The 72,089-nt window shown below is 46.3% G+C and overlaps 1 protein-coding gene and 1 long non-coding RNA gene across 2 annotated transcripts; one reads left to right on the top strand and one right to left on the bottom strand.

The window, feature by feature from the left end:
- The first annotated feature begins 26,687 nt into the window (after positions 1-26,687).
- LOC140206835 (uncharacterized) lies at positions 26,688-53,069 on the top strand. Its single transcript, XM_072275076.1, is given in 5 exon segments — positions 26,688-26,759; positions 30,655-32,181; positions 42,425-42,946; positions 52,418-52,891; positions 52,974-53,069. Coding segments are annotated over 4 exon segments (2,214 nt in total). The 5' UTR covers positions 26,688-26,759; positions 30,655-31,059.
- On the bottom strand, positions 45,659-47,422 carry LOC140207606 (uncharacterized). The gene is made up of 2 exons (XR_011888598.1): positions 47,365-47,422; positions 45,659-45,993 (listed from the first exon to the last, which is right to left on the bottom strand). It is a non-coding gene; the product is annotated as an uncharacterized lncRNA (long non-coding RNA).
- Positions 53,070-72,089: the final 19,020 nt, after the last annotated feature.

Here is a 72,089-nt window from a genome sequence, read left to right as displayed (position 1 = left end):
AATATGAGGAGCATTTGCCAGCCTTGGGCCTGTACTCCTTCACTGACACATGTTTAATAAGTGCAGATGATGGGGGGTAAATCTCACTGAAACCCACCGAATGTGGAAAGGTCTGGATAGGGTGGATGAGGAAAGGACTTTTTGTATGGTGGGGGTAGCCATAACAGAGGGCACAGCCTCAAAACTGAGGAGTGACCTATTAGAGTAGTTAAGGAGGATTTTATTTAGTCAGAGAGCAGTGAATCTGTGGAATTCTCTGACACAGGTGGCAGTGGGGGCCAAGTCTGTGGCTACATTTAAGGCAGAAGCTAATAGTTTGCTGATCAGTCAGGGCATTACAGGATATGCCGAGGAGGCAGGTGCATGGGGCTGAGTGAGAACCAGGATCAGCCGTGATAGAACAGCGGAGCAGACTCGGTGGGGCTGAATGGCCTAATTCTGCTCCTATGTCTTATTGTCTTATACTGCTCGTGTTTTACACAGTGAATACTGACACAAAATACTCATTACGCTCGGCCGCTATTTCTTTGCTCTATTACTGACTCTCCAGCATCATCTTCCAGTGGTACAATATCAACTCTCCCCTCTCTTTTACTCTTTATAGACCTGAACAAAAACCTGCCAAACAGAGCTCAGGAGTTAACAAATACAACAAAGGCAATAAACACTTTCATCAATATCGACATTGACTTTTTTAATGAAAATATCTTGGTCCCATTTCAATCATTAAAATTTACAAAGATAAATAAGAACTTTAGAAAAGACTATTTATATTCAAACCCACTTAGATTAACACTACCTTGGACAGAAGGGAGAAGAGAAATAACACACATGAAAAAAAAAATCACACAACAGTCAGATAAAACTTGTAAGTATATATTTTCATCAAAAATGAACAGGATTCAGCACTCCAGGTGTGTGTATGCAATCGTGATAAGAAATACAGACCAGAAAACTTCAATGAGAGGACAACTCAGAAAAATGAATCATCACTATGGAAGAAAACATTAACCAGTGGAACGAGTATGACCCTCCATGGGAGACATCCCAACGATCTGAGCAGATGAGATGGTGACAAGGAAGCATCGAGCACCTGACTGAGAGTTGGAGAACTCTTCCCAGAAACAGAGGGAGTCCTTGCAGAAATACAGGACAAGGTGGTTAACAAAAAGAAAGAAAAAAAATCGAAAATACATGAAATACAAACAAACAAGGCAATAAGTGCAGAAAATGCCAAGAGAAAGCAGACACAATCCAACACATGCCAGGATCCTGCAGAAGTTCAACTCAATCTGATTACTTACAGAGGTACAATAAAGTGGCAAATATCATTCACTAAAATTTTGCTTTAAAATACAAACTCATGAATGTCCTCCATCACTTCATAAAGGTACCATAAATTCAAGCCTGATCCAGTTTTAGAGTCAAAATCTTACAAATCATATGATAATAAATACATTATTTCAGATAGGACCATCCATAAAATCATCCGGATATAATATTATAGGATAAGCAAGCAGGAACAATTCACTCAATAGATATAACCATTCCCAACACACATATGTCCCTCGACCAGAGGAGCACCTCACCACAGATATTGTTTGTGTCATCAGTCAGACAACCGAAAGATTTTCTCTGTCAATCAGCTTCCAAATGTTGTTACTCTGTCATTCGTTGCTACGCCCCGTTGCTGATTCCCTTCTCCTCATTATAGGTTCTTACCCCAACCATCGTCCAGAGCCCCAAACTCTGCCCTGTGCAGACCTGCCTCTGGCTTCTGACGCTGCTTCATTGAAAATCCAACTAATAGTTTCCCATTCTGCTTTCAGTCTTTAGAGGACAGTGGTGTTTTCTAACAATCCTTCTGAAGCAGAGAAAATGACCCATAATGTGGAAATGAGTCATGATTAAGGAGGTTAATAACCAATGTCATTCTTCCTCAGCCCAGAGATTAGAGGGACGAAGAACATCTCAGACAGAACTGCAGTCAGCTCAACTTCTTCAGACTGCAGAGAATGCAAGAAAACCTCTTCATCCACAGAGTGGTGACTGTTTGGAACCAATCACCAGTGGGAGAGCGAGAGATGAACAACAGGGCAGGATTTAAAAGGACTGCCGTGGAACTGAATCACTGGCAGGGTCCAGCCAGCCTCAGCTGATTCTCTGCTGTAAACTAGGTGTGTTATAAATTCACTAAGTACCAGAGACAGAGTTTAAAATAGAAATGACTTATTTGTCTCAGATCCAGAATTTTAAACTCCAGTCCCATTAAAGGTGAATATGCAGCAGAAGAAACTCTTCCCATGCCCAGTGACCAGAGTGCAGAACTGGGTGTGGTGACCAGCAGCAATAATTGCAGAGTTCAGCACCGATAGTCATTCTCGAAATTGTATTCAGCAATGGTGATGGACAAATATCCAGCAAGCAGCTTATTGAAACTTTCTCCCCAGTGTGAACCCGGTAGTGTGTCACAAGTGTAATATGCTGAATACGCTGTAAGTTTCACTGCTAATGTAATGGCCTCTCAGGAATGTTTCACTGCTGAGGTAATGGCTTCTCTGAAGCAGCCATGTTTAGGTAATGACTAGAGATAACAGGGTTTTGAAGTGCAGGGCTATCCAATGACAAAAATGTTCTTTCTTGTGAGTCTGGAAGAGAGATTTCATGGTCTTTTGCTGGGGAGAGATGAGAAGGCACGAATGGTGAGAGTGGGCCCTTTTTCTTTTTTTTTTGTTTACTTTACTAACCCTATAGTCAAAGTAAGTATTATAAAGAGCAATCGTTTAATCACATATTGTGTACCATTTGTTATTTTGGGGTACTGATTTGTAACAGGGGACACATCACCCAGCATCCACCCAAACGAGATTTCGTAACTTGCCCGGGCTGGGAGGCTATCACCCCTTATATTAAGCTGCTAGCTGAAGCGAGAGTTACATAAGCTTAGATGGCTGAGTGAATCGCTTCCCACATTCACAACAGGTGAACAGCCTCTCCCCAGTGTGAACTCAATGATGCACATTTGATTGATTTGGCTGAAAGACTCTCTCCCCAGAGATTGAGCAGGTGATCGGCCTCTACCTAGTGTGAACTCGCTGGTGTTTATGTAGTTGTGATGACCAAGTGAATCCCTTCCCACACACAGAGCAGGTGAATGGCCTCTCCCCTGTGTGAACTCGCTGGTGTCTCTGTAGTTGAGATAACCGAGTGAATCCCTTCCCACATACTGAGCAGATGAACGACCGCTCCCCAGTGTGAACGAACCGGTGTTCTTGAAGGTGGGATGACTGAAAGAAATCTTTCCCACAGTCTGAACAGGTGAATGGCCTCTCCCCAGTGTGAACTCGCTGATGTACCTTCAGTTGAGATGAGAAAATGAATCCTTTCCCACAGACTGAGCAGGTAAATGGCCATTTCCCTATGTGGGCTGACTGGTGTCTCAGTAGCTGAGATGATAAAGTGAATCCCTTCCCACAGAATGAGCAGGTGAACGGACTCTCCCCAGTGTGAACTCCCTGATGTACCTTCAGTTTAGATGAGCAAGTGAATCCCTTCCCACATTCAGAGCAGGTGAATGGCCACTCTCCGGTGTGAACTGACTGGTGTCTCAGTAGATGAAATGACTCAGTGAATCCCTTCCCACAGTCCGAGCAGGTGAATGGCCTCTCCCCAGTGTGAACACTCTGATGTACCTTCAATTTCGATGACTGAGTGAATCCCTTCCCACAGTCTGAGCAAATGAATGGCCTCTCCCCAGTGTGAACTCGCTGATGTACCTTGAGTTGAGATGAGCAAGTGAATCCCTTCCCACAGTCTGAGCAGGTGAATGGCCTCTCCCCAGTGTGAACTCGCCGATGTACCTTCAGTTTAGATGACCAAGTGAATCCCTTCCCACAGACTGAGCAGGTGAACGGCCTCTCTCCAGTGTGAACTCGCTGGTGTGCCACTAGGGTGGATGACTGAGTGAATCCCTTCCCGCAGTCTGAGCAGGTGAACGGCCTCTCTCCAGTGTGAGCTCTCTGATGTACCTTCAGTTCAGATAACCAAGTATATCTTTTCCCACAGACTGTGCAGGTGAATGGCCGCTCCTTGGTGTGAACTCGCTGGTGAGTCATTAGGTCAGATGACCGAGTGAATCCTTCCCCACAAATTTAGCAGATGACCAGCCTCTGCCCAGTGTGAACTGACTGGTGTGTCCACAGGTGGGAAGACCGACTGAATCCCTTCTCACACACAGAACAGATGAATGGCCTTGTCCCAGTGTGAACTTGCTGATATTCCTTCAGTTGAAATGAGGGACTGAATCCATTCCCAGTGTCTGAGCAGATGAATGGGATCTCTCCTGTGTAAAATGACGGGTGTGCCAGTCGGTCAGATGAGCGAGTGAATCCCTCCCCACAGGCTGAGCAGGAAGGATGATCGAGTGAATCCCTTGCTCCACTTCTTAAATATCTGGACAGAGACAGAAAAACTGGTGTGTTGTGTTTGAGATTCCCGTAGACAAGTTCCTTGTCATTTTTAACCTGTAAAAAGATTTACAAAATCCATCAATGGGTTTAGGACAACACTTCAGATGAGATCACTTGAATCATCAAGGTGCAATCTGGAATCACACTGTTACTGTGAGGTTCAACCCAAGTTGGAGACAGAAATCATCTTCTAACTGGGCACAGTGCTGGTATCTGGAATGACCATCAAATTCTCTGATGCTATTCCTGTCTCTATAAGAATGGGGCATTTCTGCCATCTCCAATCTGTGTCCTGGTTCAGTTTGACTCTCTCCATTGGTATTATTCCCTGTTCACACTGAACTGCCCCACAGTAACTGAAACAATCAAATGCAAATTAGCCCGCAGCGCACTCCACGCACCCACCACTCTCTGTGTAAAAAAACTTACCCCTGACATCCCCTCGGTATCTATTTCCAAACACTTTAAAACTATGCCCCCTCATGTTAGCCATTTCAGCCCTGGGAAAAAACCTCTGACTATCCACACGATCAATGCCCCTCATCATCTTATACATCTAAAAAAGTTCTAAACATAAACAAGGAAATTAAACATTGCTTTGAGGATTTTCCGGAAGTATACAGAATTATGAGGGTACAGATAAGGTAAATGCAAGCAGTTTTTTCCACAAGGGTTGGGTGGGATGACAACCAGAGGTCAAGGGTAAGTGCGGAAGGTGAAAATTTAATGGATCTAGTGGAAAAACTCTTTACTGAAATGGTCGTGAAAGTGTGGAATGAGATGTCAGCACAAGTGGTGAATATGAGCTCGCTTTCACTATTTCAAAGGCGTTTGGATGGGAGCCTGGATGGTAGGGGTATGGAGGGCGATGGTCCCGGTGCAGGTAGATGCATTAGACAACTTAAATGTTTTTTTGGCATTGACTAGATGGGCCAAATGGCCTGTTTCCATACTGAACTTCTCCATGTTTCTATGACAGAGAAGCTGGTCAAACTCGTTTGGAAGGGAAAAGGTAGGAGTGACAACGGAGCAGCAAAGGCTGGAGTTTCTGGAAGCAATTGGGGAGGTGAGTGATCGATACATCCCAAAGAAGTGGAAGCATTGGAAAGGCAGGAGGACACAACCATGGCTGAAATGAGAAGCCAAAGCCAACATAAAAGCCAAAGAGAAGGCAAAATAATGAGCAAAAACTATTGGGAAGCTTTTAGAAACCAACAGAAGGTGACTAAAAAAAAAGTCGGATGAGCTCAGGGCGTGGAGTTATGATATTGTAGTCATTAATGAGTCTTAGTAGCTCCGAACGGTCTGAGGCATTTAGAGGAACAAAATATCCCGGCCCTCAATATCCCTTGAAAACCAAGGTACCCTGCACCAGTTACCTTTCAACTTTTATTTTAGCAGGCACAAACAAACTCTACACATTCAAAATTTCACTTGTGAAGGCATCCCACTTACCAAGTACTCCTTTGCCAGAAAACAGCCTGTCCCAAACCACACTTGTCAGATCCTTTCAGATACCATCAAAATTGACCTCTCTCCAATTTAGAATCTCAACCCGTGGTCCAAACCTCTCTTTTCCATATTTACTTTGAATTTCATGGCATTATGATCACTAATTTCTGTCGCCAGCCCTGGATTGTTTCCTCACAGCTTATTGCACACTTCTACGTTAGGAATTCTACGTACTGATTAAGGGCACATTTGACAAACTCTACCCCATCTAGTCCTTTTACTGTATGGGAGTCCCAGTCAATATATGGAAAGTTAACATCACTTACTGAATCAACCTTTGTTTCTTGGCATGGTCTGCGATCTCTCTTCAAATTTGTTCCTCTAAATCGCTCAGACTATTGCGTGCAAACAAGTCCCAATAATTGCTACAATATCATAATTCCCTGTCCTGAGCTCATTTGGCTTTCCTACAATGTTTCTTGCATTGTGATATACACAGCTCAGCTCATTCATCACACCATGCTCAAACATTCGATTGCTGACTCTATCTGAGGCCTGTACAACATCTGACTGGTGTCAAGAAAACAAACTCTCCCTCATTGTCACAAAAACAAAGTAGCTGATTGTGGACGACGGGAGGAATGGAGACAGGCTGATCCCTATTGGCATCAATGGATTTGGGGTTGAGAGGGTGAACAGCTTTAAGTTCCTCGGCATAAACATCACTAAGGTTCTCACATAGTCTCTGCATACCGGCTGTGTTGTGAAAAGAGCACAACAGCTCCTCTTTCACTTCAGATGGTTGAAGACATTTGGGATGGAGCCCCAAATCCTAAGAACTATCTACTGGGATACAACTGAGAACATCCTGACTGACTGCATCACAGCCTGGTCTGGGAACTGTACTTCCCTCAATCGCAGGAACCTGCAGAGAGTGGTGCGGACAGCCCAGCGTGTCTGTAGATGTGAACTTCCCACTATTCAGGACATGTGCAGTGACAGGTGTGTAGAAAAGGCCCAAAGGATATTGGGGACCCAAATCACCACAACCACAAACTGTTCCTGCTGCTACCATCCAGGAAACAGTACCACAGCAAAAGGACAAACAGGCTTTGGGGCATCATCTTCTACCAGGCCATCAGACTGATTAATTCATGCTGATACAATTGCATTTCTGTGTTATATTGACTGTCCTATGTACAAACTATTTATAATATATTACACATTGCACATTTAGACAGAGACGTAACATAAAGATTTCTAATCCTCATATATATGAAGGATGTATGTGATAAAGTCAATTCAATTCAATTCACTATCCACTATCTGCTCTGTCATTCTGGCTCCCATTCCCCCTACAACTTATTTTAACCACATCACCCCTCCCCCCACACCAGCACTAGCAAGCCTTACCACTAGGATATTAGTCCCCTCTTGTTCTGTTCCCCTAACTAACGAATCCCCTATCACCCCTTTGACTTTCCTCTGCCAGATAATCTCCCCGTAACAGTTTCTAAAGGGGCAGAGACCCTATAAAGAAGGAGGGGGGAGGGTGGGAAGTTGAAGGCTGGTAGGTTCCAGGTGAAAAACCAGTAAGGGGAAAGATAAAAGGGTTGGTGGGGGGGAGCAGGGAGGTGATAGGCAGGAAAGGTGAAGAAGGAATAGGGGAAAACACTATGGGTAGTAAAAGAACCACCTCAACTCTGCTTCCCATTCCCATTCAGATATGTCCATACATGGCCTCCTCTACTGCCATGATGAGGCTAAACTCAGGTTGGAGAAGCAGCACCTCATAACCGTCTAGGTAGTCTCCAGCCCCTTGGTATGAACATAGAATTCTCCAACTTCCGGTAATTCCCTCTCCCTCCCTTCCTCTATCCCTATATCACTCTGCCCCCTCCCCCAGCTGCCTATCACCTCTCTCATGGTTCCGCCTCCTTCTACTACCCATTGTGTTTTCCCCTATTCCTTCATCACCTTGCCTGTCTATCACCTCCCTGCAACCCCCCCCCCCACCCCACCCCTTTATCTTTCCCTTTACTGGTTTTTCACCTGGAACCTACCAGCCTTCTCCTTCCCACCCTCCCCCCACCTTCTTTATAGGGCCTCTGCCCCTTCCCTCTAAAGTCCTGATGAAGGGTTCCGGCCCGAAAAGTCGACTTATCATTTCCACAGATGCTACCCGGCCTGCTGAGTTCCTCCAGCGTTTTGCGAGTGTTGCTTTGACCCCAGCATCTGCAGAGTATTTTGTGTTTACTCTGTGATGGCTATTTAACCTCATTCCCCTTCCTGACTCACAGAAAACCTGTGTCCTGCACCTTGGGTGCAACTCACCTCTCTTCATGTCATATCTATCACCCCCTCCAAATCCTTGGGTGCAACTCACCTCTCTTCATGTCATTATCTATCACCCCCTCCAAATCCTGGATGATCCGGAATTCACCGTTTCAAGTTCAACTCCTTGAGTGCAGGGTTACAAGCCACAGCTGGATGCACATCTTGTAGGTGAGGGCATCAGGGATACTGGAGGTCTCTCCACCTTCCCACCAATGTCCCCTCTAATTTGTAATGACCAGTCTGCACGTAAATCTTGTACTGTGCATTTTTCACCCAGTGACAACATATGCACAGTAAATTTTATTTCGAGAGGTATTCATTTTAACAGCCAGCAAATCACTGTTGATAAGAACTTTGATCTCCTCTGGGTATGATTGAGTTCATCTGCACTCTCACACAACCTATGTAGCAGGCCTGTACTGGGTAATGAAGGATTTTCTCACCAGAGATTTTGCACATTGTCCATATGTGGTTTGCTTGCTAAATTATGCTTTAAAAAGTCAGATTTCAAAATATCACTCCACTTCTCCCCACTTGCAAATTCTCCAGCAACTTTTGCATCACCGCAATACACACAGGTAACAGCAGTTTCTGTATTGTACATAAATATTTCCCCTGAAGCCTCCGCCAAATGACTGACTGTGGTGAACTCATTGATGGTGCAGTAATGCCAGTGAATATAAAGGGAAGCGCAGTAGTCTGTCTCATTCGAGTCTGGCACATTTGTGATGTGAAAGCTATTTGTTGCCCAGGGCAAAGGTGTTTGATATCATTATCTTCACAGAGTGAATCGGTCAAAACATGTCCTCACGGGTAGAAAGGTCCGGAACAAGAGGAGGTAGAACAAGCAACACACACAAAATGCTGGAGGAACTCAGCAGGCCAGGCAGCATCTGTGGAAAAGTGTACTAATGCAGAATTCCGGCATTTTGTGTGTGTTGCTTGGATTTCCAGCATCTGCAGAATGTCTCTTGTTTGTGATTGGAGGTAAAATAAAGGTGATTATCAGAACTGGCGATGTAAAAGATTTTGTTCCCCTTCTCCGAGTTCCTAACCCTTTGATGGCTGGAGCTCAGCTCTGTCTGAGAGATCCATCGGCTCCCATTCCCTCATCAGCCTAAGCTCCCCGGGTTCCGTGCAGGGATCGTGGGGCTGAGAGAGAGAGAAGAGAACAGGGCTATCCCGCGATCGCGGGACACATTTTCCGGGAGTCACAGCAATTGCCCCTCAATCGGTAGTGAAAACGGGCGCACGGAGAAACACTCACCGGCAGCGATATCCGAGGCCTTTTGTGTACTGCGCATGCGTGATATTTGGGACCATCCGCAACCCTGACGCCTGCGCATTCGATCGGTGCTTCAGCGACAGCGATAATTGTAACGCAGAGCTTTCAAGCTAATCACGGAGCCATTGAAAGTTTCCGCGCGGTTCAAGTACATACCTCAGTTGTTTTTTGTGTAGAAAACTCAGCACCTCTTTTAACGCAGAAAGCAGCTCTAATAAAACAATACACTTAATATCAGCAAACGTTCCGCGTGTTTAATGCCAAAGTAAAACGTTCTTACAAATGCAGATATAAAACACAAGAGATTCTGTTGTTGCTGGAGATGTGGACACATACACATAAAATGCTGGAGGAACTCTGCAGTTCAGGCAGCAACTGAGCAGAGGAGTACACAGCCAATGCATGCTGAAGGGGCTCGGCCTAAACGTTGTTTATTTGTTCCTCTCCACATTGGCTGCCTGATCTGTTGATTTCCACCAGTATTTTAAAGAAATTAACCATTTTTTGATCAACCAGTTTCCAAATGCTTTTGATCTTTCATTTGTAGGCACATCCTGCTGGTCTGATTCCTCTTCCTCCCCCTCCTTGTAAACTCCTGGCCGCATCTCTTCCCGGAGCCCCAAAGCCCTGATTCAGACTGGCAATTCTTTGGTTTCTGACTCTGCTCCATCGAAGATTCACTCTCTAGTCTGCTGTCAGACTTTAGCAGCGCATTGCAACAACCCAGCTGTCTGAGGCACAGTCGTTTGAAATTAGTGAAAATGACAAAAACGTTGAAAAGAGCAGGGAAGAAGGAGCTTAACCACCTTAGTCCAGAGCCCTGAAGAACGTTAAAACCACAGTGAGCACATTGTCTTATTCAGCCTGGAGAAAATCATGCAGGAAATTCATGTAGGTGTATAAGAGGATGAGAGGCATTGGTCGTGTGGATAGCCAGAGGCTTTTCCCAGGACTGAAACGGCTACCACGAGGGGGAATAGGTTTAAGCTGCTTGGAAGTAGGCACAGAGGAGATGTCAGAGCTAAGTTTTTTTAAACAAAGTGTGTGTGTGTGTGTGTGTGTGGAATGCACTGCCAGCGACGGTGGTAGAGACGGATACAATAGGGTCTTTTAAGAGACTCTTAGATAGGTACATGGAGATTAGGAAAATAGAGGGCTATATGGTAGGATAATTCTAGACAGTTTCTAGAGTAAGTTACATGGTTGGCACAACATTGTGGGTCAAAGGGTCTGTAATGCGCTGTAGATTTCTATGATTCCATGAAATTCAAGGGAAATCTCCTAACCCACGGTGTGGTGACCAGTTGCAACCTGTCATCACAGGGAGAATGAGGGGGAAATGGCAGGGATAGATTTTGATAAACTGATATGGAACATAAACATAGGTAGACACCAGAGGGGCCGAGTGGCCTCTCTAGTGTACATCGTGAATGTGGTAGAGACAGGAAGTACCTGAGAAATGGGATTTGATACAGAACTGTTTTATCTTTCACAGATCCACAATATTAAACATCAGTCTAGTTTAAGGCTAACATCAGCAGAACAGACTCCCCCAGTGCTCAGTGACCAGGGTTCAGTACTGGGTGCGATGAGCATCCGCAATAACTGCAGAATCTGACAGTAACAGCCCCTCATGATCCTGCAGCTGCCTTCAGTCACCGTGAAGGTTAAACATTTAACACAGAGCTGATTTGATCTTCCTCCCTGATACGAAGTTGCTGATGTTGCAGCAGCTGGGATGGTTTAGTAAAACTCTTTGCTCACTCCGGACAGAAATGTGGCCTCTACTTATTGTGGGTTAACTGAATGAGTCGCTTCGCACACACGGAGCAGGTGAACGGCCGCTTCCCAGTGCGAAGCTGCTGGTGTATCTGCGATGTCCGACTAAATTCCTTCCAAAATGAGAGCCAGTGAATGACATCACACTGCTATCAACGTCATGGCAATATATCCAATCAGATCACGGACATGGACACGTGATCGGGGTCTCCTTGTAGCGACTGGGGCGCTGTCTTCTCCAGCATCTCCGCCTCCACATTCAAGGATCGGCGGCATTCAAGCGCTGGTGAACTGACAGAAACAGCGGAACTAACGGGCTGTAGTGTTTGTGATTCCCATGCACAAATCCTTTGACTTTTCTACACTGTTAAAAGTTTATAAAGCACGTCAGTGGGTGTAGGACAACATTTCAACTCAGATAATTTTAGTCTCCATGGTTAGTTCTGATATAAAAAATACTGTCACAGCTCAAAACAAGTTGGAGGAACAAGAAACACACACAAAAAATGCTAGTGGAACGCAGCAGGCCAGGCAGCATCTATAGGAAGAGGTACAGTCGACGTTTCGGGCCGAGACCCTTCGTCAGGACTAACTGAAAGAAGAGATAGTAGAGATTTGAAAGTGGGAAGGGGGAGGGGGAGATCCGAAATGATAGGAGAAGACAGGAGCGGGAGGAACGAGGCTAAGAGCGGGAAAGTTGATTGGCAAAAGAGATACCAGACTGGGGAAGGGAGAGGATCGTGGGACGGGAAGCCTGGGGAGAGAGAAGCGGGGAGGGGACCTCGGAGGTTGGAGAGCAGACAAGGAGTTATGGTGAGAGGGACAGAGGGAGAAAAAAAAGAGAGAGAGAGAAAAGGGGCGAATAAAAATATATTAAATAAATAAATAAATAACGGATGGGGTGTGAAGGGAAAGAGGAGCATGAACGGAAGTTAGAGAAGTCAATGCTCATGCCATCAGGTTGGAGGCTACCCAGACGGAATATAAGGTGTTGTTCCTGCAACCTGAGTGTGGCTTCATCTTGACAGTAGAGGAGGCCGTAGATAGACATATCAGAATAGGAATGGGAGGTGGAATTAAAATGTATGGCCACTGGAATAACAAGAACCTTCTTGGGCCTGCAAGATGTCCCAGTCGGTGTTGTAGGGACCGGTGCTTGGAGCCCAGTTGTTCCCAAACTGTGTCAACAATTTGGCTGAAGGACAAAAAAACAAAAAAAAATGTATATTTATATCGTGAAAATGACACCAACTGTATATTAGATCCCGAGAGTTTCGGGAGTTTGGAAAAAAAATAAATAAGGGTGTCTGTGGATTTTTGTTTCCCGGGGTTTGTTTCCACGCCCTGATATCGATGGAGTGAAGCAAGAGTTCAGAGCAGACACAGCGGGGTCCGATACAGGTTAGACGGGGTAAGTTACAGGCGACACTCCGCTCTGGGACCATCAGCACCGGAACATTTAGAATAACGCCGCAGTAATTCGGAGCGGGTCAGGGAGAATATTAAATAAAACCAACACGGGAACTTTCTGATCCGATCCCCTGACAGAGTGTGAAGGAACTGCGGCGAAGAGTAGTTGCAGAATTTAAAATATGCGAGCCGAGCCGGGTCCGTGTGGGCGGAAGTCGAGGAGGAGATCAATGCCTGTGAACGGGGGCAGTAAATCTGCAACGAGCTTTGGAAACTCTCCATGGACAAAGTCGGAGACGGCGGGACTAAGCGGTACCGGACAGTGTGAACAGATGTGACCGGATCGCGGGAATCACTGTCGCTGAGAAAGTTGCCGAGGCTTTCTCGGCCTTGCATATCAGTCAGAAACCTGATGGACAGAGATTTACACTGATTTCCAAAGCGTTCCCGGCCTCCTTCCCGAACCCTGCTCTCCGTGCAGCGCCCCGGACCGGAACGTTTCTCCCGGCATCGGCACGTTTGAGGCGCCGGCGATTCCTAGAATATGACTGGCTTTCTACCGTCCTCACGCCATTACTCCCGTTCGTGTTAATACTACTATTCAACGCTCTGACAGTCAGACACATTTTAGTGACCAGTCGCGTCCGTAAGGGGCTGAGGGATCAGAGCAAGGCGGAGAACCGCAGTGACCCGGAGATGGAGAGCAGGAGGAGGTCTGTGATCTTACTTCTCACCATCTCCGGAAGCTTCAAAATCCTGTGGTCGGTGAGTGTTGCCGAATTCCTTTATTACATTATTGCCGGACTGGATCAAAATAATTAGAACGATTCTGAATACATGTTTCAACACACCGGAGACATGCTGATGATATTAAGTTGCTGCACAAACACGTTTATTTATGGGGTAACTCAGTCCAAGTTCAGACAGCAGTTCATCAGCGTAACGAAATAATCCGTCCATCTCAATTATTCAATTAATTCATAAACATAATGTCTAAGTTCTTTTCAGAGGCGGTCGCAGTGTTTTCACACTTGACACTACAGAACTCGCGGTCATTGGAGAACATAGCCGCGGGTGGAATAGAACCGCTTTACAATCCGAGAGTGACAGGGCACGGCAACAGAACCTTCGGTGAACAAATCTCCCGACCTTTACCTCCTACCAATTATTAAACCCTTTCTACCTTTTATATCCGTGCTCTTGTCACAACCACAGCATTTTCCATAATGAATCCCATACCCTAATGTAAATTTCCTTTGATCAAGTGAACGGCAAAGCTGTTGCTCCTCGAGACTTGGAGGAAACTGAAACCCTAGCAGAAATACTTCCGTCGCTCCTGAGATCAGTTCGGGCTTGGTTTATGCTCGGATTGAGTAGGCAGCACGGCAAAGCGATTTAACTGTTTGAATTCTACATCGGCATGTCCTTTAACACGCGATGAGCAGACAACGTCCACATCCACAGATACCCTAACCTCAACATTCACTTGTCTCTCATAAGTTAGTATCAACTTTCTGATGAGTTTACCTTCACAGGGTTTGCCTCAACAAGATCCAATTATCTCCTGCAGAAAGTCTAAAGATGACTTGCATGACATTGTTAGGAAGATGTCATTTCCTGGGATGTTCATGAGGATGTAACAAAGAATTTCAGTGAACGCAACGCGGTAGAACCATCAATGGGCACTTTACCGAGGCGTTTGGCGAATTTCTGGCGGTTAATTCAGTCAGTCAAATGACAAGGAACATGACCATGAAACCACAGGATATCGGAGCAGACTTGTGCCCTTCGTTCCATCGATCTCCTCCAACTTTCCATCGCGGTTGATCTGTTCCTCAACACAAACTTCCTTCTCCTTCCCTAAAACCGTTAGTCCCCTAACCAATTAAGAACCTGTAAACATTCATCTTGGCCTACGCACCTTCATGGCATCGGGTTTGAGTCGGGAAATGAATGCCAGCATTACATTTGCCTTCGCTAGCACCGAATTAACCTGCGAGTTAGCCTTCAGGAAATCCAAAGCAAGACCTGTGAATCCGTATGCAGCTCGGATTTAACAATGTTCTGCTCAGTTAGAAACTTTTCCCTGCGCATTAATCATTCATTTCACGACACAATTCCATACGCTGTATTTCACCTGTCACTTCTTTATCCATTCTGTCAACTGACACCCTGACGGCGACAGTACTTGTCTCTACAAGTAGATCCTGTCCATCTGAATCCCATCCATTCGCTGACTGATCACTGTTGAAAAGCTCATCCACCAGTATCTGGCGTATCTCTGCATCAATATATAGCGATAGACTATTTACTACAGCAATCTCTGATCGTTTCCAATATCATTGTATCATTTCTTAATGCATGCATTACTAAATGAGAATAAAACAGGGCTGCGTGTCTTCATAATCTAAATAACATCCTTTGATAAGGATAGTCAGGATCGGAGGACACTCATGTAAAATTCCAACATCTCTTCCACTCTAATGACGACATTCTGTCAGATTGCACAGATCCCTGCAGTGAGCTCACAAACTATGCCCATCTGAAGAGTGACTGTAGATTTACTCATTTACACAGATGCTGCCTGGCCTACTGGATTCCTCCAACATGTTTGTGTATTGCTTTCGATTTCCAGCCTCTGTAGATTCTCTCGCGTTTGTAAATGTAGATGTGATGTATTCATTTAACACTTCATTCATTTTCCGTGTGTTCTGCACCTTATCACCATTGACGCTAGTGGCGTCCATTCCAAACCCAAGCATGAATTTGCCTAGTTACCCCCAAAATACATTACAGTGCAAAAGTAATTGGCACACTTACGTAGGTAGAGCGCCTAAGATTTTTGCACAGTACTGCATTTATCATTGTAGAGCAGAGAACGTGTTGGTAAATGGGTTTAACATTTTGTTCATGTCCTGTGGTTCTGCACTTTATCACCGTTGACGTTAATGGCGTCCATTCCACAGCCAGGCATGAAATTGCCTATTTACACCAAATATACATTACCGTGCAAAAGTCATTGGCAGATTTATATAGATAGGGCATGACTAAATGTCTCTCAGGTGCTCTCTGTTCCCTCCCCTCTATTCTCAACAATGATACCATTCTCACTGTCAGTCCACAATAGAGACCAGGTTTATCGGCACTCTCAGTTTTTTTTCTGTATATGCATGACATTTGCACAGCACCGTAAAGGGAGTCCTCTCGGTTTCTCTTATCTTTTCCAGTAGGGATATTTCATAGCGGCCCAGCACTGCTAATGTACTGCCACAACCCTTGTACTCCACAAGGAACTGCTCGGACCCAGCGAACTATCTCTGACCATATCCCGTCATTTTTCATGACGATGTCCTCAGTGACCATTGCCAAAGGCCTAATTTGGCCAGCCGGGATTATTAATCTAACATGAACATTGTGCCACTGACGACTTCTTAAAAATTCCACAGTTGTGCGCCGCCCGTTGATAATATAATATCGCGAGGTGCTCTCCGCTGTAATTTTAGAGGCTCTCTCCAGAGTCCAGCACGTAGATGCCATTATGAAGAATGCATGTCAGCACCTCTACTTTCTTAGAAGTTTTTAAAGATTTGGCATGTCATTAAAACATAGAAATGTTTCTGTGTGAATTTGTGGTGGAGAGTACATTGACGGGTTGCTTCATGGTCCAGCAAGGAATCACCAATCCCCTTCTACAGCAAACCTACAAAAAGCAGTGGATGTGCATTAACAGAGAGCTAATGGCGGGAGAGTTAGAAACAGAGGGACAATATAGTCAGAATCAGAACCAGATCTGTAAGCACCGGCGTGTGTTGTGGAATTTGTTACCCTAGCAGCAGAAGTTCAATGTAATCCATAATGTAGATGATAAATAAGTAAACAGATAAATAATTAACTAAATTACAGAATATGGGTGTTACAAGAATTACCCCTCGTAATAATGATCAGTGAGGCACAGAGAATCTGTATTTACTGACAAGTAACTTTTATTATTTCTACTAGAAGGTACGTGGGTTCACATTCATATCTACCTGCATGCACCCTACTAGAACCCCTGACAGTTCATGAGCAGACAACGAGGAGAAAAGGTATTACCCGCGAAAGTAGTATCCTGATTTGGCGTTTGTGTTCTGCAGGTGGTCTAAAGCCGTGTGAAAAGCCTTTGAGATTACGTCTGTCTTTGACCTATTGTGACAATAGGCAAATTGCAATGGGTCCAGGTACTTGCTGGGGCAAGAGTTCAGTCCAGTCATGACCAACCTCTCAAAACATTTCTTCACTGTAAATATGAGTGCTACCAGGCGACAGTCATCAATGAGCCTCACATTATTCTTCTAAGGCACTGGTATGATTGTGGCCGTTTTGACCAAGTGGGAAATTCCATCCGTAGCAGTGAGAGGTTGAAAATGTCCCTGAATACTGCCGACAGTTGGTTGGCACACGTTTTCAGAGCATTACGAATTATTCCATCCGGACCTTAGGTCTTCCAGACTTCACCCTCTTTATAGACAGCCTAACATTGGCCTCCGTGAGAGAGATCACACGGTCACCGGGTACAGCAGAGATCTTCACAGCTGCAGTTATCCATAGATCACTGCAGGTGTTCTCGCAAACTGATAGGGTGGTTAATATGATGTCATGAAAAAACTTCAATTACCCTGATGTACTCTAAACTGAGACCTTCATATTGCAAATGGGGTAGAATTTATTAGGTACATCTAAGAGAGTCACTTAAATCAACATGCAGATGGTTCAACACGAGGGAGAGCTGTACTGGATCTGGCGTTGCGCGATGCGCCTGGCCAGGAGACTGACCATTCAATGAGTGAACACAACTCTTTAAGTTTCAAGGTAATTATAGATAAGGATAACCACGGATTTTGCGGGAGAGTATTAAACTGAAGCAGGACAAATGACAAGATCACTGGGCAGAAACTAGATAGAGTTAATAGGGAACAGCTGTTTTTGCAAAGACTACATCCAGCACGTGAGGGATATTAAAGACCAACTACCCACAGTACAGGGCAGGGATGTTCCAGCCAGAGGGAAGGACGCGGATCATCGGGTTATTGGACCTTCAAGTTCGAGAACTTAGTGAACAAGAAATAAGAAAAGCATGTAATGCTTAGGAAGCTCGACTCAAATGGAGCCCTGGAAGGTTAATAAATATGCCAGCAAAGACCTCAAGAAGGAAATTAGGAAAGCCAGGAGAGGCCATGAAAAGTCCTTGGCAAGTAGGATTAAGGAGAATCCCAAGGCACTCTGTATACACGTCAAGAGCAAGAGGATAACTGAGGAAAGCAAGAGACCACCCAGGGATAAAGGCAGGAGGAAGCATTTGCTTGGATGTGAAAGATGTGGCTGAGCTCCTTAATGAATAACTTATATCAGTATTTGCCAATGAGAAGGATATGGAGGAGCGGATGTGGGACAGTGTCCAGATTTTTAATATGCCAAGGAATTTGGAAGTAAAGGAGGAAATAGTGGTCTCTTAATTAGAATTAAGCTGTTTAATTCCCCAGGGCCTGATAGGACATACCCCAAGTTAATGAGAGGCAAGTGAAGTGATTGCTTTGACCTTGATCATTATCTTTGTGTCTCCCTAGCGGCAGGCAGGGTCCTGGAAGACTGGCAGGAAGCTGATATTGATCCATCTTTCAAGAAGGGAACCAGGGATAAACTGGAAGCCATAGAAGGCGGAGTCTCACATCAGTGGTAGGGAATTCACTAGAGAGAACTCTTATGATTCTTACACGATATATGAATATTTGGAAACCCATAGTCTTATTAGGAAGAGCCAGCGTGGCTTTGTGCAGGACAAATCATGTGTTACTAACTTAAGTGCGTTTTCCGAAGAACTGGTGAGGGTGATTGGTGACGGTAGAATTGTGGATGTAATCTACATGGATTTTATTGAGGCAATTGACGGGGTTCCTTGTGGAAGGCTCTTTCAGAAGATTACGCCATTTAGATTCAGAACAGACTCACCCATAGAAGAAGTGGGTGGTAATAGGAGAGACTTCTACCAGCGGGAGGTCTGTGACTAGTGGTGTTCTACAGGGATATGAACTGGGACCTCTGCAGTTGGTGATGCATATAAACGACCTAGATGAAATGTACATGGGTGGGTTAGTAAGTACGCCACCGATACAAAGTTTGGTGGCGTGAATAGCGTTGAGAATGGCAAAGAACACATTGGGATATCCTGCAGAACAGTTACAGATATGGGTGGGGAAGTGGCAGATGGAGTTCAATGCAGCGAATGTGAGATGTTGCACCTTGGTGGTTCAAATGCAAAGAGATTGTACACTGTTAATGACAAGACGGGCAAGAACATAGGGATCTCGGTGTGCAAGCTCGCTGAAAATAGCTACAGAGGTTGATAGGGCAGTTAAGAAGGCAAATGGCATGCTTTCCTTTATTAGCTGAGATATTGCGTTCAAAAGTCAGAAAGTTATCCTACCCCTTTATAAAACTCTAATTAGGTCACATCTGGAGTAATGCACATAGATCTGGTCACGCCATTATCGCAAGAATATCGAGGATTTGGAAAGGGTGCACGAGAGGTTTACCAGGATATTACCTGGATTAGAGGGCATGAGCTATAATGAATGGTTGGACAGACTTGGGCTGTTTACTCTGAAGTGCTGAGGGGAAAACTGATCGAGGTTTATAAGATTATGATAAGCATAGAGTAGACAGACAAAATCATTTCCTCGGAGTGAAGTATCTAATACCGGAGGGCAGGCATTTCTTGCGAGAAGGAATACGATCAAAGGAGATGTGAGAAGCAAGTTCCTTTACAGAGATTGGTGGGTGGCTGGTATGCTCACCTGGGGTAGTGCTGAAGGCAGATACACTAGGGACTTGTAAGAAATGCTCAGATGAGCACATGAATGCGTAGAGAATGGAGGGGTATGGGCATTATGTAGGTATAAGGGGTTAGTTTTATTTGGTCAATTGGTTACTCATTTATTCAGTTCAGCACAATATTTTGGGCCAAAGTGTCAGTTCATGTGTTGTTCTGTTCTCTTTTCTATGTCTCTGTTCTATAACATTGTAACTCTACAAAATTTCAATGAGATTTTCAGTTCATTGTGCTGTTTTACCTATCGAGCTCCAGAACCTCTTCCAACATTTTTCGAATTTTGCCAGCCCATTCCTCATTTCCACAAAGGATTCTCACATCACTCCCTGGGACTGGGAGAGGTTCCCCATCACCAGGATGAAGAAGAGTGGGGAATCCTCTGTTGGGGTTCCCTTCTCTGTGAGCTCTGTGATTTCCTGTAAACAATGAAATTGTTGAACGACAGCCAGTGTGAAAGAGAATGGAGAGGACAATATCTTCTCAGCAATGGGACATCCCAGTGACTTTGAGCACAGGACTAGCCTCTTTATCCATTCTGTAAGTTTCTGGGATCAGTCATTAGCAGCAAACGCTGTCTGTGAAATTACAAACCAAAATATTATTTTTAGTCACAGAGCACAATGGCACAGAAACAGTCCCTTTGGGTCCTTCTAATTCATGCCAAACTGATTTTTTTCTGTCTATTTCACGGGCACCATGGCCCTCCATACACCTCCCATCTCGTAGCTATCAAAATTTCTGTTAAATATCGAATCAAGCCCGCATCTTCCAGTTCCGATCGCAGCTCGCATCAAACGCACGCCGACCTGTCGGTGAAGAAATGTTCTCTCAGGTTGCTCTGAAATATTTCACCTCTCGCCCTCAAAGCATGACCTCTGGGGCGTGGCAGAGAAGCTGGGGTGGTGAGCGAAGGCATGTTAGCAAGGGGGGGCTGAGTGCGGAGAAGGAAATAAAGATGTGTGTTTGTCTATCTTTAAAAAAAACTACTTGCTCCAAACTTACAAAGGATACCCCGTAGATTGTCAACCAAGTGGTCGATATAGATAACATGCTGCAATGTGTGTAACCCTGCTGCAAATCACTAGGCACGGTCCTCGTCCAAAAAAAAAGTCTCCCACCATTGCTCTGTACTTCTTGGCATCCCGCCAACAGTGCACTTATTTAGCCAGCTCTCCCTGGATCCCATGTGATCTAAAGCTGAAACTTATAAATAAAAGGCCTCTCTGATGCCCGTTTAGGCTGAGAATCAATTTTGAGTGTGGTTGGAGATGATCGGATGCACGTCAACTCTGGCAGGGTTTGCAAGACATTACTTCGTACAAAGCGAAACCTAACAACATGAATAGTAGCGATGCTTCACTACCAGACGAGATCAACGCCTTCTATACTCTCTTCGACAGAGAGAATATAACTACATCTGTGAAGATCCCTGCTGCACCAGGTGACCCTGTGATCTTTGTCTCAGAGGTCGAAGTTCGGCTCATTTCAGGAGGGTGACAGGCCCCGATGCAGTACCTGTACAAGGCTCTGAAAACTTGCGCCAACAAACTGTCCGAAGTATTCAAGGTCAATTTCAGTCATTCATTGCTGAAGTCGAAAGTTCCCAGGTGCTGCAAAATGGCAACAATTATACTAGTGCCCAGAAACAGGAGGGTGAGCTTCCCTGACGACTATCGTCCCGTCGCACTCACAGCCACAGTGATGAACTGCTTTGAGAGGTTGGTCATGGCAAGAATCAACTCCTGCCTCAGCAAGGACGGGGACCTACTACAATTTCCCATCGCCACAATAGGTTTACGGAGATGCAATCGCAATGGCTCTTCACACGAGCTTAGATCACCTGGACAATACAAACACCTCTGTCAGGATGCTGTTCATTGGCTATAGCTCAGCGTTTCACACTATCGTTCCCAGAGACCTGATCAAAAAGCTACAGAACCTGGACCTCTGTATCCCCGTCAGCAATAGGATCATTGACTTCCCAACCAGAAGACCGCAATCTGTATGGATTGCAAATAATCCGCACTGAAGATCAACACTGGCAAAACTCAGGAACGTATGCTTAGACAACTGGTCTAATCTCTATACCGATGACTCCCTGGCAATTGCCATCGATAAATTTGCCAATCATACAACGATTACTAGAAAAATCTCAGATGGAGAGGAGAGGGCTTACTCAACTTACTCAGCTAGTTGAGTGGTGTCACAGCAACGAGGATGAAGAAGAACCAATCTTCATAGAGGGATCAGTGTGGAGAGAGTGAGCAATTTCAAGTTCCTGGGTGTCATTATCTCTGAGGTCCTAACCTGGTCCCAACATATAGATGCAGTGATAAAGAAGAAAAGACAACGGCTACAGAGTACTTCATTAGGAGTTGGAGCAGATTTGGTTTGTCCGCTAAAACACTCGAAAACTTTGACAGACGTACTGTGAAGAGCATTCTGACAGGCTGCATCACTGACTGGTGTGGGGACGGTGGGGTGGGAGGGGTGCTATTGAACAGGACCGAGAGAAGCTTCAGACAGTAATAAAATTAGCCAGCTTCATCTTGAAAACTAGCCTCCGGAGTATTCAAGATATCTTCAAAGAGCAGTGCCTCAGAAAAGCGGTGTCGTTCATGAAGTACCCCAATCTCCGAAGGCAGGCCCTGTTCTGTTCGTTACCATCAGGTAGGAGGTGCAGAGGCCAGAAGGCACACACTCAGCGATTCAGGAACAGCTTCTTCCTCTCTGCAATCCAATTTTTAAGTGGACATTGAACCCATGAATTCTACCTCAATACTTTTTTTTCCAGTTTTGCACCGCTTATCTCAATTGAAGTCGTGAATATACAAATATATATATACTAAGTGCCATTCATTTTTCTATATTCATCATGCAGATTTCATTGTTAGTGCTGCCACAAGGGGATGTGATGGAATGGAAAGGACAGGAATCCAATAGGTACTCCAATTGAAATGGAAGTGTTGGATCTCTTTAGGGTTGGGTGGGAAGAGTTCAAGCCTTTTGGGATGGGCTGGACAGTTTCGATGAACTGCAGTCGTAGACAAACGGATCCAGGCTACAATTGGAGCCCGGGGGAGGACAGTGACCTAATTGTCTGCGATGGTCAGCATCTGGCGGGGAAGGTTAGTGTGGGGGTTGGCATTCGGTATGTGCATTAGAATTGGTTGGGGTTTGCCCTTTCCCAGTGGACTCCGCCACATATCCAATAATCTCTACAACATTCCCATTGCCTCAGTCCCAATTCCATTAGCATCTGCCCCATTTCTGATAGATTCTTTCCTTTTCCTGCGAACTCTGCCCCATATCTCGGGAGGGAGGAGAAGATGGCGGTGCGACGCAGCGCGCGCAGATCTCCGGTGAAGTGACATGGTATTTGTTAAGTAGGATGCCGTGCACAATTCTGATTTGATGGAGACAGACCTGAGAAGCAGAGGAACACCTGGAGAAAAACTTCTGAAATGCCCTGTTCGCTGCCACTGTGCGATCGAGAATCTCCGGAGGGAAGGCCCCAAAATCCCCGGCTTTGCCTGCTGCTGGCGACCGAGGCTGAGGTCGAAGCGTTCGGCAGAGATGGTGCTCGGTACTCAGTGTTGGAGGGCTGATCGGAGGCTCGAAGTTTTCGGACGACTCAAAGTCGGACTGTGGTCGGGCATGGCAGGGAGAGTTCTCTTCCTTCTCCCATTTGCGATATGTGAGACTTTCGAGAGACTTTGAACTTTTTTACTGTGATCTTGTTCTTCATCAAGTTATGGTATTGTTGCACTGTTGTAACTATATGTTATAATTATGTAGTTTTTGTTAGTTTTTCAGTCTTGGTCTGTCCTGTGTTTCTGTGATATCACACTGGAGGAATATTCTATCATTTCTTAGTGCATGCATTACTAAATGACAATAAAAGAGGACTGCGTGTCCTCATGATTTAATATCTAGTTGCCTCCATTACCCTTCCCAATAACAGCCCCATTGCTGATGACCACTTCCCATTCCCAATGTTATCTGGCCCAATCATTTAGTGTCTGCCATATGCCAAAGGTCTCATCCAGCTTCCCAATATCCTCTGACCCCGTTACCAATTTTCCATGCCCATTCACTAAGGAGTTTTGGCATTTCCATAGGTCACTTCCCATTCCCAATCAACTCTGTCAACATTTCCCGTGCCCTCAGTCCTAAACCAAAGATTGATTCCTGATGGCGCTATCACATTTCCAATGATCCTCCAATTCCCAATGAAGACACTCCTATTTTCAATGGGAATTTCCGATGAAAAAAGAGCATTTCCTATTCCCGAATGTTGGCTTCATTCCCAGTGTTGGCCCTCTTATTCACAACCAATACCCTCACTCCCAATGGCCATTCCCGCCCCAGCTCCCTGTTCTACTGACCTCCGAGTCCTTCCATTCTGCAATGTGCCCACACCTTCTCCCCACCCCTTCCTTGTTGTGTTTCCGGATTGGCACTGGTCACCTGGTGACAACTCTCATTCACCACAGGTCAGAGGTCAAGTTGGTGAAGACAAACACCTTCCTGTTGTCAACAAATACAATCAAAAACTTCAACAGATGTACCGTGAAGAGCATTCTAACAGGCTGCATCACTGTCTGGTATCGGATTGGCTACCTACTGCACAGGACTGAAAAAAGCTGCAAAGGGTTGTACGTCTAGTCAGCTCCATCTTGGGTACTAGCCTACAATGTACCCAGGACATCTTCAGGGAGCGGTGTCTCAGAGAGGCAGCGTCCATTATTAAGGAACCCCAGCACCCAGGGCATGTCCTTTTCTCACTGCTACCTTCAGGCAGGAGATACAGAATCTTGAAGGCACACACTCAGTGATTCAGGAACAGCTTCTTCCCCTCTGCCATCTTATTGTGAAATGGACTTTAAACCCTACCTAACTTTTTTTTTAATATACAGTATTTGGGGGGTTTTGCACGCTTTTAATCTATTCAATATATGTATACTGTAATTGATGTATGTATGTATGTATTTATTTATTTATTATTATTATTATTAATTTATTTTCCTCTTCTGTGTGATGCATTGAACTGCTGCTGCTAAGTTAACAACTTTCAAGTCACATGCCCGTGATAATGAATGACATTATTATTATTTTTTTCTATATTATGTATTGGATTGAACTGCTGCTGCTAAGTTAACAAGTTTCGTGACACATGTTGGTGATAATAAACTCGTTTCTGATTCTGACTGTTTTTTGATCTGGGAGAGGAAAGCCAAAGGGATGATAGAGTATTTGTTAGCTTACAGAACAAAACAAAACAGACGGTTGTAAATCTAGTCAGCTCTATCTTGGGTACTAGCCTACAATGCACCCAGGACATCTTCAGGGAGCGGTGTCTCAGAGAGGCAGCGTCCATTAATAAGGAACCCCAGCACCCAGGGCATGCCCTTTTCTCACTGTTACCATCAGGCAGGAGATACAGAATCTGGAAGGCATACACTCAGCGATTCAGTAACAGCTTCTTCCCCTCTGCCATTCGATTCCCAAATGGACTTTAAACTCCACCTAACTTTTTTTTTAACATACTCTATTTTGGGGTTTTTGCACGCTTTTAATCTATTCAATATACATATACTGTAATTGATGTATTTATTTATTTGTTATTATTCATTTAGTTTCCTCTTCTATGTTACGCATTGCATTGAACTGCTGCTGCTAAATTAATGAATTTCATGTCACATGCCCGTGATAATGAATCTGATTGTGATTCTGATTCCGATGTCAGCAGGGTCACCTTGATCTCTGTGGTGCCCCTGATACCTGATTTACAGTGAATTTTGATCCCCTAAACTTGACCAATGATCCCCACAACGAGGAGATTGTCCTTGACCTGTGACACGAACTGCCATGACCTCCAGCTGTCAATTGAAACGTCTGCCCTGTGACTCCAATCTTCTATCCACACCCACTGACCCCAACCCCCTATCAAAGTCATGGGAATGCAGCTGAACATTGAACCTTTGACCCTGGTGACATCAGCAAGCTGATTGACAAGGGGTTGATGAGGCCGAACCCCAGGAGTATTTGATGGACAATGTAGAGGGAGCTTTACTCTGTCTGACCCCGGGAATGTGAGATGGGAGAGTGTGGAGGGAGCTTCAGTATATATCTAATCGTGGGAGTGTATGATGGTATTGTGTAGAGGAAGCTTCACTGTGTCTGACCCCAGGAACGTGTGATGGGATATTGTGCAGGGAGCTGTTCTCCTTGTCTAATCCCTAGGAGTGCGTGATTGGACATTGCAGAGGGAGCTTCACTGCGCGTCTGTTTCCGGGCGTGTGTGATGGGACCGTGTAGAAGTAGGAGCTCCCAACCTGGGTCCAGGTACCCTCAGTTAATAGGAGAGGTCCATGGCAGAGAAAAGCTGGGACGCCTGGTAAAGGGGGCTTCACTGTCTGAGTGCGGGAGTGTGAACAGAGGGGACTTTACTGTCACTGATGTGTAACCCAGCAGAGAGACGGAAGACCCGGACACCCACTCACCCACAGAGGGACGGGGACAGGGGTTCAACATCAATTGCCCCGTCTCCCAGTAATCCCTTCCCCTGTCACTGATGTGCAACCCAGCAGAGAGACGGAAGACCCGGACACCCATTCACCCACAGAGGGACGGGGACAGGGGATCAACATCAATTGCCCTGTCTCCCAGTCACCTCTCCCCTCTGCTGAGCTCCGAGATCTATCCATCATCGATCGGGGAGCCCCGCCCACCGCGCGACCATCGCCCTCCACCCTCCACCCTCCACCCTCCACCCTCACCGTTAGTTCCTGACCGCGTGAGCTCCAATCGCTCTCCAGCATTGGCCCATGGCTCCGCGCACAGCGCGAGTTTTAAACTCGCTCCAGCATTGGTCAATACCACCGCCCTTAGCGCGAACTCCAATCTCCCTCCACCATTGGTCAATAACACCGCCTACGGCGCGAATTCCAATCGCACTCTACCATTGGTCAATAACCCCGCCTACGGCACGAGCTCCAATCTCTCTCCACCATTGGTCAGTGGCTCCGTACAAGGCGCGAGCTCCAATCGCTCTCCCCCATTGGTCGAGAATTCCTGTCGGTTGCGCGAGCTCCACTCTGCGCTTTTCATCCGTCTGGAAAACTCCGCTCAGTCTGACCGAGTCCGAGCAGCTTCTGAGGTGAGAGAGTGTCCGGTGTGTAGTGAGGGTCTCGGGGGAGGGAGAGAGTCTGAGGTGAGGGAGTGTCCGGTGTTTAGTGAGGGTCTCGGGGGAGGGAGAGAGTCTGAGGTGAGGGGGTGTCCGGTGTTTAGTGAGGGTCTCGGGGGAAGGAGAGAGTCTGAGGTGAGGGAGTGTCCGGTGTTTAGTGAGGGTCTCGGGGGAGGGAGAGAGTCTGAGGTGAGGGAGTGTCCGGTGTATAGTGAGGTTCTCGGGGGAGGGAGAGGGTCTGAGGTGAGGGAGTGTCCGGTGTTTAGTGAGGGTCTCGGGGGGAGGGAGAGAGTCTGAGGTGAGGGAGTGTCCGGTGTTTAGTGAGGGTCTCGGGGGAGGGAGAGAGTCTGAGGTGAGGGAGTGTCCGGTGTTTAGTGAGGGTCTCGGGGGAGGGAGAGAGTCTGAGGTGAGGGAGTGTCCGGTGTTTAGTGAGGGTCTCGGTGGAGGGAGAGAGTGTGAGATGAGGGAGTGTCAGGTGTTTAGTGAGGGTCTCGGGGGGAGGGAGAGAGTCTGAGGTGAGGGAGTGTCCGGTGTGTAGTGAGGGTCTCGGGGGGAGGGAGAGAGTCTGAGGTGAGGGAGTGTCTGGTGTTTAGTGAGGGTCTCGGGGGGAGGGAGAGAGTCTGAGGTGAGGGAGTGTCCAGTGTTTAGTGAGGGTCTCGGGGGAGGGAGAGAGTCTGAGGTGAGGGAGTGTCCGGTGTTTAGTGAGGGTCTCGGAGGATGGAGAGAGTCTGAGGTGAGGGAGTGTCCAGTGTGTAGTGAGGGTCCCCGGGGGAGTGAGAGAGTCTGAGGTGAGGGAGTGTCTGGTGTTTAGTGAAGGTCTCGGGGGAGGGTGAGAGTCTGAGGTGAGGGAGTGTCCGGTGTGTAGTGAGGGTCTCGGACGAGGGACAGAGTCTGAGGTGAGGGAGTGTCCGGTGTTTAGTCAGGGTCTCGGTGGAGGGAGAGAGTCTGAGGTGAGGGAGTGTCCGGTGTGTAGTGAGGGTCTCGGGGGAGGGAGAGAGTCTGAGGTGAGAGAGTGTCCGGTGTGTAGTGAGGGTCTCGGGGGAGGGAGAGAGTCTGAGGTGAGGGAGTGTCCGGTGTTTAGTGAGGGTCTCGGGGGAGGGAGGGTGTCTGAGGTGAGGGAGTGTCCGGTGTGTAGTGAGGGTCTCGGGGGAGGGAGAGAGTCTGAGGTGAGGGAGTGTCTGGTGTTTAGTGAGGGTCTCGGGGGGAGTGAGAGAGTCTGAGGTGAGGGAGGGTCCGGTGTTTAGTGAGGGTCTCGGGGGAGGGAGAGAGTCTGAGGTGAGGGAGGGTCCGGCGTTTAGTGAGGGTCTCGGGGGAGGGAGGGAGTCTGAGGTGAGGGAGTGTCCGGTGTTTAGTGAGGGTCTCGGGGGAGGGAGCGAGTCTGAGGTGAGGGAGTGTCCGGTGTTTAGTGACGGTCTCGGGGGGAGGGAGAGAGTCTGAGGTGATGGAGTGTCCAGTGTTTAGTGAGGGTCTCGGGGGAGGGAGAGATTCTGAGGTGAGGGAGTGTCCGGTGTTTCGTGAGGGTCTCGGGGGGAGTGAGAGAGTCTGAGGTGAGGGAGTGTCCGGTGTTTAGTGAGTGTCTCGGGGGAGGGAGAGAGTCTGAGGGGAGGGAGTGTCCGGTGTGTAGTGAGGGTCTCGGGGGAGGGAGAGAGTCTGAGGTGAGGGAGTGTCCGGTGTTTAGTGAGGGTGTCCGGGGGATGGAGAGAGTCTGAGGTGAGGGAGTGTCCGTTGTTTAGTGAGAGTCTCAGGGGAGGGAGAGAGTCTGAGGTGAGGGAGTGTCCGGTGTTTAGTGAGGGTCTCGGGGGAGGGAGAGAGTCTGAGGTGAGGGAGTGTCCGGAGTGTAGTGAGGGTCTCGGGGGAGGGAGAGAGTCTGAGGTGAGGGAGTGTCCGGTGTTTAGTGAGGGTCTCGGGGGAGGGAGAGAGTCTGAGGTGAGGGAGTGTCCAGTGTGTAGTGAGGGTCCCCGGGGGAGGGAGAGAGTCTGAGGTGAGGGAGTGTCTGGTGTTTAGTGAAGGTCTCGGGGGAGGGTGAGAGTCTGAGGTGAGGGAGTGTCCGGTGTGTAGTGAGGGTCTCGGGGGAGGGAGAGTGTCTGATGTGAGGGAGTGTCTGGTGTTTAGTGAAGGTCTCGGGGGAGGGTGAGAGTCTGAGGTGAGGGAGTGTCCGGTGTGTAGTGAGGGTCTCGGGGGAGGGAGAGTGTCTGATGTGAGGGAGTGTCCGGTGTTTAGTGAGGGTCTCGGGGGAGGGAGAGAGTCTGAGGTGAGGGAGTGTCCGGTGTTTAGTGAGGGTCTCGGGGGAGGGAGAGAGTCTGAGGTGAGGGAGTGTCCGGTGTTTAGTGAGGGTCTCGGAGGAGGGAGAGAGTCTGAGGTGAGGGAGTGTCGGGTGTGTAGTGAGGGTCTCGGGGGAGGGAGAGAGTCTGAGGGGAGGGAGTGTCTGGTGTGTAGTGAGGGTCTCGGGGGAGGGAGAGAGTCTGAGGTGAGGGAGTGTCCGGTGTGTAGTGAGGGTCTCGGGGGAGGGAGAGAGTCTGAGGTGAGGGAGTGTCTGGTGTTTAGTGAAGGTCTCGGGGGAGGGTGAGAGTCTGAGGTGAGGGAGTGTCCGGTGTTTAGTGAGGGTCTCGGGGTGAGGGACCAGATCCCTTGCTTCTACATCACTCCTCAGTGCCTTACACAGTGACTGGTAGGGCACTGAGGAGTGATGTAGAAGCAAGGGATCTGGGACTACAGGTCCATAATTCACTGAAAGTGGTACCCCAGTTAGATAGGGATGGAGAGAAAGATTTTGGCACATTGGCCTTCGTAAGCCAAAGTACTGAGTACAGGAGATGGATGTTATGTTGACATTGTACAAGACATTGGTGAGGCCTAATCTGGAGTATTGTGTACAGTTTTGGTCACCGACCTACAGGAAAGATATAAAAGAGGTTGAAAGAGTCCAGACAAAATTCATAAGGATGTTGCCAGGTCTGGAGGACTTGGTTATAAGGAAAGATTGAACAGGTTAGGTGTTTATTCCTTGGAATGTAAAAGATTGAGGAGAGACTTGATGGAGGTGTACCACAATTATGAGGGGTAAAGATAGGGTAAATGCAAGCTGGCCTTCTCCACTGAGATGGGGTGGGACAACAACAAGAGGCCATGGGTTAAGTGTGAAAGGTGAAATATTGAGGGGAACATGACTGGAAACTTCTTCACACAGAAGGTCATCCGGGTGTGGAATGAGCAGACGGCACAAGTGGTGAACGTGACCTCAATTTCAACATTTAAGAGGTTTGTGTAGGTACCTGGATGGTAGGGATATGGGAGTAGAAAGCTTAAATAGTTCAGCACAAACTAGATGGGCCGAAGGGTCTTATTCTGTGTTGTACTTTTCTATGACTGTAACAAGAACCATAAATAATATTAATATTCACTCTAATTCCTTTTAACAGACCGACCGTTCATCTCAGCAGCAAATTTTTATATGGCGTTAAAACTGGCACTTTAATCTAACAGTGCATAAAAGAAAGTCCCAGCTGCAGGTCAACAAAGGCTATTTGTGTGAGAGTGTTTCAGTTACTGTGGAACGAGACACCCATGTAGCTCAGTGGGAAGAGGGAATAATACCAATGGAGAGACTCAAACTGAGGCAAGGCACAGATTGGAGATGGCAGAAATGCCCCATTCTTATAGAGACAGGAAAAGCATCAGAGAGATTGATTCCAGTTAACATTTAATCCTAGATACCAGCACTGTGCCAGTTCGAAGATGAGTTCTCTCTCCAACTTGGGTTGACCCTCACTATAACAGTGTGATGTCAGATCGCGCCTTGTTGACTAAAGTGATCGCATCTGAAATGTTGTCCTTCAGCCATTGATGGATTTTGTAAATATTTTTACAGGTTAAAAACTACAAGGAATTTATCTACAGGAATCTCGAACACAACACGCCAGTTTTTCTGACTCTGTCCAGATATTTAAGAATTGGAGCAAGGGATTCACTCGATCTTCCTTCCTGCTCAGACTGGGCAGGGATTCAGTCAATCATCTGACCGACTGGCATGGCCGTCAATCTACACAGGGGAGAGGCCATTCACTTGCTCAGACTGTGGGAATGGATTCACTGGGTCACCTCAACTGAAGGTACATCAGCAAGTTTACACTGGGCAAGACCATTCACCTGTTCTGTGGGTGAGAAGGGATTCAGTTGGTCTTCCCACCTGTAAGCACACCAGTCAGTTCACACTGGGCAGAGGCTGATCATCTGCTGAATTTGTGGGGAAGGATTCACTCGGTCAGCTGACCTAATGGCTGACCAGCGAGTTCACACCAGGGAGCGGCCATTCACCTGCTCAGACTGTGGGAAGGGATTCCATCAGTCAACCACCCTACTGGTACACAAGTCAGTTCACACTGGGGAGAGGCCGTTCACCTGCTCAGACTGTGGGAAGGGATTCACTCAATCGTCCAACCTAATAGTGCACCAGCGAGTTCACATCAGGGAGAAGCCATTCACCTGCTCAGACTGCAGGAAGGGATTCACTAGGTCATCTGACCTACTGGTGCACCAACGAGTTCACACTGGGGAGAGGCCATTCACCTGCTCAGATTGTGGGATGGGATTCACTCGGTCATCTAAACTGAAGGAACATCAGAGAGTTCACACCGGGGAATGGCCATTCACCTGCTCAGACTGTGGGAAGGGATTCACTTGTTTATCTAAACTGAAGGTACATCAGCGAGTTCACACTGGAGAGAGGCCGTTCACCTGCTCAGACTGTGGGAAAGGATTCTCTCGGTCATCCAAGCTACTGGCAGACCAGTCAGTTCACACTGGAGAGAGACCATTCACCTGCTCAGACTGCGGGAAGGGATTCATTTGCTCATCTAATCTGAAGGCACATCAGCGAGTTCACACTGGAGAGAGGCTGTTCACCTGCTCAGACTGTGGAAAGGGCTTTACTCGGTCACCCGACCTACTGGTACACCAGCGAGTTCACACTGCAGAGAGGCCATTCACCTGCTCAGACTGTGGGAAGGGATTCACTCGGTCACCCGACCTACTGGCACACCAGAGAGTTCACACTGGAGAGAGGCCGTTCAGCTGCTCAGACTGTGGGAAAGGGTTCAGTCGGTCACCCGACCTACTGGTACACCAGCAAGTTCACACTGGGGAGAGGCCGTTCACCTGCTCAGACTGTGGGAGGGGGTTCACTCAGTCCTCCACTTTACAGAGACACCAGTCTGTTCACACAGGGGAGAGGCCGTTCAGCTGCTCAGTCTGTGGGAAGAGATTCGCTCGGTCATCCAACCTAGAGAGTCATCAGCGAGTTCACACTGGGGAGAAGCCGTTCACCTGCTCAGAATGTGGGAAGAGATTCACTTGGTCATCCCAACTACTGGCACACCAGTCAGTTCATACGGGAGAGGCTGTTCCCCTGCTATGAATGTGGGAAAGCATTTCTGCAATCATCCTGCCTACAGAGACACCAGCGAGTTCACACTGGGTAGAGGCCATACACCTGCTCAGAGATTGGGAAGAGATTCTCTCAGCCATCTCCATCAAATGTGCATCATTGAGTTCACACTGGGGAGAGGCCACTCACCTGCTGTGAATGTGAGAAGGGATTCACTCAGTAACCTAACCTTGTAACACATCACCGGGTTCACACTGGGGATAAAGTTTCAATAAGCTTCATGCTGGATATTTGTCCATCATTGTTTCTCAATGCAATTTTGAGAGTGACTGTCGGTGCTGAACTTGGGGTGGGGGGGGGTGATGTCACCTGTAGGGCAGCGCTCGTATTTAAAAGCACCTCAATGGACGTTTCTTATGATTTCAGTGGGACAACAACATTAATCACGGGTTTCATCACTGAATCCAGTGTTGTGAGATGTAAAGTCCCCTGTTATGTGTCCGGCTGTGCCGTGCTGTTGGTGGAGTGGGCAGCGTGGTGTTTGTCTCGATTCGGGTCACAACACCAGAATTGCCAGCGGGGTCCACACACAGTGTATTAGTGAACAGAAAACCTCCCGTCCCTGCAGTCTCTGTCTCCTGGTAAACTCAACACCCTGACAATGTGGACCATAGACACCCCTTCCTCTCAGAGTCAGGGGATCATTCAGACAGCTGATCAGAGAGAGGAATTATATTTATTGGTCATTAAAGTTCACCCAGATTCGATGTTATTGTTCCCTTTTGTGGGAGGGGTGGGTTTTGGGGGGTTGATGATCGGGATGCCGTTCTTTTTTATACGGGGGTGGGGTGGGAGTCCGATTTTTTTCGCTCTGAAAGCCTTTTTCTTTCTTTGTTTCGTGACTCTCTGGAGGAGAAAAAAAACTCAGAGTTGTTTATGGATACCTGCTTTGATAATAAATTAACCTTTGAACTATCCGTCCCGAGCGGGACTTCCCGGTGTATAAACATTTTCATTCCCATTTCCATTCCGACGTGTCAACCCATCGTCTCCTCTTGTGCCAAGATGTGGCCACCCTCAGGGTCCAGGATCAGCACCTTATATTCTGTCTGGGTTCTCTCTCTCTCCCCGACTGCCTGTCTGCAGATATATCAGATATATATGTATATATATCTCCAACTTCCCGACTTTTCAGCTCAGTGCTTCAACTAATAAAGACAACCACGCCATTTGCCTTCTTAACCACCCGATCAATCTGTGCAGTCTCTTTCAGGGAGCATTGAACTTGGAGTCTAAGATCCCTCTGATCATCAACACTGTTCAGGGTTTTGCATTTAACAGTGTACTGTCTCATACATTCGACCTACCAAGCTGCCAAGATGATCATCACTAATCAAAACTCACTGAGATTTCTCAGGTCCTCTTGAATTTATTGCCAAGTGCACAAGTACGGGAACGTACAGGTACAGAGAAACACTGACTTGTGGCAGCATCACAGGCAAGTACATTCAGATAACACACGGAACACAAATTATACGATTCTCTGTCAGTCACAATCTATAAATACGTTTTATGTCATTAAAAGTATATAAAATACATTGTGTCGTGATCAATATTAAAATGTGCATTTTGTGTCAATAACAGACTTGAAAATGTTGAATTTTGGTCCCTGTCTCCATTCCTCCTGTAATCCACAACCAGCTCCTTTGGTTTTGTGACAATGAGGGAGAGGTTGTTTTCTGGACACCACTGTGTCGGGGTGATGACTTCTTCTCTGTAGGCTGCCTCGTTATTATTTGCGATTAGGCCAATCAATGTAGTGTCGTAAGCAAATTTAATTAGCAGATTGGAGCTGTGGGTGGCGACACAAGTCATGGGAATACAGAGAGTAAAGGAGGGGGCCAAGGAGACAACCCTGCGCGTATGAGTGCTGAGGGTCAGAGAGACAGAGGTGAGGGAGCCCACTCTTTCCACCTGCCGGCGATCTGACAGGAAGTCCAGGATCCAGCGACACAAGGCAGGGTGAAGGCCGAGGTCTCTGAGCTCCTTGTTGATACCTCACGCCTTCGTATGGCTACTGCTCTGCCCATGACTGCAAGGAACTGCAGAGAACTTTGGAGAGCAGAGAACATCAGAGAAGCAAACCTCCCCTCCATGGACTCTTCCTACACTTCCCCTGCCTTGGAAAAGCCAGTCATATACTCAAAGATCCTCACAACCCGGACATTCTTGCTGCAAACCTGCTCCCCCATCGGGGAAGAGATACAAAAGCCTTAAAGCGCATACAACCAGGCTCAAGGACGGCTTCCTGTCTGCGGTTATAAGCCAAATGAATGGTCTCCAGTCCGATAAAATGGACTTGATCTCACAATGTAATTCGAGATGACCCTGCACCATATGTCTATCTGCACTGCACTTTCTCTGCAGCCATAATGGTTTGTTACAGTTATTGTTTTGTCGTATATCAGATCAATGTACTGCCGTAATGTATAGATCTGTGTGGATGGTACGTCAGGCAAGATTTTCACTGTAGCTCAGTACATGATAATGATAAACAAATTCACCATTTTAATTGTGTGTAAATATTAGACAGACCGAGCTTCTGCTTTGGAATCACAGAAGGAAACTTAACTGAACTATTGTTATTTCTGAGGAATGCAGATAAATAGAAAAGGCTTCAATCTCGCATTACGATCTGCGGTAACAACTATGAATTGCAATAATGTACATATTAAATTGTTAAATTATATAAATGTTGCAAAACTAGAAATAAAAGATGTAATAAACTCTTTTAATTGTGTGGAAATTCTGGAGCAGAACTTAACTAAACTGTACACATTTATGAGAAGCTCAGAAAAATAGAAATGTCTAAATTCTCAAATGCATGGCTTTGTGTTAAATGTTTAACCATCACGGTGACTGAAGGCAGCTGCAGGTTTATGAGGGACTGTTACTGTCAGATTATGCAGTTCTTGTGGCTGCTTATCGCACCCAGGACTGAACCCTGGTCACTGAGCATTGGAAGAGTCTGTTCTGCTGATGTTAGCCTTAAACTGGACTGATGTTTAATATTGTGGATCTGTGAAAGATAAATCCGTTCTGTATCAAATCCCGTGTCTCAAGTACTTACTGTCTCTACCACACTCACAATGCACACTAGAGAGGCCACTCGGCCCATCTGGTCCCTGCCCATGTTTCTGTTCCATATCAGTATATCAAAATCTATCCCTGCCGTTCCCCTCTCACTCTCCTTGTGATAACAGGTTGTAACTAGTCACCACTCCTTGGGATAGGAGATTTTCCTTGAATTTCATAGAATCATAGAAATCTACAGCTCATTACAGACCCTTTGGCCCACAGCGTTGTGCCGACCACGGAACTTACTTTAGAAACTGCCTAGAGTTACCCTACCACATAGCCCTCTATTTTCCCGAGCTCCATGTACCTATCTACAAGTCTCTTAAAAGACCCGATTGTATCCACCTCTACCACCGTCGATGGCAGTGCATTCCACACACACACCAAACACTTTGTTTATAAAACTTAGCTCTTCCACCTTCTCTGCACCTACTTCCAGGCAGCTTAAACCTGTGCCCCCTCGTGTTAGCCGTTTCAGCCCTGGAAAAAAAGCCTCTGGCTATCCACACGACTAATGCCTCTCATCATCCTATACACCTGCATGAATTTCCTGCATGCTTCTCTCCAGGCTGAATAACGCGATGAGCTCACTGTGGTTTTGACGTTCTTCAGGGCTCTGGACTAAGGTGGTTAAGCTCCTTCTTCCCTGCTCTTTTCAAAGTTTTCTGTCATTTTCACTCATTTCAAAGGTCTGTGCCTCAGACAGCTGGGTTGTTGCAATGCGCATCTAAAGTCTGACAGCAGACTAGCAAGTGAATCTTCGATGGTGCAGAGTCAGAAACCAAAGAGTTACCACCCTGAATCAGGGCTTTGGGGCGCCAGAAAGGAAATGGGGCCTAGAATTTACAAGGAGGAGAAGGGAGAGGAATCAGACCACCAGGATGTGGCCACAAATGAAAGATCAGAAACATTTTGAAATTGTTCGATTGAAAAAAAAGGTGGTTAACCTGTGCAAAATACTGTAGGAAATCAACAGATCGGGCCGCAAATGTGGAGAGGAATAAATAGACAACGTTTAGGCCGAGCCCCTTCAGTATGCCTAGACTGTGCACTCCTCTGCTTAGTTGCTGCCTAAACTGCAGAGTTTCTCCAGCATTTTATGTGCATGTGTCTACAGTTCCAGCAGCAGCAGAATCTCTTGTGTTTCATATCTGCATTTGCAAGAAGATTCTACTTCGGCATTAAACACGCGGAAAGTTTGCTGATATTAAGTGCATTGTTTATGAAAGCTGCTTTCTCCATTAAAAGAGCTGCTGAATTCCGCACCCCCCCAAAAAAAACTGAGGTATGAACATGGAACCGGTGTTTGCAGAAATGTTTAATGGCACCGTGATTACCCAGAAAGCTCTGCGTTGGAATTGTCGCCGTCGCTGAAGCGCCGATCGAATACGCATGCGTCAGGGTTGCGGTTGTCCCGAATATCGCTCATGCGCGCAGTACATAAAGGCCTCGGAAAATCAGCTCCAGGTAAGAGATATTCCCCGGTTGCCGGATTCGGAACAATTGCTGTGAGCTCCGGACACCGTGGCCCGCAATCCCGGGACATTCGTGCTCTCTTCCCTCTCTCTCAGCCACACGATCCGTACACGGGCCCCGGGCAGCTTCCGGCTGATGAGGGAATGGGAGCCGATGGATCTCTCAGACAGAGCTGAGCTCCAGCTGTCTAAATGCAAGGATTAGGAACTCGGAGAAAGGGAACAAAATCTTTTACATCAGCAGTTGAGAAATTCACCTTTATTCTGCCTCCCATCACAAATAAGATAAAATCTACAGATATTGAAAATCCAAGCAACACACACAAAATGCTGGAGGAATTCAGCATTTGTACTGTTTTCCATAATGCTGTCTGGCCTGCTGAGTTCCTCCATCATTTTGTGTGTGTTGGTTGTTCTACCTCCTCTTGTTCTGGACCTTTCTACCCGTGGGGACATGTTTTGACCCATTCTCTCTGAGGACACAATGATATCAAGCACCTTTGTCCTTGGCAACAAGTGCCAGACTCCAATGAGACAGACTACTGCCCTTCCCTTCATATTCACTGGCCGCCAGTCACCTGGGGGAGGGTTCAGGGGAAATATTTATGTACAATACAGAAACTGGTGTTACCTGTGTGTATTGTGACGATGCAAACGTTGCTGGAGAACTTGCAAGTGGGAGGAAGTGGAGTGATATTTGAAAATCTGACTTTTTAAAGTGTCATTTAGCAAGCAAATCAGATATGGACGGTGTGCAAAAGCTGGTGTGAGAAAATCCTTCATAACCCTCTACAGGCCTGCAACACAGATTGTGTGAGAGTGCAGATTAACTTGATGAAACCCAGAGGATATCAAAGTTCTTATTAATAGTGATTTGCTAGCTGTTAAAATAAATCCCTCTCTATTTAAAGTTCAGTGTGCACATGTTGTTGTCACTGGGTAAAAATTGCACAGCACAAGATTTTTTGGCACACTGGTCATTACAAATTAGAGAGGACATTGGTGGGAAGGTGGGGAGACCTCCAGTGTCCCTGATGCCCTCACCTGCAAGATGTGCATCCAGCTGCAGCTTCGACATACCCACCCCACAGAATCCACAGCCTCCCGTAACTTCCTGTCGTCTATCACGCAGGTCTTAGACGACGGCAAGCAGGAGAGTCTGGATCGGCCACTGACCCTGGACGAGCTGACAGGCTCCATCCGTTCTTTTGGGTCGGGTAAGACTCCCAGAAGTGACAGCTCACCGGCTGAGTTGTACTCGGCTCTGTGGAACTGGATGGGCCCAGACCTGCTGGAAGTGTACAACGCTATGCTTCTGGCCGGCAGTATGTCTGAGTCCATGAGGAAGGGCATCATCACCCTCATCTACAAGCAGAACAGGGAAAGGGAGGACATTAGGAATTGGAGACCCATCTCTCTCCTGAACGTGGGCTACAAGATCCTGTCCAAGGCTATCGCCAACAGGGTCGAGTCTGCTCTAGGACAGGTGATTCACCCGGACCAAACCTGTGCTGTACCGGGCAGGAAAATCTCAGACAACCTCGCACTGCTGAGGGACACCATCGCCTACGTGCAGGACAGGGGGGTGGACACCTGCCTGGTCAACTTGGACCAGGAGAAAGCCTTCAACAGGATATCACACACATACATGGCGGACGTGCTTTCCAAAATGGGATTTGGGGAGGGAATCCGGAATTGGATTAGACTGCTCTACACAGACATCCGTAGTGCAGTCCAGGTCAACAGGTGGGAAACAAACAGCTTCCCCATCAGGTCGGGAGTCAGGCAGGGCTGTCCCCTCTCCCCTGTCTTGTTTGTCTGCTGCATAGAACCCTTTGCGGAAGCCGTCAGGAGGGATGAGGGCATAAGAGGGGTGACGCTGCCAGGCAGTGGAGGGACCCAAGTGAGAACCTCCCTGTGCATGGATGACGTCACCGTGTTCTGCTCTGATCCGAGGTCAGTTCACAGGTTGATTGGCACCTGCGAACAGTTCGAGCTAGCGTCGGGGGCCAGGGTCAACCGCACGAAGAGCAAAGCCATGCTCTTCGGCAACTGGCCCGACCGATCCAGCGTCCCCTTCACCATCAGGTCTGACCACGTGAAGGTGTTGGGGATCTGGTTCGGAGGGGCTGAGGCGTGCAACAAGAACTGGCAGGAGCGGACTGCCAAGGTGAAACAGAAACTGGGACAGTGGGGAGGGCGCTCCCTGTCAATAACGGGCAAGAACCGGGTCATCAGGTGTGAGGTGCTCTCAGGGCTGCTGCACTTGGCGCAGGTGTGGCCCGTCCCCCGCTCCAACAGCTCGGAAATCACCCGAGCTGTCTTCAGATTCGTCTGGAGATCCAAGATGGAGCGGGTGAGATGGACTGTCATGCACAAGTCCCTGGACAATGGGGGCAAGAACGTCCCCAATGTCGCCCTCACCCTGATGGCCAGCTTTGTATGTGGCTGCATCAGGTTGTGTGTCGAACCCAGGTATGTGGGCACCAAGTACCACTATGTGCCCAGGCTCTACCTGTCGCCCTGGTTACGAAGGATGGGTCTGGCCCCACTCCCGCGCAACGCCCCAGTCAGCTGGTCGTTGCTGGCATACCTGTCCTACGTAGCAAAGTTCTTCCAGGAGAACGCCTTTGACCACGGGGCCATCAGGCAGTGGTCGGCACGTAATGTCCTGCAGGCACTGCAGGAGAAGGACGTGATGGACACAGTGGTGTGGTTCCCTGAGCAGACCGTCCAGTTCATCTGGCAAAATGCCTCATCGCCAGATCTCACCAACAGGCACCAAGACCTCGCCTGGCTGGCGGTGAGAGGGACCCTCCCAGTCAGAGCCCTCCTGTATGCCCGGAACGTCATCTCCGCACCCCACTGCCCACGGGAGGACTGCAGTGAGGAGGAGTCTGTGACAGTTCGCAGAGAGGGTGTGGAGGAGGATGGACGGGCTAGTGTCACGTTTCATCCCCAGCAGCTGCGTAACAGAGGACTCTCTGATCTACGGGCTGTTCCCGGGGACGCACACGGAGACCAACATCCGGTGCTGCTGGCAGATCATCAACTCGGTGAAAGACGCTCTTTGGTCGGCCCGAAACTTGATGATCTACCAGCACATGGAGATGTCCATGGGAGAATGCTGCCGACTGGCACATTCTCGGCTGCAGGAGTACGTGCTGAGGGACGCACTGAAACTCGGTGCAGACACCGCAAGGGCCCGGTGGGGAAGGACCACAGTATAGAGTTCTTCTCCCGTGGGAGTGGGAGGGGCCGGGTGGCGGGGAGTATACCCCTCAACAGTGATACGGTAAGGTGAACAACTGGAGTGCCACGTGGGTGGCCATAAATATGGATATGTACAGACTATAACGGAAATGTATGTAAAGGATGGGAAGTTATTGAATGGTTTATTGTATATATTTATTTTTGAATATAGTATATTTTGAAACATTAAAAAAACCCTGCACTTTCAGGCATTGGATCTGGTGTTTTATAAGGAATAGGATGGGAGGTAGAAAATAGCATTACTGGTCAGGGATAGTATCACGGCTGTAGAAAGGGAGAACGCTGCAGAGGGAGTGTCCACTGAGTCGGCGTGGGTGGAAGTCAGAAATATGAAGGGATCAATCACTGTGCTGGGAGTAGTCTATAGCCCCCAAATAGCCCTCAGGACACCGAGGAGCAGATAAGCAGACAGAGTTTAGAATGGTGCAGATTTGTAGTTATGGGTGATTTCAACTTTCCTCGTATTGACTGGCACCTCCTGACTGCAAGGGGGAGAGGTGGGGCTGAATTTGTCAGGTGCATTCAAGAAAGATTCCTGACACAGTACGTGGACTGGCTGATGAGAGGAGAGGCCATACTGGATCTAGTTCTGGGTAATGAACCTGTTCAGGTGGTAGACCTCTTGGTGGGGGAGCATTTTGGTGAGAGTGACCACAACTCCCTTAGCTTCAGCATAGCTATGGAAAAGGATAAAAACAGACAAAATGGGAAAGTGCTTAACTGGGGAAGGGCTAACTATGAAGGGATGAGGCAGGAACTAGCGAGAGTAAATTGGAAACAGATGTTCAAGGGTGAAAGCACAGAAGTAATGTGGAGGAAATTTAAGGACCACTTGTGCTGGGTTCAGGATAGGTTTTGTCCCTCTGAGACAAGGAAAAAATGGTAGGAAAAGGGAATCGTGGCTGACGAAACACGTGAGGCAACTCGTCAAGAGGAAGAAGGAAGCATATGTTAGATATAAGAAGCAGGAAGCAGGAGGGGCTTATGAGAAATATAGGGTAGCCAGGAAGGAGCTTAAAGACTTAGGAGAGCTCGAAGGGGGCATGAGAAGGCCTTGGCATGTAGGATTAAGGAGAACCCCAAGGCGTTCTATGCGAATGTGAAGAACAGAAGGATGGCAAGAATGAAGGTGGGGCTGCTCAAGGATGAAGAAGACAACATGTGCCTGGAGGTGGGGGAGGTTGGGGAGGTCCTAAATGAATACTTTGCTTCAGTATTTACAATTGAAAAGGATCTTGATCAGGGTGAGGTCAAGTTAGAACAGGCCTGTGTGCTGGACGATGTGGAGTTTAAGGAAGAGGGAGTGTTGGATCTTCTTAAAAACATCAGTAAAGAGCTTTTCCAAATGTTCCCGTTAAATTTTCACTTCCCCACTTATCCATGACCTCTGATTGTCATCCCACCCAACCTCAGTGGAAAAAGCTGCTTGCATTTACCCTATCTATACCCTTATAATTTTGTATACTTCTCACAAATCCTCAATGCAATGTATAATTTCCTTGTTTATGTTTAAAGCCATTTTTAGGTGTATAAGATGATGAGGGGCATTGATCGTGTGGACAGCCAGAGGTTTCTTCCCAGGGCTGAAGTGGCTAACACGAGGGGGCAGAGTTTTAAGGAGCTTGGAAATAGATACCGAGGGGAAGTCAGGGGTAAGTTTTTTACACAGAGAGTGCTGGGTGCGTGGAATGCACTGCCAGCTACTTGTGTGAGAGTGTTTCAGTTACTGTGGGGCCAGGCACCCATGCAGCTCAGTGGGAACAGGGAATAATACCAATGGAGAGAGTGAAACTGAGCCAGGTCACAGATTGGAGATGGCAGAAGTGCCCCATTCTTATAGAGACAGGAAGAGCATCAGAATTTGATGGTCATTCCAGATACCAGCACAGTGCCCAGTTAGAAGATGATTTCTCTCTCCAACTTGGGTTGAACTTCACTGTAACAGTGTGATGCCAGATCACACCTTGACAACTCAAGTGATCTCATCTGAAATGTTGTCCTACACCCATTGATGGATTTTGTAAATTGTTTTACAGGTTAAAAATGACGAGGAATTTGTCTACAGAAATCTAGAATACAACACACCAGTTTTGCTGTCTCTGTCCAGATATTTAAGAAGTGGAGCAAGGGATTCACTCGATCATCCTTCCTGCTCAGACAGTGGGAATGGATTCAGTCGGTCATTTCAACTGAAGGTACATCAGCAAGTTCACACTGGGAAAGGCCATTCGTCTATTCTGTGTGTGAGAAGGGATTCAGTCAGTCTTCCCACCTGTGGACACCAGAGGCTGGTCACCTGCTGAATTTGTGGGGTAGGATTCACTTGGTCATCTGACCTAATGGCTCACCAGCGAATTCACACCGGGGAGCGGCCGTTCACCTGCTCGGACTGTGGGAAGGGATTCACTTGCTCATCTCACCTGAAAGTACATCAGCGAGTTCACACCGGGGAGCGGCCATTCACCTGCTCAGACTGCGGGAAGAGATTCACTATGTCATCTGATCTACTGAAACACCAGTCAGTTCACACCAGAGAGAGGCCATTCACCTGCTCAGACTGTGGGAAGGGATTCACTCGGTCATCTTACCTAATAGTACACCAGCGAATTTACACTGGAGAGTGGCCGTTCTCCTGCTCGGATTGTGGGAAGGGATTCACTTGGTCATCTCAACTGAAGGTACATCAGCGACTTCACACTGGTGAGAGGCCGTTCGCCTGCTCAGACTGTGGGAAGGGATTCACTCTGTCATCTCATCTGAAGGAACATCAGCGAGTTCATACTGGAGAGAGGCCATTCACCTGCTCAGACTGTGGGAAGGGATTTGCTTCGTCATCTCCACTGAAGGTACATCAGCGACTTCACACTGGCGAGAGGCCATTCACCTGCTCAGTGTGTGGGAAGAGATTCACTTTGTCAACTGATCTACTGAGACACCAGTCAGTTCACACCAGAGAGTGGCCATTCGCCTGCTCAGACTGTGGGAAGGGATTCACTTCGTCATCTAAACTGAAGGTACACCAGCGAGTTCACACTGGGGAGAGGCATTTTTATGCTCAGACTGTGAGAATGGATTCACATCGTCATCTAAAGTGAAGGTACATCAGAGAGTTCACACTGGGGAGATGCCTTTCACCTGCTCAGACTGTGGGAAGGGATTCATTCTGTCATCTCAACTGAAGGTACATCAGCGAGTTCACACTGGGGAGAGGCCGGTCACCTGCTCAGACTTTGGGAAGAGATTCTCTCAGCCAAATCAACCAAATGTGCATCACTGAGTTCACACTGGGGAGAGGACGTTCACCTGCTGTGAATGCGGGAAGGGATTCACTCAGTCATCTATCCTTATGTAAATCCCGTTTTGGCTAGCAGCTTAATATAGGGGGTGATAGCCCCCCAGCCTGGGAAAACTTAAGAAATCTCATTTGGTTGAATGCTGCGTGATGTGTCCCCTGTTACAAATCAGTACCCCGAAATAACAAAAACAGTACAGAGTATGTGATTATACGATTGAGCTTTATAATTCTTACTTTGACTATAGGGTCAGGAAAGAAAACCAAAAAAAGAAAAGGGGCCCACTCTCTCCATTCACGTCTTCTCATTTCTCCCCAGCAAAAGACCAGGAAAATCTCTCTTCCAGACTCACATGAAAGAACAACATTTCTCTCACTGGATAACCCCACATTCCAAAATCCTGTTATCTGTAGTCATAACCTAAAGATTGCTGCTACAGAGAAACCATTACCTCAGCAGTGAAACATTACAGAGAGGCCATTACATTAGCAGTGAAACTTACAGCATATTACACTTGCGACACACTGCCGGGTTCACACTGGGGAGAAAGTTTCAATCGGCTACATGCTGGATATTTGTCCATCACCGTTGCTGAATGCAATTTCGAGGGTGACTGTTGGTGCTGAACTCTGTAATTATTGCTGCTGGTCACCACACCCAGTTCTGCACCCTGGTCACTGGGTACAGGGGGACTTTCTTCTGCTGCATATTCACCTTTAATGGGACTGGAGTTTAATATTCTAGATCTGAGACATATAAATCAGTTCTATTTTAAAATCTGTCTCCGGTACTTAGTGAATTTATGACACACCTAGTGTACAGTAGAGAGTCAACTCAGGCCGGCTGGACCCTGCCAGTGATTCTGTTCCACGACAGTCCTTTTAAATCCACCCCTGTTGTTCATCTCTCGCTCTCCCTGTGGGATGGGGTCCAAACAGTCACCACTCTGTGGGTGAAGAGGTTTTGCTTGAATTTTCTGCAGACTGAACAAGTCGAGCTGACTGCAGTTCTGTCTGAGATGTTCTTCGCCCCTCAAATCTCTGGGCTGAGGAAGAACGTCATTGGGAGTTAACCTCTTTATTCAGGGCTCATTCCCACATTATGGGTCATTTTCTCTGCTTCTGAAGGGTTGTAAGGAAATATCACTGTCCTCTAAAGACTGAAATCAGAATGGGAAACCATCAGTTGGATGCTCAACAGAACAGGGTCAGAAACCAGAGGCGGGTCTGCACAGGGCAGAGTTTGGGGCTCTGGACGATGGTCGGGGTAAGAACGTATGATGAGGAGAAGGGAATCAGCAGCGGGGCATGGCAACGAATGACAGAGCAACAACATTTGGAAGCTGATTGACAGAGAAAATAATTTGTTTGTCTGACTGGTGACACAAACAATGCCCGTGGTGAGGTGCTCCACTGGTCGAGGAACATGTGTGTGTTGGGAATGGTTTTATCTATTGCGGGAGTTGTTCCCACTTGTTTATCCTGTAATATTATACCTGAATGGTTATTATGGATTGTCCTGTCTGAAATAATGTGTTGATTATCATATAATTTGTAAGATTTTGACTCTAAAACTGGATCAGGCTTGAATTTATGGTGCCTTTATGAAGTGATGGAGGGCATTCATGTGTTTGTATTTTAAAGCAAGATTTTGGTGAATGATATTTACCACTTGATTGTACCTTTGTAATTAATCAGATTGAGCTAAACTGCTGCAGGATCCTGAAATGTGTTGGATTGTGTCTGGTTTCTCTTGGCATTTTCTGCACTTGCTGCCTCGTTTGTTTGTATTTCATGTATTTTTGATTTTTTTTCCACCTTTTGTTAACCACCTTGTCTTGTATTTCTGCAAGGAACCCCTCTGTTTCTGGGAAGAGGTCTCCAACTCTCAGTCAGGTGCTCGATGCTTCCTTGTCACCGTCTCGTCTGCTCAGATCATTGGGATGTCCCCCATGGAGGGTCATACTCATTCCACTGGTTAATGTTTTCTTCCATAGTGTGATTCATTTCTCTGAGTTGGCCTCTCATTGAAGTTTTCTGGTCTGTATTTCTTATCACGATTGCATACACACACATGGAGTGCTGAATTCTGTTAATTTTTGATGAAAGTGTATACTTAGAAGTTTAATCTGACTGTTGTGTGATTTCTTTTTCATGTGTATTAATTCTCTTCCTCCTTCTGTCCAAGGTAGTGTTACTCTAAATGGGTTTGAGTGTAAATAGGCTTTTCTAAGGTTGTTATTTATCTTTGTAAATTTTACTGATTGAAATGGGACCAAGGTATTTTTATATTTAAAAAAGTCAATGTCAGTTTTGATGAAAGTATTTATTGCCTTTGTTGTATTTGTTAACAATTGAGCTCTGGTTGGCAGGTTTTTTTAAGCTTTGAACTAAATTTTGTCAAAGGTTTTCCCTATTTTTTACTACTTTCTATTTTCCTTGTTGATATTCCAGATATGTGGGTATCAAGATTCCAGATGAAGGGTCTTGGCCCGAAATGATGATTCCCATCCATAGATGCTGCCTGACATGCTGAGCTCCTCCAGCACTTTGTGTGTGGTTCTCTAGATTTCTAGCATCTGCAGGTCCTCTTGTTTCCCAGATACGTTTCTGGAAAGAACAAGCTGGTATTGGGGTTGTGTGGGTCTGTTTTTAAAATATTAAATAACATCATTAGGAAGAGCTGGCATAGGGTTGGAAGGTGTAGAATCTGTGGGTAGAATTAAGGAACAGCAAATGTAAAAAAAAATCCCTGATGGGAATTGTATAGAGACCTCCAAACAGTAGTAAGTATGTGGGCCACAAATTACAATGGGAGATAGAAAATGTGTGCCAAAAGGGCAATGTTACAGTAGTCATGGGGGATTGTCATGCAGGTGATTAGGAAAATTAGGACAGTGTTGGTGTCAAGAGGAGGAATTCCTAGAATGCCTGCAAGATGCTTTTTTAGAGCAGCTCATGGTTGAGCCTGCTTGGGGATCAGCTATTCTGGATTGGGTGTTGTAATGAACCCGAATTAATTAGGTCTCTTAAGTTTAAAGAACCCTTAGGGGCAAGTGATCTTAATATGATCAAATTCACCCTGACATCAGAGAAGGAGAAGGTAAAGTCAGATGTGAAATAAAGTGAACTAGAGAGGCATGACAGCAGAATTGGTCAAACTGGTTTGAGAAGAATACGGGCAGAGATGAAACAGAGCAGCAATGGTTGGAATTTCTGGAAGCAATTCGGAAAGCACGGGATATATAAATCACAAAGAGGAAGTGGTATTCTAAAAGTAAGGTGACAAAACCGTGGCTGATAAGAGAAAACCAAAAAACAACATAAAAACCAAAGAGAGGGCATGGAGCAAAAATTACTGGGAAGTTAGAGGATTGGGAAGCTTTTAAAAACCAACAGAATGCAACTAAAATAATTAGGAAGGAAAAGATGGAATATATCGGTGAGCTAGCCAGTAATATTAAAGAGGATACTAAATTTTTCTTCAGGTACATACAGTGTAAAAGAGAGGTGGAAGTGGATATCAAACCACTGGGAAATGATGCTGGAGAGGTAGTAATGGGGTGGGGGTGCAAGGTGATGGCAGATGAACTGAATAAGTATTGTACATCACTCTTATCTGTCGGAGACACTGGCAGGAATATGAAAGTCCCAGATGTCAGTGGTCAGAATGTGTAAAGTTACGTTACTCGGGAGAAGTTTCTTGGGAAACAGAGATGGTCTGAAGGTAAATAGATCACCTGGACCAGATGGTGAACACGGCAGAGATCTGAAAGAGGTGGCTGAAGGGATGTGGAGGCATTAGCAATCATCTTTCGAGATCTTACCCCCACTACCCGAAATCTCCTCTCCTCACCCACCCTCCCAACTCCACTCCTGTCCCCGCTTGCAGGGCAACAGTCTGCCGGTGTTTGCCCCCAATGTGGTGAATCGCCACCACCGTGGGCTCAGACATTTCCACAGATGAGCCCCTCCTGTCCCCACCGGGACAAACATCCTGTCCGCCCCCTCTCTCACCGTCTTCCTCCTTTCAATAAAATCCCCCTCTCGCTCCCCGGGGAACCGGCATCAAACCGACGGGCCGAGCGGTCTCCTCCTGCCTCTCAGCGATACATCAGACTCCGGCCGCAGGAGACGCTTCACAAACGCCCCAACTTCCCTCGGAGGGAAATGGAAATAAATCAGAAAGTGGACATTTGCTTTGGGGTTTGTTCCTCTTTGAGAAGAGATGTCAGCGGGGTAACGCCCTCTCGGCTGGTCCGCCTCCGCTATTGGGCGTAATCAGTGATTGACATCGCTTCGGGCCAATGACTACAGCGCAGCGGAGGTGAGGGGTGGAGGGGTCTCGTGGTCGGCAGCTCAGCCGTTAAACTGCCTCAGCGAGAGCGCAGTAGCGCGTGTGTGACGTCGATACGCGCGAGGGGAACCATGTGTGACGTCAGGCGGGTGGTAGAGCGCTTGTATTTAACAACACCTGAATGGACATTTCTTATGATTTCAGTGGGACAACAACATTAATCACGGGTTTCATCACTGAATCCAGTGTTGTGAGATGTAAAGTCCCCTGTTATGTGTCCGGCTGTGCCGTGTTGTTGGTGGAGTGGGCAGCGTGGTGTTTGTCTCGATTCGGGTCACAACACCAGAATTGCCAGCGGGGTCCACACACAGTGTATTAGTGACCAGAAAACCTCCCGTCCCTGCAGTCTTTGTCTCCTGGTAAACTCAACACCCTGACAATGTGGACCATAGATACCCCTTCCTCTCAGAGTCAGGGGATCATTCAGACAGCTGATCAAAGAGAGGAATTATATTTATTGGTCATTAAAGTTCACCCAGATTCGTTTGGACGGATTTGATGTGGAGTTCGGGGGTCACAGTGAAAGGGCCGGACGGCCGAACTCTCTCCGTTGTCCAAACATCCTTCCAGGTGAGGCGACCCTTCACCTGTGAATCTTCCGGGGTCGCCCGTTGTGTCCGCTGCTCCCGATGCGGCTCCTCTACACCGGTAAACCGGCTCCTCCGCAGTTGTGCGGGGTCGGGTTGTTTTTTCGGGGGGATCGATGTTATTTTTCCCATTTGTGGGAGGGTTGGGTTTTGGGGTTGATGATCGGGATGCCGTTCTTTTTTATACGGGGGTGGGGTGGGAGTTTGATGTTTCTCTCTGAACGACTTTCATGTTCTTTGTTCCGTGGCTCGCTGGAGAAGAAAAAAAAAACTGTTTATCGATGCAAACAACAGGAAATCTGCAGATGCTGGAAATTCAAGCAACACACATAAAAGTTAGTCCTGACGAAGGGTCTCGGCCTGAAACGTCGACTGCACCTCTTCCTAGAGATGCTGCCTGGCCTGCTGCGTTCACCAGCAACTTTCATGTGTGTTGCTCTGTTTATCGATACCTGCTTTGATAATAAATTAACCTTTGAATTATCCGCTCCGAGCGGGACTTCCCGGTGTCCAAACATTTTCACTCCGATTCCCATTCCCGTTGCGACGTGTCAACGCATCGCCTCCTCTTGTGCCAAGATGAGGCCTCCCTCAGGGTCCAGGATCAGCGCCTCATATTCCGTCTGGGTACCCTCCAACCTGACGGCATGAATATCGATTTCTCCTTCCGGTGAACAAATCTCCCGTCACCTCTCCATCCCACTCCCTGACTTCCTCTCTGACTTTTCAAGTCCTCTCTCCTGCTGATCACTTCTCTCTGGGTCCACTGCTCCATCCCTTTCTCCTATTCTCCACTCTCCTCTCCTATCAGATATGGGTTCTCGTTCTCTCTCTTTCTCTCTCTCTCTCTTTAGACTGGCCGACTGCCTGTCTGCAGACCGCTCTCTCTCTCTTATGGTTAAATCCACAGTTAGCGCTGTCAGCCTGTGACTGACGTCATAGTCCCGCCTCCTCACTCCGGCGCTCTTAAAGACACAGTCACAGTCCGACCGCAGGCTCGCAACAGCCGCAACACAACTTCCCGACTTTTCAACTCAATGCTTCAACTAATAAAGACAACCACGCCATTTGCCTTCTTAACCACTCAATCAATCTGTGCAGTCTCTTTCAGGAAGCGATGAACTTGGAGTCTAAGATCCCTCTGATCATCAACACTGACATCTCCGCAGCCGCATTAAACTCCCCGTCCAAGAAGAACAAACCCCGAAGTAAATGTCCCGCTTTCTGATTTATTTCTATTTCCCTCCGAGGGAAGTTTGGGGCGATTGTGAAGCGTCTCCTGCGGCCGGAGTCTGATGTATCGCTGAGAGGTAGGAGGAGACCGCTCGGCCCGTCGGTTTGATGCCGGTTCCCCGGGGAGGAACAGAAACATGGAGAAGTTCAGTGCAGAAACAGGCCCACTCATGACGATCCGAATGATAATTTATATGAGGAGACAAAATAGAAGTGGGAGATTTTAAGTAGTATTTTTGCATCTGTATTTACTCAGGAGATGGACACAGAGTCTATAGAAGTGAGGCAAAGCAGCATCAACTTCATGGAATCTGTGTTTGCTGTCTTAAGGCAAATAAGCGTGGATAAATCACCAGGACCTGACAAGTTGTTCCCCTGGGACCCTGCGGAAGACAAGTGCAGAAATTGTTGGAGCCCAAGCAGAGATATTTAAATCGTCCTTAGTGACAGGTGAGGGACTGGAGGATTGGAGGACAGGCAATGTTGTTCTGCTGTTCAAGAAAGGCTTTAAAAATAAATAGGAAATTCTACATTGGTGAGCTTGACATCAGTTGTGGGGAAGTTATTGGAATGTATGTGCAGGAAATCAATATCTAAGTATATGGATAGATGTGGACTGATTAAGGATAGGCAGCATGGCTTTGTGCATGGTAGGTCATGTCTAACCAATCTTATAGAGTCTCTCGAGGAAGTTATCAGGAAAGTGGATGAAGGCAAGGCAGTGGATGTTGTCCACATGGACTTTAGCAAGGCACTTGACAAAGTCTCATATGGGAGGTTGGTCAAGAAGGTTCAGTCATTCAGCATTCAAGATGAGATAGTAAACTGGACGAGACACTGTCTTTGGGAGAAGCCAGACTGTGGCAGCAGATGGTTGCCTCTCCGACTGGAGGCCTGTGACTAGTGGTGTGCCACAGGGATCAGTGCTGGATCTGTTGTTGTTTGTCATCTATATCAGTAATCTGGATGATAGTGTGGTTAACTGGATCAGCAAATTTGTGGATGACACCAAGATTGGGGTGTAGTGGACAGAGAGGAAGACTATCATGGCTTGTGGTGTGATCTGGACCAGCTGGGAAAATAGTTTGAGAAACGGAAAAAGGAATTTAATGCAGACAAGTGTGAAGTGTTGCATGTTGGTAGGAACAAGGTCTTACACAGTGACTGGTCGGGCACTGAGGAGTGCTGTAGAAGCAAGGGATCTGGGACTACAGGTCCATAATTCACTGAAAGTGGTGCCCCAGTTAGATAGGGATGGAGAGAAAGATTTTGGCACATTGGCCTTCATAAGCCAAAGTACTGAGTACAGGAGATGGATGTTATGTTGACATAGTACAAGGCATTGGTGAAGCCTAATTTGGAGTATCGTGTACAGTTTTGGTCACCTACCTACAGGAATGATGAAAAAGAGGTTGAAAGAGTTCAGGGAAAATTCATAAGGATGTTGCCAGGTCTGGAGGACGTGGGTTATAAGGAAAGCTTGAACAGGTTAGGTGTTTATTCCTTGGAATGTAAGAGATTGAGGGGAGATTTGATGGAGGTGTACCACAATTATGAGGGGTAAAGATAGGGTAAATGCAAGCTGGCCTTCTCCACTGAGATGGGGTGGGACAACAACACGAGGCCATGGGTTAAGTGTGAAAGGTGGAATGTTAAGGGGAACATGACGAGAAACTTCTTCACACAGACGGTCATCCGGGTGTGGAATGAGCAGACAGCACAAGTGGTGAATGTGACCTCAATTTCAACATTTAAGAGGTTTGTGTCAGTACCTGGATGGTAGGGATATAGGAGTAGAAAGTTCAAATAGTTCAGCACAACCTAGATGGGCTGAAGGGTCTTGTTCTGTGTTGTACTTTTCTATGACTGTGACAAGAACCTTAAATAGTATTAATATTCACTCTAATTCCTTTTATCAGACCGACCGTTCATCTCAGCAGCAAATTTTTATATGGCGTAAAAACTGTGGCACTTTAATCTAACAGTGCATAAAAGAAAGTCCCAGCTGCAGGTCAACAAAGGCTATTTGTGTGAGAGTGCTTCAGTCACTGTGGAACGAGACACCCATGTAGCTCAGTGGGAAGAGGGAATAATACCAATGGAGAGACTCAAACTGAGGCAAAGCACAGATTGGAGATGGCAGAAATGCCCCATTCTTATAGAGACAGGAAAAGCATCAGAGAGATTGATTCCAGTTAACATTTAATCCTAGATACCAGCACTGTGCCAGTTTGAAGATGAGTTCTCTCTCCAACTTGGGTTGAAGCTCACTGTAACAGTGTGATGTCAGATCACACCTTGCTGACTAAAGTGATCTCATCTGAAATGTTGTCCTTCAGCCATTGATGGATTTTGTAAATGTTTTCACAGGTTAAAAACTACAAGGAATTTATCTACAGAAATCTCGAACACAACACGCCAGATTTTCTGACACTGCCCAGATATTTAAGAATTGGAGCAAGGGTTTCACTCGATCGTCCTTCCTACTCAGACTGGGCAGGGATTCACTCGATCATCTGACCGACTGGCATGCCAGTCATTTTACACTGGGGAGAGGCTGTTCATCTGCTCAGACAGCAGGAATGGATTCACTCGGTCATCTCAACTGAAGATAAATCAGCAAGTTCACACTGGGACAAGGCCATTCACCTGTTCTGTGGGTGAGAAGGGATTCAGTCGGTCTTCCCACCTCTGGACGCACCAGTCAGTTCACACTGGGCAGAGGCTGGTCATCTGCTGAATTTGGGGGGATGGATTCACTCAATCAGCTGACCTAATGGCTGATCAGCGAGTTCACACCAGGGAGAGACCGTTCACCTGCTCAGACTGTGGGAAGGGATTCACTCAGTCATCCAATTTAATAGCGCACCAGCGGGTTCACATCAGGGAGAAGCCATTCACCTGCTCAGACTGCGGGAAGGGTTTCACTCGGTCATCTGACCTACTGGTGCACCAGCGAGTTCACACTGGGGAGAGGCCATTCACCTGCTCAGACTGTGGGATGGGATTCACTCAGTCATCTAAACTGAAGGAACATCAGAGAGTTCACACCGGGGAATGGCCATTCACCTGCTCAGACTGCGGGAAGGGATTCACTTGTTTATCGAAACTGAAGGTACATCAGCGAGTTCACACTGGAGAGAGGCCGTTCACCTGCTCAGACTGTGGGAAGGGATTCTCTCGGTCATCCAAGCTACTGGCACACCAGTCAGTTCACACTGGAGAGAGACCATTCACCTGCTCAGACTGCGGGAAGGGATTCACTCGGTCATCCAGCCTAGAGAGTCATCAGCGAGTTCACACAGGGGAGAAGCCGTTCACCTGCTCAGAATGTGGGAAGAGATTCACTTGGTCATCCCAACTACTGGTACACCAGTCAGTTCATACGGGAGAGGCTGCTCCCCTGCTATGAATGTGGGAAAGCATTTCTGCAATCATCCTGCCTACAGAGACACCAGCGAGTTCACACTGGGTAGAGGCCATACACCTGCTCAGAGATTGGGAAGAGATTCTCTCAGCCATTTCCATCAAATGTGCATCATTGAGTTCACACTGGGGAGACGCCGCTCACCTGCTGTGAATGTGAGAAGGGATTCACTCAGTAATCTAACCTTGTAACACATCACCGGGTTCACACTGGGGAGAAAGTTTCAATAAGCTTCATGCTGGATATTTGTCCATCATTGTTTCTCAATGCAATTTCGAGAGTGACTGTCGGTGCTGAACTCTGCAATTATTGCTGCTGCTCACCACACCCAGTTCTGCACCCTGGTCACTGGGCATGGGAGGAGTTTCTTCTGCTGCACATTCACCTTTAATGGGACTGGAGTTTAATATTCTGCATCTGTGACAAATAAGTCAATTCTATTTTAAACTCTGTCTCTGATACTTAGTGAATTTCTAACACAACTACTGTGCAATAGAGTGTCAACTCAGGCCGGCTGGGCCCTGCTAGTGATTCTGTTCCATGACAGTCCTTTTAAATCCTCCCCTGTTGTTCCCCTCTCGCTCTCCCTGTGGTGATGGGTTCCAAACAGTCACCACTCTGTGGGTAAAGAGGTTTCCCTTGAATTTTCTGCAGACTGACGAAATCGAGCTGACTGCAGTTCTGTCTGAGATGTTCTTTGCCCCTCTAATCTCTCGGCTGAGGAAGAATAACATTGGTAGTTAACCTTATTGACGGCTCATTTCCACATTATGGGTCATTTTCCCTGCTTCTAAAGGGTTGTTAGAAAACACCCCTGTCCTCTAAAGACTGAAAGCAGAATGGGAAACCATCAGTTGGATGTTCAACGAAGCAGGGTCAGAAACCAGAGGCAGGTCTGCATCAGATTGAGTTAAACTGCTGCAGGATCCTGGAATGTGTTGGATTGTGTCTGGTTTCTCTTGGCATTTTCCGCACTTACTGCCTTGTTTGTTTCTATTTCCTGTATTTTCGATTTTTCCCCCTTTTTTTAACCACCTTGTCCTGTATTTCTGCAAAGAACCCCTCATGGAGGGTCATACTTATTCCACTGGTTAATGTTTTCTTCCATAGTGGTGATTCATTTTTCTGAGTTGGCCTCTCATTTAAGTTTTCTGCTCTGTAGTTCTTATCACGATTGCATAGACACACATGGAGTGCTGAATTCTGTTCATTTTTGATGAAAATATGTACTTTCTGTTGTGTGATTTTTTTTCAAGTGTGTTATTTCTCTACCTTATTCTGTCCAAGGTAGTGTTAATCTAAGTGTGTTTGAGGGTAAATAGTCTTTTCTAAAGTTTTCTAGAGTTATTTATCTTTGTAAAATGTACTGATTGAAATGGGACAAAGATATTTTTATATAAAAAAGTCAATGTTGGTATTGATACAAGTGTTTATTGCCTTTGTTGTATTTGTTAACTTTGAACTCTGTTTGGCTGGAGTTTTAAAGCCTTGAACTAAATTTTGTCAAAGGTTTTCCCTATTTCGCACTACTTTCTATTTTCTTTGCTTGTTGATATTCCAGATACGGGGGTATCAAGAGTCCTGATAAAGGGTCTTAGCCCAAACTGATGATTCCCATCCATAGATGCTGCCTGACATGCTGAGCTCATCCAGCACTTTGTGTGTAGTTCTCTAGATTTCTAGCATCTGCAGATCCTCTTGTTTCCCAGATACTTACATGCTTCTTGAAAGAACAAGCTGGTAGTGGCTTTCTGTGGCTGTGTTTGTAAAATATTAAATAAAATCATTAGAAAGAGGTGGCGTATTGTTGGAAGGTGTAGAACCTGTGGGTAGAATTAAGGAACAGCAAGTGTAATAAAAATCCCTGACGGGAATTGTATAGAGACCTCCAAACAGTAGTGAGTATGTGGTCCGCAAATTACAATGGGAGATAGAAAGTGCGTGCCAAAAGGGCAATGTTACAATAGTCATGGGGGATTGTCATGCAGGTGATTACGAAAATTAAGATGGTGTTGGTCTCAAGAGGAGGAATTCCTAGAATGCCTGCAAGATGCTTTTTTAGAGCAGCTCATGGTTGAACCCACTTGGGGATCAGCTATTCTGGACTGGGTGTTGTAATGATCCAGCATTAATTAGGTCACTTAAGTTCAAAGAACCCTTAGGGACAGGTGTTCTTAATACGATCAAATTCACCCTGACATTAGAGAAGGAGAAGCTAAAATCAGATGTGAAATAAAGAGAATTAGAGAGGCATGAAAGAAATATTGGTCAAAATTGATTTGCAAAGATCACGGACAGGAATTTCTGGAAGCAATTCGGAAGGCACAGGATATGTACAGTGGCATGCAAATGTTTGGGCACCCCTGGTCAAAATTTCTGTTACTGTGAATAGCTGAGTGAGTAAAAGATGACCTGATTTACAAAAGGCATAAAGTTTAACATGACACATTTCTTTAATATTTTAAACAAGATTACATTTTTATTTCCATCTTTTACAGTTAATCCTATGGATTATACGAAGTGATAGCCACAAATATTCTTTGTGGTTGCGTGTAACGATGATCAACCCACTGTTATGGGCATAGGAGAGTTTCAAGCCTCAGCTGCGACAAACTGAAGCTATCAGCTTTTTATCTCTATCTCTATCTCTATATCTCTCTATCTCCCTATCTCTATATCTCTATATCTCTATCTCGGCCGACTGCCTGTCTGCAGATCGCTCTCTCTCTCATGGTTAAATCCACAGTTAGCACCGTCAGCCTGTGACTGACGTCATAGTCCCGCCTCCTCACTCCGGCGCTCTTAAAGACACAGTCACAGTCCGACCGCAGGCTCGCAGCAGCCGCAACACAACTTCCCGACTTTTCAACTCAGTGCTTCAACTAATAAAGACAACCACGCCATTTGCCTTCTTAACCACCCGATCAATCTGTGCAGTCTCTTTCAGGGAGCGAGGAACTTGTAGTCTAAGATCCCTCTGATCATCAACACTGTTCAGGGTTTTGCATTTAACAGAGTACTGTCTCATACATTCGACCTACCGATCTGCCAAGATGATCATCACTAATCAAATCTCACTGAGATTTCTCAGGTCCTGTTGAACTTATTGCCAAGTTCACAAGTACAGGAAGGTACAGGTACAGAGAAACACTGACTTGTGGCAACATCACAGGCAAGTACATTCAGATAACACACGGAACACAAATTATACGATGCTCTGTCAGTAACAATCTATAAATATGCTTTATGACATTAACAATATATAAAATACATTGTGTCCTGATCAATATTAAAATATGCATTTTGTGTCAATAACAAACTTGAAAATGTTGAATTTGATCCCTGTCTCCATTCCTCCTGCAGTCCACAACCAGCTCCTCTGTTTTTGTCAAAATGAGGGACAGGTTGTTTTCTTGACACCACTGTGTCGAGGTGATGACTTCGTCTCTGTAGGCTGCCTCGTTATTATTTGAGATTAGGCCAATCAATGTAGGGTCGTCAGCGAATTTAATTAGCAGATTAGATCTGTGGGTGGCGACACAAGTCATGGGTGCACAGAGAGTAAAGGAGGGGGCCAAGGAGACAACCCTGTGGGGTATGTGTGCTGAGGGTCAGAGAGACAGAGGTGAGGGAGCCCACTCTTACCACCTGCCGGCGATCTGACAGGAAGTCCAGGATCCAGCTACACAAGACAGGGTGAAGGCCGAGGTCTCTGAGCTTCTTGTCGATACTTCACGCCTTCGTATGGCTACTGCTCTGCCCATGACTGCAAGGAACTGCAGAGAACTTTGGTCTCACATGGGAACATCAGAGAAACAAGCCTCCCCTCCATGGACTCTTCCTACCCTTCCCCTGTGTCGGAAAAGCCGGCCATGTACTCAAAGATCCTCACAACCCGGACATTCTTGCTGCAAACCCGCTCCCCCATCGGGGAAGAGATACAAAAACCTTAAAGCGCGTACCACCAGGCTCAAGGACGGCTTCCTGTCTGCAGTTATAAGCCAAATGAATGGTCTCCAGTCCAGTAAAATGGACTCGACCTCACAATGTAACTCGACGTGACCCTGCACCATATGTCTATCTGCACTGCACTTTCTCTGCAGCCATAATGCTTTGTTACAGTTATTGTTTTGTCGTATATCAGCTCAATGTACTGTTGTAATGTATTGATCTGTGTGGATGGTACGTCAGGCAAGATTTTCACTGTAGCTCAGTACGTGATAAAAATAAACAAATTCCCCATTTTAATTGTGTGGAAATATTAGACAGACTGAGCTTCTGGTTTGGAACTTCAGCGGGAACCTTAACTGAACTGAGGAACACAAATAAATAGAAAAGGCTTCAGTCTCGCATTACGATCTGCGGAAACTGGTGGTGTAACGTGGATGAAATTGCCGGAGAGACAGAGTGACTGGTAGATACAAAGCAGCTTCTTTATTCGACACAACAAGGTACAGTGGGCAGCATACGGACGGAGACGCTTTCCGCAGGAAGGTCTGCTAGCTGAGAGTGGGCTCGATATTTATATGCTAAACACAAAGGCAATCGCTAATTAAAAGTTATAGACAATGCTTCCTTTCGAAGCTACATACAAACATCACACCTTCGGATTTCATCCTTTCCTTCTGACGCCAACATGTCTGGGTTGGTATCCACAGCCTTTAGGAATGTGTCACGGACCCCGTGACGGGGATAAAGAACCAGCAGAGATGGAAAACACTTTGGAGTCTCGTATTGCTAAAAACTAATAATATTTATTAGTAACTACGCAATACAATAATATAAATGTAGATAAATCAAACAGGTGAGCAATGATTAGATATAAAAGTAAGTGTGGAATATATATGTATGAAAAAATCAAGCTTCTTTAAGTCTAGGGGTAAAATGATACAGTCTTACGATGTTGAGTAAAGTTCAGTTCAGTTCGTGGTATTGACTTGAGTAGTGATGGAGAGAAAGAGAGAGAGAGAGAGAGAGAAAAAGTTGAGTCTTCAGGTGAGCTGATGCCGTCGATCTTCTTGTCGTCCTCCGAAATCCTTTACAAGTCACCGTCTGTGACTTTAATCAGGGGGACCGGTCTTCTGTGGTGGGGCTATCACCCAGGCGAGGGTGGACACACAGAAAACTCCCCACCAGTCAACCCCTTCTTCACCGATGGAATAGCAATTTGGATTGATCCGCCTGATCGATCCACCAAAACCCACTTTCTCTGCGGGCACAACTATGCTCATTCAGTGTCCAGATCATGTGTCTGAGGTCTGTATCATCTGACCTCCCATTTATTTCACCAGGCTGAGCATCACCTGTCATTCAAAGAGTCTCTCCCTCCTTTGTCTGTAAAGGAGTGCACAAGCAGGCAACCTGTCCTTGGAAATAACATCAATAACCTGCTGAAAATCATAACATCCAGTGTCCATTAAATAACACTGCCTTCGGTCACCATAGCAACCTTCGAGCTGCTCGGTGCTGTCTCCAAATCCAAACTCAGTAAAAATCCAAAGTTACTTCCAATGCCTTAAAGTGACAGTCCAACTGTTAATCTTCGTCTCTCTCTCTCTTTTCAAAAGCAACATATCGGTGGTAAATAACTCTGTCTCTCTCTCCTTTCCAAACAAACCATCAATGATAAATGTCTCTCTCCAAACAGCTAATAGGGGCACTCCTGGAACCCCTCACACTCCCCTTCCTCAGGGGAAAAAAATTGTTGAAGACTATTTTTTAAAAATGTCCATCACAGGGTTTTAAACAATACAGGAAAAAAAAACATCAGATGACAAAGCAAAAATAGTTACAGTTTTCAACTTCACATCTGGATAACTAATCAGCTATGACATTGTCAGTAACTTTTACATGTTTGATTTTTAAGTCACCTTCCTGCAATACTAGACTCCAATTTAACAACCTTCTATTCTTATCCTTCATTTTATTTGGAAACATCAATGGATTATAACCCATGTAAACCACAAATGGTCTCTGAGCAACAGAAAGGTTTTGAGGTCTCTGATCATAGGCCTCAAAATGTTGTAAAGCCAGAATAACTGCTAGCAATTCCTTTTCAACAGTTGAATATTTTTTCTGGTGTATATTGTTCTTTGAGGAATAAGCTACTGGATATTCAATGTCATCCACTCCCTTTTGTAACAGTACTGCCCCAGCAGCTTCATCACTAATGCCTGTTGTTATAGAAAATGGCTTTGGAAAGTCAGGTGCTTTGAGCACAGGGTGGTTTTCAAACGTTCAAATGCCTCCCAGCAAAGATCACTTCATTCAAATCTTTTACTCTTCCCTAGGAGCTTTGTTAGCAGCAGAGCAATGTCAGCAAAGTTCTTACAGAATTTTCTACAATACCCAACCATCCCTAAAAGCTCAGAGCTTCTCAAAGCTTTCTTGCTGGTTGGAACAGGAACTTCAGCAATCGCTTGAACCTTGGCCTGTACAGGAGCCAGCCGGCCTTGGCCCACCACATAACCCAGAGATATGACTGGGGCATGGCCAAACTCACTTTTAGCAAGGTTCACTGTAAGATTGGCTTTGGAAAGTCTGTCAAACCGTTTCTCTACAGCTGCAATATGCTCTTCCCATGTGTCATTCCAGACCACTAAGTCATTGATATAAACCCCTGTGCTTTCTAACACTCCAATCACTGAATTGATCATTCTTTGAAATGTTTCTAGAGGATTCTTCACGCCGAAGTGTAAAACATTGTATTCATACAGTCTAGACGGTGTCACAAATGTTGATATCTCTTTAACCCTCTCTGTTAAAGGAACTCCCCGGTATCCTTTTAACAAGTCAATCTTAATAAAGTATTTAGCCTTCCCCGCTCTATCAATACAGTCATCCATTCTCTTTCTTGGTTCTTTCTTGTTTCTAATTTCTTGTTCAACCATCATACTTTTTTCAAAGCTCACTCTGTGAAGATACCATTTCATAAGCTGGGCTAAATTCATAATGATGTCATGCACTGCACCTGTGCCCCATTTCAAAACACCAATTAGTCCTGTTACTTGTTTTTTCGGCTCTGGGTCCTACTGATGGACCTTATCAGTAATATTTTTTCAAAACAATGGAATTCTGATATCTTGGTGAGTCTAGATTCAATGAGTAAACATGTTTTTACATTCCATTGTCAGATTTCACGGTTCCATTTTGTACTTCAATAATTCTCACAGCTGCAATTCCAGTAAACAAGTGTCTTATTTTGACTCGAGCATTTTGTAAACTTTCCTTAGCAAAGTCACAGAGCTTACTACATCCCTCCCAGAATTCTCTGAGTAGGGTCAAAGGTCCTTTTGGCGTAAAACTGAACACAGGTTCCAACAAATTACCCTTCACTGCCTTCTGAATCGAATCTCCAACAATAAATAAATGGAGGGGAACCCCTTCGTTCCCAGTTTCCTCATTTCTCACACAATGATATCCACCTAAAGGCATACTGTAAGCCATGTTGAAAGTTTCAGCCTGGTAACCTTTCAAAACCACCACCTGACTTTCAGGCACTGTGGCTGGTCTCCACTTCCTCATCAACATCCTATCTTTAAGGTAACATCCCACTGACTCTCTCTCAACCTCCTCTCCTGTGAGAGCCATCTCCCTTAAAGCCACCATTCCAGAATCTCGCTTCTGTTCCTCGATGCATCCCTTTCTCAACAAAGACAAATCTTTCTTATACACCTTACCCTTATCAATTGTACTACCCTCTAAGTCCTGCTGTAATCTGGAAGGTAGAAAAGTCTGTGACACATCATAATTTAAACCTTTGGTTTTTCTATTGTAAGTCTCAATAGCAAATTTGCTCATCAGCTGAATTGCTGAAACACTCTTACCTTGGAGAGCTGTCAACATGCCTCCATTGTTTATTAATCTCAGTACCATTATCAGGCTGATCAGAATTACGTATATATTATGAAAGAGACCAAATAAACTACTCATCTCATTACGACCTATACTTCGACGTATCCACGGCAACTTCCACTCCAAAACCACAACAACTCTTTCTCCTCTCCATAATATCACTCTGAGTAACAGTATGAACTTGCAGGTGCTTACTTCCAAATGTCCAAACAAAATCCAACAAACTAGCGGATCCTGCCTCAGCAGGCCTTTGTCCTGCAAGTAGGGTCAAAGGTCACGCAACCAATCCAATCTTTCGCATCACTTTGTCCAGAAGTCCAGGAACAGCACTTTTCCCATTACTTTCAACAATGCTGACCTCACCAGGATTTACTTCATGACCAACTTATAAAACACGGTCTACTACAAATGACTGAGAATCCTCACATTCCACTGATACCAAGGTTAACCCCTTACTCACTGAACCAAGATCATCTGACACAAAAGGACTGCATTCCTTTCCAACTAAGTCAGACACCTCAGACCTTAACTGAGTTTCAACACAAGGTTCAGTACCCTGGGAACTCACAGGTACTTCAACAACCTGAACACGGGCAAAAGGGACAGCTGCCTCTTCTGGGCTGTCATCACTTCTCCCAGTTTCAATTTCAAGGTCATCCCGAACCTCCCAGCTATTCTCTGGCAAACTCCTTCCTGGAGTAATCTCAACCTCGTAAGTTAAAACTTCTTAGTCTGCTTTCTCAACAGACCCCTTCAGGGTAGGGGCATCCTCTGCCACTGGATATGCCCTTCCCTCATCATGAACACAAACTTTAAATTCATCACACAAAACTAGCCCCTCCGAGCTGTAAAAATCATCAGGGTCCGACACTAAACCTCTTTGCTGCAACTTCTCCCTTTTAAACTGTCTCTGCCTTTCTGCCACGTGATCCTCACGTTGCCATTTCTCCCTCTCGACCCGTCTCCGTCTTCCTGCCTCTTCTCTCTCTAACTTAAGTCTCTCTAACTTTAACTGTTCCAGGTGTACCTCGGCCTCCTCTTTCACTACAGGAAATCTCTTTAACTCGCTCTCCTCAGAAGTCTGTATAGAGACATAATATTCAGCTATTTTTCTTTGAATTTCTGCTTTCGTCATACCTCTCTTTACCTCAGCATTCACTTCCTTAGCAATGTCCCGCAACTCATATTTCCTAGCCTTTTTCAAGGACACGGGGTCTGGCGATTCCAAAAATTCCGCAGCATCCATTTCTGCTGATATTCCACGCAACCAATCAAAGGAATTTTTCCCAATCAATTCAAACCAGCCTCCCGACCAATTTGTTCATAACGCGGACGCAGGCCCCAATTTAGTGTCACGTACCCCGTGACAGGTGTTAAGAAGCCAGCAGAGATGGAAAACACTTTGGAGTCCAGTATTGCTAACAACTAGTAATATTTATTAGTAACTACGCAATACAATAATGTAAATGTAGATAAATCAAACAGGTGAGCAATGATTAGATATAAAAGTAAGTGTGGAATATATATGTATGAAAAAATCAAGCTTCTTTAAGTCTAGGGGTAAAATGATACAGTCTTACGATGTTGAGTAAAGTTCAGTTCAGTTCGTGGTATTGACTTGAGTAGTGATGGAGAGAAAGAGAGAGAGAGAGAGAGAGAGAGAGAGAGAGAGAGAGAGAGAGAGAGAGAGAGAGAGAGAGAGAGAGAGAGAGAGAGAGAGAGAGAGAGAGAGAGAGAGAGAGAGTGAGAGTTGAGTCTTCAGGTGAGCTGATGCTGTTGACCATCTCGTCGTCCTCCGAAATCCTTTACAAGTCACCGACTGTGACTTTTACCAGGGGGACCGGTTTTCTCTGGTGGAGCTATCACCCAGGAGAAGGTGGACACACAGAAAACTCCCCACCAGTCAACCCCTTCTTCACCGATGGAATAGCAATTTGGATCGATCCACCAAAACCCATTTTCTCTGCGGGCACAACTATGCTCATTCAGTGTCCAGATCATGTGTCTGAGGTCTGTATCATCTGACCTCCCATTTATTTCACCAGGCTGAGCATCACCTGTCATTCAAAGAGTCTCTCCCTCCTCTGTCCGTAAAGGGGTGCACAAGCAGGCAATCTGTCCTTGGAAATAACATCAACAACCTGCTGAAAATCATAACATCGAGTGTCCTTTAAATAACACTGCCTTCGGTCACCATAGCAACCTTCGAGCTGCTCGGTGCTGTCTCCAAATCCAAACTCAGTAAAAATCCAAAGTTACTTCCAATGCCTTAAAGTGACAGTCCAACCGTTAATCTTTGTCTCTCTCTCTCTCTCTTTTCCAAAAGCAACATATCGGTGGTAAATAACTCTCTCTCTCTCTCTCCTTTCCAAACAAACCATCAATGATAAATGTCTCTCTCCAAACAGTTAATAGGGGCACTCCTGGAACCCCTCACACCCGCCATTCAATCATGGGCTGATCCAGTTCATCTGGTCATCCCCACCCATCTGGCTTTCTCTCCATACCCTTTAATGCCCTGGCTAATCAAGAAACTATCAGCCTCTGCCTTAAATACAACAAATGGCTTTGGCTCCACATCTGCTTGTGGCAAATATTCCACAGATTTACCACCCTCTGACTGAATAGTTTCTCCGCGGGGGAAAGCGAAGGTGAGCAGACAGGTAGTGCAGAGCACCCCTGTAGCCATCCCCCTGAATAATAAGTTTGCCGTCCTGGATACTGTTGGTGGGGCAGCTGACCAGGTGTGAGCCACGGTGGCAGGGCCTCCGGAACTGAGTCTGACCCTGTGCTGCAGAAGGGTGGGAAGGAGAAGGGAGAGCTGCCTTCATTGAAGACTTTATAGTCAGGGGAGCAGACAGGCGATTTTGTGGACGTGAGAAGGACACCCGTATGGCTTGTTGCCTCCCGGGTGCCAGGGTCCGGGATGTCTCTGACCGGGTGCACGACATTCTGGTACGAGAGTGAAAGCAACAAGAAAGCGTGATACATGCTGGTACCAACGACATAAGCAGGAAGAGGGATGAGGTCCTGTAACGTGAGTTTCGGGAACTAGGCAGAAGGCTGAAGAACAGGACCTCAAGGGTGGCGTTCTCAGGATTGTTGCCAGTGCTACGTGACAGAGGTGGTAAGAATTGGAGGAGATGGCAGTTGAAAGCATGACTGAGGAGTTGGTGCAGGAGGCAGGCTTTCAGATTTCTGGATCATTGGGATATTTTCTGGGGACGGTGGGACCTGTACAGATGGGATGGGTTGCACCTGAACTCTAGGGGGAGCAATATCCTTACAGGTAAGTTTGCTGGCACGGTTCCGAAAGTATTAAACTAATTTGCAAGGGGGATGGAACCCGGAGCGATAGAGCAGTGAAAGAAGTGCATGGAGTAAAGCCAGATCTAACATATAGAGAGGCTTTGAGTAAAGAGAAGCAGAATAAAGGGAGTAAATGTAGTAAGGTAGAAGGGCCAAGGTGCGTGTACTTCAATGCAAGAAGCATCAGGAACAAAGGTGATGAACCAAGAGCTTGGATGCATACATGGAAATATGATGTCGGGGCCATTACAGAGACTTGGCTGGCACTAGGGCAGGAATGGATTCTCAATATTCCTGGATATCCGTGCTCTAAAAGGAATGGGGGGGGGAGGGGAGGAGGGCTGGCATTACTGGTCAGGGATACTATTACAGCTACAGAAAGGGTGGGCAATGTAGCAGGATCCTCTTCTGAGCCAGTGTGTGTGGAAGTCAGGAACAGGAAGGGAGCAGTTACTCTATTGGGAGTATTCTATAGGCTCCCTGGTAGTAGCAGAGATACTGAGGAGCAGATTGGGAGGCAGATTTTGGAAAGGTGCAAAAATAACAGGGTTGTTATCATGGGTGACTTTAAATTCCCTAATATTGATTAGTCCCTAGGGTTTAGACAGGGCAGAGTTTGTTAAGTGTGTCCAGGACGGATTCCGGTCACAGTATGTTGACAGGCCGACCAGGGCAAATGCCATACTAGATCTAGTACTAGGTAATGAACTGGGTTAGATCACAGATCTCTCAGTGGGTGAGCATCTGGGGGACAGTGACCACCGCTCCTTGGCCTTTAGCATTATCATGGAAAAGGATAGAATCAGAGAGGACAGGATTTTTTTTTTTTAATTGGGCAAGGGCAAATTATGAGGCTATAAGGCTAGAACTTACGGGTGTGAATTAGGACAACACACATCAAAGTTGCTGGTGAACGCAGCAGGCCAGGCAGCATCTCTAGGAAGAGGTGCAGTCGACGTTTCAGGCCGAGACCCTTCGTCAGGACTAACTGCTATTACTGGTTCGCCAGTTAGTCCTGACGAAGGGTCTCGGCCTGAAACGTCGACTACACCTCTTCCTAGAGATGCTGCCTGGCCTGCTGCGTTCACCAGCAACATTAATGTGTGTTGCTTGAATTTCCAGCATCTGCAGAATTCCTGTTGTTTGGTATGAATTAGGATGATGTTTTACAGGGAAATGTACAATGGACACGAGGTCGATGATTAGGGATCTCTTGCAGGATGATACGGATAAATTCATATCCGGTGAGGAAGATAAAGAATGGTAGGGTGAAGAAACCATGGGTGACAAGTGAGGTGGAAAATCTAGTCAGGTGGAAGAAGGCAGCATACATGAGGTTTTGGAAGCAAGGATCAGATGGGTCTATTAAGGAATATAGAGAAGCAAGAAAAGAGCTTAAGAAGGGGCTGAGCAGAGCAAGAAGAGGGCATGAGAAGGCCTTGGTGAGTAGGTAAAGGAAAACCAAGAAATTCTTAAATTATGTGAAGAACAAAAGGATGACAGGAGTGAAGGTTGGACCGATCAGAGGTAAAGGTGGGAAGATGTGTCTGGAGGCTGTGGAAGTGAGTGAGGTCCTCAATGAATACTTCCCTTCGGTATTCACCAATCAGAGGGAACTTGATGATGGTGAGGACAATATGAGTGAGGTTGATGTTCTGGAGCATGTTGATATTAAGGGGGAGGAGGTGTTGGAGTTTTTAAAATACATTAGGACAAATATGACCGCGGGGCCTGACTACTCCATGAGGCGAGGGAAGAGATTGCTGAGCCTCAGGCTAGGATCTTTATGTCCTCGTTGTCCATGGGAATGGTACTGGAGGATTGGAGGGAGGCGAATGTTGTCCCCTTGTTCAAATAATATAGTAGGGATAGTCCGGGTTATTATAGACCAGTGAGCCTTACATCTGTGGTGGGATAGCTGTTGGAAAAGACTCTTAGAGATAGGATCTATGGGCATTTAGAGAATCATGGTCTGATCAGGGACAGTCAGCATGGCTTCGTGAAGGGCAGATCGTGCCTACCAAGCCTGAGAGAGTTCTTTGAGGAGGTGACCAGGCATATAGATCAGGGTAGTGCAGTGGATGTGATCTATGTGGATTTTAGTAAGGCATTTGACAAGGTTCCACACGGTAGGCCTATTTAGATAGTTAGAAGGCATGGGATCCAGGGAAGTTTGGCCAGGTGGATTCAGAATTGGCTTGCCTGCAGAAGGCAGAAGGTTGTGGAGGGAGTACATTCAGATTGGAGGATCGTGACTAGTGATGTCCCACAAGGATCTGTTCTGGGACCTCTTCTTTTTGTGATTTTTATTAATGACCTGGATGTGGGGGTAGAGGGGTGTGTTGGCACGTTTGAAGACGATGCGAAGGTGGGTGGTGTTGTAGATAGTGTAGAAGATTGTCAAAGATTGCAGAGAGACATTGATAGGATGCAGAAGTGGGCTGAGGAGTGGCAGATGGAGTTCAACCCGGAGAAGTGGGAGGTGGTACACTTTGGAAGGACAAACTCCAAGGCAGAGTACAAAATAAATGGCAGGATACTTGGTAGTGTGGAGGAGCAGAGGGATCTGGGTGTACATGTCCACAGATCCCTGAAAATTGCTTCACAGGTAGATTGGGTAGTTGGGAAAGCTTATAGGGTTTTAGCTTTCATATGTCGAGGGATAGAGTTTATGAGTCGCGGGATAATGATGCAGCTCTATAAAACTCTGGTTCGGCCACAATTGGAGTTCTGTGTGCAGTTCTGGTCGCCTCAATATAGGAAGGATGTGGAAGCATTGGAAAGGGTACAGAGGAGATTTACCAGGATGCTGCCTGGTTTAGAGAGTATGCATTATGATCAGAGATTAAGGGAGCTAAGGCATTACTCTTTGGAGAGAAGGAGGATGAGAGGAGACGTGATAGAGGTGTACAAGATAATAAGAGGAATAGATAGAGTGGACAGCCAGCGCCTCTTCCCCAGGGAACCACTGCTCAATACAAGAGGACGTTCAAGAGGGATATTAGAGGAAGGTTTTTACTCAGAGAGTGGTCGGTGCGTGGAATGCACTGCCTGAGTCAGTGGTGGAGGCAGATACACTAGTGAAGTTTAAGAGACTACTAGACAAGTATATGGAGGAATTTAATGTAGGGGGTTATATCGAAGGCAGTGTTTGAGGTTCGGCACAACATTGTGGGCCGAAGGGCCTGCAATCTGCTGTATTATTCTATGTTCTATGTTCTAAGTATAGGCAGAGACTGAAGACTGCAGCACCAGTAGTGAGGACCAAGGAGGTTTGGACAAGGGAAGCACAGGAGCGCCTACAGGACCGCTTTGAATCTGGATGAGTACACTGCAGTTGTTACCGACTTCATTAAAACCTGTGTGGATGAGTGTGTGAATTACTGTACATTCCCAAACCAAAGGCGTGGATGAACCAGTAGGTACGTCGTCTGCTGAATGCTAGATCTGTGGTATTTAAATCTGGCGACCCAGGTCTGTACCAGAAAAACAGGGATGATTTGCAGAGGGTGAAGCAACAATTTCCAACGACATTGGAGGCGACATCGGATGCACGGCAACTATTGGAAAATGTAAATGTATACATTGTATTTTCTATGTATTACAGTATTTACAATATTTACTCAACAGTATTTCAGTATTCACTCGAATGCACACATTATATTTTCTATATTTACTATGTAGCCACTGCTAGCTGAATAGAGGGAATTCACTATGTAGCCATGACTTTTGACCTAATCACTATTAATTCATGAAGAGAACTAGAATGAAACCAAGTAGAAAGATAACGGTGCCGAGTAAGGTAATGAGATATGTGGCAGTATGTCAAAAGAAGACCAATTAAGAAATAACTGTGGTTAGGGATGAGGGGCCACCTGGTCTAAAAAGTAAACTAGGACATAATTAAATTGGGGAGTAAAACAATAGTGGAAAGTCGAGAGCGGATGTATTGATGATATGTGATCATAGGCCGTCTGGATATGATAATGTAGCTAAGATAGGAGATTGCTATAAAAAATGCTGTGTACAAGCCTCGATGGGCAGTCAGCTAATAGCTTTCTGATTGTCTCAGCTTTGATTTGCAAATTAAAGTTTAAAACTTCTTGAAGGATTTTCTGCGTCTCCTTGTCGTTTGTGAGAAACCACGACAAAATTGGCGTCACGAACAGGATCGGATAGAGACCCGCGAGGAAGGGAACGGCAGATTGGGACGCTTCCCGGTCCCTCGGGGACCCTCACGAGGCTAACAGAATTAAGGGTGCACCCAAAGAAAAAAGTGAGCGCTTTATGCGATAATTCGGACTAAGAATTCTGTTGGTTTTGGGGGGTCTCGGGGACTCAGAAGTGTGAAGCAACTGGCGAAGGATCTCTCCGATCCAAAGAATCTGGCAGAATCGGGGATAAAAGGAGGCTCAGAGGATTAATCAAGAGCACGGCAGTGGGGGTAAGTACAAGTTAAGTAAGAAAATTCCACGTGGTGTTGGTAAGTCCCTGTGGATACCGTTTCGCACGAAACGAAGGTCTGAACAGGCAGGGAAGGAGAATTAAAAATCCTCGTGAATACCGCCTTAAGAAGTGTAAGGGTCTGCATAGGCGAGGTGTAAAAGGTTCTGTGGATACCGCCCTAAGTAGGGGTCTACACGGGCAGAACGTAGTAAGAGACAAAGATAGTTTGATAGAGAATTCAGACGCTGGTGAGATAAACCATAAGGCTAGGCATAGAAATAGAGTTAGAAAAATAGTACTATTAAGTAGACAAGTCGTGAGATTCTAAAAATACCATAACAGAAAAAGGAAAAAGAGAGCAACATGACAGAGAAAGGAACAGCAGTAGAAATATTGAGCAGAAAATTCCCGGTGTGTCAAGGTAAGATCGTGGAAATTTCAGAAAAATGGGAAAAAAGAACTAAAAAACTAGTCACGAAATGGCCAAGAGAAGGAACGTTTGATGTAAGCTTATGTGAGGAAATGGAAGCGCTAATTAAAAATCACAAACCCAAAGATAAATCTAAGAAAAGAGAAGGAAAAAGGAAACAAGAAATGGAAGTGTTAAAACTCTTTAGGATGGAGGCAGAAAGATTAAGAAAGACGGGAGGTATATTAATAGTAAGTAAAAAAGACACTGAGAAACGAAACGAGCAGTCTGATAAAGAAAAGGAAAAGCATAACAGGGAGCCGGCTTCGGCTCTATACCCAGACCTGAAAGACGTAGAAAAACCTCCTCCCTATTACGAGAGAAAAACCCTTACGCAGTGTCCGTTGATAACAGGAAGAGTGGATCTAAATGGAGAAATTAAAGTCTGGGATACCGAGGAGGAAAGAAAGAAACACGAAAAGGAACAGGAGAAAAAGGAAATAGAAGAAGAGATCAAAGGGTTACAGGAATTAAAAGCGAAAAGGGATGAAGGGAAATCTTTGTTACATGGACACGGAGCTGAGCAGGCCAGAGCAGAAGGTAACTTGTCGGGTGGGCAAGAGTTAAGTAGCGAAAGAGAGGGTGCCGGAGAATGTAGGCAGAGGATAGGAGACAGGAGCCTTCAAGGGGAAAAAGAGAGAGTGAAAAGGCAGATATTAGAAACATAGGGAGAGATTAGGGAATTACAGCACAGACTGAATTTCCAACGAGAGTTTGAGGATTTTGCATGGGCCAAAGCAAATGCTAGCTCAAGGCAGAAAGAAAGAACTCCGACTGGAGGCCAAGGGAGAAAGGAAACCCCGGAAAGAATCATGTGGCAGCCAGTGAAAACGTGCTCAGAAACAGATGGGGAGTCAGGCGAGGAGGAGAGTCAGGAGATGTGGGAAAGGAAAGGGAGAATGATGCCATTGTTAGTAAAAGGATTGGGACAAGTACAGTATATTCCTTGGGGATCCCAGGACCTGGAAGGGCTGAAAAACACCCTGCCCAGCCTACATGAGGGTGCAGGGAAATGGATTAGGGCCTTTGAGGAAGAAACCACGGGACGAATGTTGCCTATGGGAGATTTGAAGGCGCTGCTGATAAGGCTGTTGGGAACCTCCGGACTGCGAGAGCTGATGGAAGCGGCTGGCATACAGAATGTGGACAGCACACTAATTGACGGGGCCAGATTTGACACAGTGAGGCAGAGGGTATGGGGGGCCCTCAGGGAGCTCTATCCACCCAAAATGGACCCCAAAGCCATGAAAGGGGATCCACTGGGAGACACTGAAAATCCAGCAGCCTACATAGAAAATCAGTTGAAAAGGTGGAGACTGGAAATTGAACAAGAGGTGGAAAGCAACCCGTTTATGACCTGGATATTCTGAAGTGCTGTTTTGGATGCGATGCCTTCCCAAGTTAAGTCTAAACTTGAGGAAGTGGCCGGACTGATGTCAATGACCCCACAGGAATTCAGGGACCACGTAGCCCATGCGGTCGAAAAATATCGAAAAGACAAACGAAAGTTGACTGAGCAGCAAGAAGAAGTGCAGAGAAAGCTGATACAAATGCAGCTTGAAGAACTTAAAAAGAAGGAAAAAGAAAAAGGCAAGAAGATGCTGCCAGCAGTGACCGATTTAAGCACAGCCGTTGAAATGAATGAAATGCCATTATATGGAGGGACCGGTCGTGCCGTAAGACAGAGTCCGGAAAACCCCATGCCAATCATAAACGTCTTTGGGGGAGCTTTTCCCGCAAATGCCCTATCAGGGACAGAATAAATTTAAACAGCAGCCCAGACAGGACTGGAAATCCCAAGGAAGGGGGCAGAGAGATAACAGGCTAGATAGGTTACCATCTATTCTGTGGTCACAACATGACACGGATGTAGGGAAAATAAGAACAACTAGTCCGGTAGAAATAAAGCTGAAAAAGGGAGCAGTTCCGCCCAGGAGACCACCATATCCCCTGAAACCAGAGGCAGAAGAGGTAATAGCGCCAACGATACAGGGGCTACTGGAGGCCGGAGTACTTAAGGACAGACAGCCCATGTAATACCCACTGTTACCTGTCCTTAAAGCGGATAAATCTAAATGGAGACTGGTGCATGACTTGCGAGCGGTGAATGAGGTAATGGAGGACTGGCCAGCGGTAGTTCCCAACCCACACACGCTCTTGACTAATGTTCCACCAGAGGCAGACTATTTTTCGGCGATTGACTTGTGTTCGGCTTTTTTCAGCGTTCCCCTGGCAGATCAGTGTCAGTACCTATTTGCACTTACATACAGAAACAACCAGTATACCTACACTAGAATGCCTCAAGGATTTAAACATTCACCACACGTATTTAATCAAGCGTTGAAGGCGGACCTAGAGGGCATATCGTTGGAAAGTACGTTGATACAGTATGTGGATGATTTGTTGATTTGCTCTGAAAGTGAGGGACAGTGTGAATAGGATACCATAACCCTTTTAGAGAGACTGGCGCATGGAGGGCATAAGGTATCTAGAAAGAAGCTGCAATTCTGCAAGGAACAGGTAGAATACCTAGGTACAGTGATATCCAAGGGAGTGAAGGCAATAGCGCCGGATCAAATTGAGGCTATAACTAAAGCTCCCAAGCCCCAGACAGTGAGACAGATGACGACGTTTCTGGGACTGACAGGATATAGTTCAGATTGGATTGAGGAATATGCTGAAATTGTAACGCCACTAAGGAAAATAATGAAGGAAGCAGGACATACAAGCTTGGGGAGTAATCTACAGTGTGGAAAGAGGGGTTTTAAAAAGAGCAATGGAGATCCCATACAGCACTGTCAGCAGATTTTAGATCTAATAAAAGCGCTGATGAAACCTAAAGCACTGGCTATAGTAAAACGCCAGGCACAGAAAAAAGGAAACGATGCAGTAACAAAGGGAAATCAAGCTGCAGATGAAGCAGCCAGGAAAGCGTCTGGGTGTACATCCGTTGTCAGCGCACCCCAGGTAAGTCTAGAGCTGGAACCTATGGTAGAGGACCTAATTGAAATACAGGGAAAGGCAACTTTGGCAGAACAAACACTGTGGAGACGAAGGGGG

The sequence above is a fragment of the Mobula birostris genome, chromosome 13 (assembly GCF_030028105.1).
Source record: "Mobula birostris isolate sMobBir1 chromosome 13, sMobBir1.hap1, whole genome shotgun sequence".
NCBI classification, from domain to species: domain Eukaryota; kingdom Metazoa; phylum Chordata; class Chondrichthyes; order Myliobatiformes; family Myliobatidae; genus Mobula; species Mobula birostris.
This window is presented reverse-complemented; position numbering and strand designations above follow the sequence as displayed.